We start from the raw sequence: 52,043 nt of genomic DNA on the forward strand, positions 1-52,043 counted from the left end.
ATGCTAGTCAATAACAGCCATTGATTTACACAGCGCTGTGTCTCTGAAGTCGCACGTCAATGTTAGACAGCTTCAGGCAGTCAAATGCGAAATGTGTTGGTTTTTCGTTAGATTTAATAAACTACGATCTAGCTTGAATAATTAGAAACTCTGTTTAACATCTGCAGCGACTTTGAAAGTTGATGGCATCATGCATCACCAATGGCAGCTTAAACAGTTAAGGATGAGTATGATGAGGCTGGCTAATGATGCCACATATGCATGTTCTTTGACTCATTCATGAAATAAAGAATGCAGACTGTTTAAAAATACTTGCATACTTTCACAAGGTTTTTTGAGTCATGGAAACACTGCGCATTATGTAAACAGTCAGTGTATAGTCAGTTGTAGAAACAGTCAGGAGTGAAGAAGACGTAAGACGTTTTATTCTTACCTTCATTGTCCACTGAAAAGACATTCTTTAAATGTGTTTTTGCAGTGTCATTGATTTGTATCATACACTAAAGATTGTAATTTTTTTTTTTTCCTGAATGGTTTCTTCAACGCGGAAGTAAGCCTATGGGCTAGACTTCCGCTATCCACCTTATTTTTCCATATGAGCGGGCATGGCCATTTGTAAATTTAATGTGTTTGGCTTACGGTCTTATCCACATCCAGCTATTTTCAGCTGTAGAAAACAGCTCGTTTTGCTGCTTTGGTATTGCAAACTGGTCTTACCATATTGTAATGTATCATCTTAATTACAAACGAAATGGTTTGTAGTTCAAACAGTTTTAGCATTTACTGCACTTTGTTATTCTTCTCGTTATTTCCCTACGGCAGCTTATGAACCAGACGTCTCACGCATTACCAGAAAAATGCTTACTTTCATTCACACTAAAAAATAAGGTGGATTGGGAAATAACAACGTGCAGGAAACTGGAAAACAGTTTGCACTACAAACCAGTGTGTTCATAATTAAGATAATACATCGAATAATATGGTAAGATGCACCCATTTGCAATATCAAGAAGTAAAACGAGTTGTTTTGTACAGCTAAAATAGCTGGATTCTGATAAAACCAGCAAGCCAAATTTACAAATGACCACTTACACAGGTAAGAGTAAGGTCGATAAAAGTACAATTAAAACCAAAGACTCAAAAGCTGAAGAGATATTCTAAAACACAGCATCATATGAACTTGTAACACTGTGGTAGACAGTTTCTGCGCTACTAGCGTCATCTAGCGGAAATACAAAAATAAAACGTTTTCAAAAATCTTTGCAAATTTTGTCAAGTTGCTTACCTGTCGAGAAGAAACTCCGCAAGTTCATCGTCTCGACTGAAACCCAAACACTCCAACAAATTCCTCCATCTTGTAAAAAAAAGTGCTTATCCTTTTTTGCCACATTTTCTGTTTCTGTTTATTTTGGCAAGTATTCTTCTTCTTCTTCGTCTTTTTTTTTAATGGCGGGTGGCAACCGGCATTTAAGGTGCATATCCGCCACCTACTGTGCTGGAGTGTGGGCCATCTTATCACGATGGAATGGCAAGTATTCGAATTTTGTTTGCGAGTATGTAAGGGATTTCTTCTTTCTTTTAATGGCGGTTGACAGACCAATTTAAAAGGTGCACTCCTGCCACCTACTGGAAAGGAGTGTGGAGTAGTAATGGGATAGACTTACCTTTTCGAAGCTTCGAATCAATTGAAACAATTTCTTGGCAAAATGATTCACTGTTTCGACGCGCTCGAAACACCACAGGCTAGTGACACCTGTTGGTCAAAAGTGTCAACTTTTTTCAGTATAATACATTAAATGCAACAAAAATAAAAAATACCATTAAATATTAAGTGTCTGTATAATATTATTATTTTTATACTTTGTATTCATTTGCATGGCTTGTTTTGTTTTGCTGAGCCCACCCAAATGACCGTCTTGCCCACCCAATCAGAATAAATTGCGTTTTTTTCATGCAGTGATTAAAACAAATCTGAAGCAGACTGTATGTTGAGAAATGTAAGATATAGCTTAAAGACTGCCCCAACAGTAATAAAAGAACACCAGAAAATTAGAAACATAGGCCTGTAGCGTTCCCCTTATTTAACGTTTAATGATGCAAACTATTCAACTTTTTTGGTCCAATTTCATCTTAAATGGAAAGCAGGTCTGTCATTTATGTGATTCGTGTAATTCAAAATTGATTATGAGGACAATTTGGTGATTCGGAGAATGTGAATTGGAGAGAAGAATACTCTTTTATTCTTACCTTTGTAGTCCACTGATAAATCCATTAAGAAAACAGGCCTACTTGATAGTACAGACTACAATAATACGAGAACATGCAATGATTTGTCATGTAAACAATCAGTCAATGACATTGACAGCAAATATACAAATAAGAATGTTAATCCAGAGTTTAGGAATGTACAGTGCGAAACGTCATCTTATGAGCAATCCATTTAAGATAAGATAAGATAAGATAAGACCCAGGGTTAACTATTTTAAGTGTGCAAGCCTTGGCAGAATGCGCCAAAATATCACTAAGCTAATACTCTGTTTATATTTTCACTTTTTCCTCCATTGCTCATAAGAGACCTCTTCAATCAAAAAATATTCTCTCCAGCATCTGATATGTAATTGAATTTCGCAGGTAAAAGATAGACTATGTGAGATTATGCTTTTGAAGGTGCACAGCTTGTTCATTTTACCTACGTTCCTGGAAATAGAAATCTATAAAATATAAAAAAATAAAAAATAAAAAAGCATTGACGTCATTACCGAACTCATGCATAGAAGTATTCATGCTTATGAGAAGCGTGCTGACAGGTTTATATAATATAATTCTTGACTGTTACCAATAGTACCCATGCAACTCTTCCAGCTTCAGTTTGATGCCCACAAGAGCCCTTATCTCCCTCTGCAAACCCACAGGGGTCAGGTGTGTGTGTGTGTGTGTGTGTGTGTGTGTGTGTGTGTGTGTGTGTGTGTGTGAGGGGTACTTGACAGGTGGCAGCGCAGCCAGCTCCCCATATTAAATATGGATGTGAAAGTGAAGAGCGAACTTGTTGGTGTGATATTGCAACAAACCCATCACATAGGCAAGAGTACCGCTGTTGTTTTCCCAGCAGTCATAGACTGTGTCAGTGGGGTCGAGAGAGAACATTGGTTATATGGGCTTAAAAACAGCATGGTCTGTATGACTGAGGCAACAACACTGACGTCTTTTAAGATGATTAGAGTGCACAGTAAACATTGCACTACACATAATCACACATATTTTTTATGAGAATGTGGCTTTCTTGAGACCTGTATACAAACCCCTTTTGTAAGAAAAAGAAATAGCAATTTTAGATTTGACATCTCTTTTTATTTGGTGAATAGCTCAAACAAAAATGACATTTGTGACTTATATAGTAAATTAGCTTTATGGAATCATTTAAGTTACTTATCTGAAGCTTTTACTTTTTTAAAGCTTGATATTTTTAGTCCCTGTCCATTGTAATTCCATTGAAAGGAGTATGGAGTTTGCATTTTCACTTCTTTTGGGTTCTGTCCTATCATGGAAGTAAATTTATGTTTTTACATTTACATAGATATTTTAATCAGCCGTTTGGACTCTGATTCTGATGGCACACATTCACTGCAGAGTATCCATTAGTGAGCAATTGATGTAAAGATTTCCCAAAATATGTTGCGATGAAGAAACAAGCTAAATTTTCAGAACATTTTTAAGTAAACGTTTCCTTTAAGTTAGAAAATGTCTGCTTGTCTAGTGTCATTAGTTAAATGATGAGTGTAAACAGTGTTTTTAAGCTGAAAACAAAACCAACAAAAGACAACAAAAGTGTTGGCGTTAAAAGTTTGGTATTTGTAATTGGTCAGAGGAAGTTTTTTAGTTTGCAGTTATTTAGAATAGGCTACTGGAAGGATGCTTCTACATTTATGAAGGGTAATAACCCAGTTCTTTTAACCTTTCTAAGTTGTTGAATATTGGACAGGTTACATAAATCTCAAGCCAGAAAACATATTTTTCAGGCAGGTGGTTATGCTGTATGCCCTTGTCTTATGTCCTTCTATTTATATCTTGATCCAGCGAATGGCTGCAGAATTAATTTGGCTCAAATTATCAAACTACGTTGAATCTGCAAATAATTGATGCTTGAGCTTTTCTCAAAACTTAACACTAAAATAAATAAATGGGAAAGAAATATTGATAAATGTTGAGTTAAAATTATTTTAAAGCTTCCATCAAGAAATAATAATCTAAATCTAAAAGCAATTGGCCTAGCAGCAAAACCAAAACTACGGTTTTCAAGGTCATTTGCACTTATAGTTTATTTTTTTAAATAAGTCTCTTCTGCTCACAAAGCCTGCATTTATTTGATTGAAAGTATAGCAAAAATGGTAAAAAATGTGGAATATTTTTACTGTTTAAAACTGTTTTCTATTTGAATATATTTTAAAATGTAATTTATTCCTGTGATTTTAAAGCTGGATTTTTAGCACCATTATTCCAGTCACATGATCCTTCAGAAGTCATTCTAATATTATAATTTGCTCCTCAAAAAACAGTTATTATTATTATGTAGAATTTTTTCAGGTTTCTTTGATGAATAGAAAGTTCAGAAGAACAGCATTTATCTAAAAGCTTTTGTAACATAAATGTTACAACTTTTTTAAATTAGAACTTTTGATCAATTTAAAGCATCCTTGCAAAATAAAAAGTATTAATTTCTACAATTTCTTAAAAAAAATTGATTCACAAAAATATTTCACAATATTACTGATTTTGCTCTATTTTGGACTAAATAAATGCAGGCTTGGTGAGCTGAAGAGACATTAAAAAACATTAAAAATCTTACTGTTCAAAAACTTTTGACTGGTAGTGTATATTCCTGTATTTTGTATTTTTTTGTTCTACTTATTTAATTTTTTGCATGTAAGCAACTATAAACCGTAACAAATTTCTTTGCGTGCATATTTGGACAATAAAGTTAATTTAGCATCTGCTTCTGATTCTATATGAAGAAAAAAGGAGCAGACTGAATTGTATGAATGTATGAGTAAATAAAAACTAGATATTATAAATGCATTGAGTGCGACATCTCTTGAGTTCAACCAGTGAGCATATTGTATACTTACTATATAGCATCACAAAACAGTTCTTTCCTTTGTATATTTGTTGAAGCCTGATCTGTCAGATTTCAATCTGAAAAGAACTAAACTGCATTGATGACAGCAACAACAACTACAGTACCTGTGATATTTCACATTTCTGTTATAAACACCCACACAAACACACATTGAAATGAAGTCTCGTATTCTAACACAACCCTCAGTAACCTCGAGAGATCTCCCCCCTTCTATCCACTGACACCAGATCCAGCAGACTGGCCAAGACAATGATTTCCTGTCACTCCAGCTCTCCATCACACCCTAAGAGAGGTGCTAATGCCCCTCTAGATACTGATAAATCTGAGACTGTGATGAGTTCTAATGTCTTATTTCATCTCCAGCAATGACTGCCAGCCAAAAGCTTAGAGACGCAGGATTTACCATATTTAAACTGGTGGAAGCGAGTGCCTGATTTACATGATGTTCCAAAGACATTTTAGGATTTTTCTAACGTCTCTGCATTAAGAATGATATACAGTAGAGTGCAAAAGTCCACCAAATATTAATACAGCAATTCTTTACATAATATATGAAAATTACATACCCATGTGAATAAATAATTTCACTACTTGCTACTAAATATTCATTGAGATTGATTTTGCAGATTAGATTATATTCCATTAAAGCATTCATGTAATATTCAGTAGTCATGACAAGCTACATTAGTCTTAAGGCTGGTTAGTGGTTGTACGAATGTAATGTCAGACGTGGTGTCCAGAATTGTTCAGAAATGCTTGTCGGTTGTATCACTATATTTGGGTTCGGAGGGAACAAAGATGTTGATTATTTTAGGATTGAGAATAATAAGTTTATTTCTGCAATTCAAATGAGATTCTCTGTAGATGCGCTTTGGGAGGTGATGCCAATCAACCTCACACAACAGGGCTTGACAATCAGGTCATCTTCACTATAGAGTCCTCATGCATTGCAAATACAATAACTGGCACTATTTTGTTTATGAATCAGTGATTGGTTGATGAATTTGAGCATGTACCATACTATTATTATTTCTGTATTATGTTTGCTTTGCAAAATATTACAGATTTTGTAGTAGTAGTGCAAATGTTCAGCAGATTATTATATTTGTGCAGCATACAACAGAGAATACTATGTCCCACTATGCAGTGTGTTTAACTTGACAATCCAATTTCAGCAGACAGAATAAACTGTATATAGACAGTGATATATTGTTTTATATACAGTTGAAGTCAAGACTTCACATACACCTTGCAGAATATGCAAAATGTTCATTATTTTACCAACTGCATAATTATAAGATCCATCTTTTCACACTGAAGACAACTGAGGGACTCATATCAAACTATTACAGAAGATTTAAATGCTCACTGATGCTTCAGAATAAAACAAGGCATTAAGAGCCGGGGAGAGGTGTAAAAACTTTTTGAAATTTAATTTATCAATGGGTAAATTTAAATAATTTTGCCTTCTTAGAAACATGCAAGTATCTTCTGTAGATTCTGAAGGGCAGTACTAAGTGAAAAAAGATGATATTTGGGCAAAATAAGAAAAATGCAAATATCCTCATTCCGTTCAAAAGTTTACACCCCTGGCTCTTAATGCATCGTTTTTCCTTCTGATACATCAATGAGCATTTGAACCTTCTGTAACAGTCTCTCAATGCAAGATGAATCCCAAAATCATACAGTCATTGTTGGAAAGGGTTCAAATACACAAAAATGCTGAAAGCCAAAGAATCTGTGGGACCTGAAGTATTTTTACTGAAGAACAGTGGGCAATTTACCTGTTCAGAACAAACAAGAGACTCATGAACAACTATCACTAAACAAAAAAAAACAAAAAAACAGCTGTGGATCATTAAGGTATTAAGAATCAAGTGTATATAAACTTTTGAACAGGGTAATTTTTATAAATTCAACTATTATTTTCTATTGTGGACTAAATGTGAACATCTTTTATGTGAAATGTCTTATTCAGGTCAGTACTAAATAAATAACATGCATTTTGTATGATCCCTTCTATTCTGGTCAAATAATTAACATTTTGCAGATTCTGCAAGGTATATGTAAACTTTTGACTTCAACAGTATTCATTTTGTAGTATGGTGTTGAACTGAACATGAGGTAGCGCCATGAGCTGAAAAACACTTTGGCGATGATTTCCCAAAGGTTGTCTTGATTATTTTTTTTTATTGAAATCCAGATCGCCCATCAAATTTGATTAACATGCTCAAAAACCTGATTGCAGCTGATTTTCAGGCAGGTCTTTGAAATTGTTTTCTAATTTATTAGAGGCTAAAAAACTCTGACTCATCCAGCAAACGAGATTGAACAAATTGTTTTCAAATGATGCTGAATCAATCCAAATTCAACCTGTTTTTGCTTAGTCACTGTTGCCAATTAAACTGAATGTGCTCAAAGACCATAACTGCACTTGCAAAAAAGAAGTGAAATGTTTACATTATTATATAGCACAGATCCATATTTGGAATAAACATCTGCAGTTTTTTTTTTTTTAACTGTGAAACCTTTCACTTTTTAGGAAAATGTAAATAAAAAATATCCCACCAGAAGCAAAACATGCCCTCTGACGTCATGTGACAAGGATGAAGTACTGTCTAATCAGTTTACACTTTACTATCCATTTTGCTATCATTCCAGAACATAAATATATAAATAAACCCACTGGACATCATGGTGTATACATATATATATTCCCCTCCTATCTCCTATCTAAGAAAAAGAAAGTAAATTATTGATAGCTTCCATTAAACATGCAGGATGCATCTAGAGGAGGGAAGGTTTTTTCTATTGAGGAGCTGACAGAAGCTCCAGCAGAGTGAGTCTTGTTTTTTTTTTTTTTCAGCCTTTACTTCTCCCAGCACCTGTAGAACTTTTGTTTTGGAGTTCAGTAATGAGTGAGTCAGAGCAACACTGCTGGAACGGATCCCTGCGGATCATAACCCAAACCTGGACGTGTTTTCATTCTCTCACACATGCCGGAACGTCTTTGATTCTCTCCTCCTGCCTCTCTGTCTTTGCTCTGGAGCTGTCTTTCTCTCGTACACAACGACAACCTAAACCTAAATTTCTCTCTCTCCTCTTGTTTTTGACTCAGTAGCCTCATCGATCTCTCTTTCGAATACCAGCAGCATAAATCTATTACACCAGCTAATTTAATCAGAGTTGATTTGAGTCTTTATTAAAATTCATCATCAGAATGAGGCATGTATCATCAGACAAGCAAAGTCATGTGACGTTAATGACTAAAATGATGAGCTCTGTTACAAAACCTAGGGAGCTGTCTACCTAGAAAGCATTTTAAAAAGAACAGTTCTACGAAAAATGAAAATTTGCTAAACAATGTACTCACTCTCAGGCCATCCAGGTTGTAGATGAGTTTGTTTCTTCACCAAAACAGATTTGGAGAAGTTTAGCAGTACATCATTTGCTCACCAATGGATATTTTGGAGTAAATGGGTGCCCAATGGGAGTCCAAACAGCTGATAAAAACATTGCAATGATCCACAAGTAATCCAAACCACTCCAGTCTATTAGTTAACATCTATTTCTACATCTAGTTAACAAATATTTCATTAGGACGTTGTAGTGTTCATTCTAAACTATGACGCGCCATCAATCGGCCATATTGGCAGCACTAAACATAAACAATGCCACTGAACCAAACAAAACGTGCAAACTTTGCTGTTTATTGTTGCTAAAAATGGTCGATTATTGTCATGTTTTTGGCTGTACTAATCGGTCAGACTGGAAAAAAACATTTGGAGTTCTATAGACTGCCAAAAATGATTTAAATCAAGGAAAAGAGAGCAAAAAACTGTCTGAGGAATAAAACGGCATTTGTGGTTGGCCAAACTGAACCAGGATTTCCAGGGCAAGAAATTTGACAACATTTGTGTTTGTTCTTATCATTTCCAGTCAGGTAGGTGAAATATTAGGCTAATATTTTAATTAAAGGAACACTCCACTTTTTTTGGAAAACTCCTCCCGAGTTAATAAGTTGATTTTTACCGTTTTGAAATCCATTCAGCCGTTCTCCTGTTCTGGCGATATCACTTTTAGCATAGCTTAGCATAGATCATTGAATCCTATTAGACCAATAGCATCACGTTCAAAAATGACCAACGAGTTTCCATATTTGTTGTATTTAAAACTTGACTCTTCTGTAGTTATATCGTGTACTAAGACCGGTGGAAATGCAAAGCTGTGAGTTTCTAGGCTGATAAGATTAGGAACTACTCTCCCATTCCGGCGTAATAGTCAAGGAAGTTTGCTGCCGTAATATGGCCAATGCAGGAGCAGTAATACCACGTAGCACATGTGCAAATGCTAAACTAGCTGGGAACTCATTTCTGATAATACTCCGCCTGCTTCAGCCATATTACGGCAGCAAACTTCCTTGACTATTACGCCGGAATGGGAGTGTAGTTCCTAATCTTATCATCCTAGAAACTCGCAGCTTTTATACGCCTTTATATTTTTCTTTAAATATTTTTATTTTGATAATGAACAAGCTGCAATGTTAAGGTAGCAAAAATGTGTGTGTGCCTGAGGCGCCAGCGCGATCACGGCATTGTTTTTTCCATCTGTTACTCGTTAATTTAGTCATACCAATGCTGGTTGCTCATACAAGCCAAGATATCATTCATCGCTGTAAAGCTTTGGCAAAAAAAAAAAAGAAAGAAAAGAAAGAAAACGGCATTTTCGTGTCACAATGAATCGAAACTCAGTCCATTTTTCTCCTAACCTTTTGTTATTCTGTTAATGATTTAAGTGAAATATATTTATATGTTTTTGTGCTCTGGTCCGCTGCTGTGCTTCTCTGACAATGACCTGGCAGTGGTTCACTGACGACTTGTCACTAGATTTTTCCATACAATTTATCGTTCGTTCTCGAAGTTGAAAGTAATCAAGACATTTCTCCGGAGCACAATGTTACAAGAAAGACTGTCCAGTTTAGCTCTTCTAAGTACTGAGAATGCCCGCGCTCGCAACATCGACATAAAATCTGCAGTCAAAGTCTTTGCACACCAAAACGCTCGCAATATAAATATAGACTAAATATTTATTCCGGCAGGGATTTTAGTCTGATTGAAAAGCAGTGAAATACGCACATAAGATGCTATATATGCTATAGCCTATGGTATTATTAATAATAACGTCAAATGCATCAATGCAATGATAATTCACCACATTCATTACTGATAAATCAGTTATGTAAATGGAAGAGATGGACTCAGGTGCATAATAAATTTTCATGCATGACATCACTGCTGGTGGGAGGGGCCCCATCTCGTTTTTTGTGGGGGGCCTCTAAGATGTGCGGTAGGCCACTGCTGCTTATCTTTACCACATATTAACTTTAGTTTGTCAAACTATTGCGCCCTTCCCTGCTTACTAAGTTCTTCTCTATATGATTTAGCAGCTTTCCACACGTGTTCCCCATAGTTTGTATAAACAATGTATTTAGTAGTACATTGTTGTTTAAAATCCGCCACGCATCCGAGTAACTGACCAAAACATGCAAGTGCAAACCAAGTATGAATCAAGTTAGTACTCAAGCATTTTACATTTATTCCAAAATACTCAAAGTCAAGGCAGTAACAATTTAAACAATATATTTGTTAACCTATGTTCTTTTAAATAGTTTTTAAAACTTTTAACTATTTTTCGGACGTCAGTCAACAAAGCTTGGTAAATATTCGCCACAGGCATGGATAAGCTTGAACTCAAAACTCCCACAGATCATATTTTCAATTTCATGCCATTTTAAATCTTATTTTGACGTAACAAAGTGTCTATATCTAAGTGTGTGAGTTGTTTACTTACTTTTTAAAATGAGTCTTCCAATATCTCCATTACATCGTTCATTCAGACAGATTCGAATTGCGAACGTGGAAAGCGCGCACTAACACAAAGGCGGGATCGATCGCATGAACCAATCACAGCCACGCATAACCAGTGATATCCAATCATATCGCGATGGAGGCATGATTGCCTCCTCTCATGTGACTTTTCCCCACTAAACTCACCTGATTAGAGGCAGTGTTGCCAGATTGGGCGGGTTTCCGCCCAAATTTGGGCTGCTTTAAAAAAATAAAAGCCGCCCAATCAGCTGCTTTTTTCTTCGCTCTTATCATTAGTCATTGTTATTTTAATACCTTCGAGCTCAAAGTATCACAGTAATATAATGTGTAGTGCAGTCATCAACTCATTTTTGCTTAACACAACCCTTACTGGTTTAGTTTAACAGAGACCTGTCAATCAATTTACGTCTTTGACGTTAGTGAGATGTGATGACTTGTGAGTTGTGAATATGCAGCTTATTCATTTATTCATTTTAAGTAATTGCGATGGCAAAGTGGCCTAAATATAAGTTACACGATAAAAAGTCTAAGTGGATTACACGTGGTGAGAGATGAATAGAAGACTTCTAAACATACTGAAATAAGAAAACGTGGGTGTGTGCATGAACGTAAATGCCAGCTACATTACATTTGTTTCTCATCACTTTATTGTGCACTTTTTGCACAGAAATTAGCATATTTTTACTGTGGACATTGAAAATGATGCATGTGTTTTTCCAAGGGTTAAAGTCATCGGTTAATTTCCACTTTGAAAAGAAGACATTTTATGCATATTTTCGGACTGTTTTGATCCATATTCCTGTGAAATTGATTTATCTTTATTTTATTTTGTCATTATTCTTTTTTTAAAGAGATAAAATGGTCCTTATCAACCTTGACATGGCAATAAAATTCTCATTATTTTGGCAGTTAAAATTTGGGCTGGTTTTTGTTGAAGTGGGCGGGTTTTGGTGAGCTTTTGGGCTGCACTGATTAGAGGGTCTGTTAAGTCTATGGTTAAAACTCAATGGTCTCAGGAGAGGCGAGAGACGTGGACTCCCTCTTAAACTTAACAAAATAAATAAATAAAAATAAATAGGCAGCAACATTACATCAGTCATTATTGCTGTCTTAAAAGGCAGCTGTCTATATAGGCAGCAAACATCAAGGCAGTTAACTGTGTTTTGGACCACAGCTGAAGTATGTAATTTTTATGTTGGTATCTCAGTAATTGACTATGTGAGAGTGTGTGTGTGTTTAGAGCGTAAAGATCTAAATCTGAGCTGTTAGAACATGATGAAAGGGTTCAAGGCTGCAGGTTGTGACTATGCGGCGAGAGCAGCCTGTGTCTACAGCTCACTATTCATCTCTGCTCACCCAGTAGGAAATTCTCTTTCTCTCTTTCTCTCACTCACGCTCTCTCTCTCTCACACACACACACACACACACACACACACACACACACACACACACACACACTTTTGACACTGGTGCAGATAGGAGCTCACAATCAAAGGCTGCATCTTCTGGGAATTTACTTTGGTTCTTTTATCTTGTAACAGAGGAAGTGAGCGAGGGACATGGGAGGGAGAAACAACGTTATGATGTTTGTTTCCCCCTGTTTTTATTTGTATTGGCTTCTGTTGTTGGAATAAGACTCACTACCTCTGAACTTACAGATCTTTGTGGCTTTTGTCAACTTGGATCTCTCTTTCTCTGCACGTCTCTGTCAGAAAGACACTGTGTCGGCCAACACGTTGTGTAATTGCATAGTTAGTGTCAGTATTGCAGGTTTTATAGTCTGCATATTCATAACAAGACGCATAGTGACTACAAATAATTACTAAAACTGCCATAGAGTAATATGGAAAGACATAAACACACTAAACAACTAAAACAATCCTTTTACTTTTAAAAGCAAATATTGGAATTTAAACTGCATAATTATATAAAGAAATCTCGGTAACACTTTCTATGAAGCCCTTATTTATAATACATTATAAGGGTATTCTTAAGGCATTATAAAGAATGCATTATGCATTATAAAAAACCTTATAATATGTTATATCATCTCATGAGTATTCATAAGAACAGTTTTAATGTATTATAATTTGTACTTTTTTGTGGTTATAGCTTTTAAGAGAATGATTACCTCCTCATAGTTATAACATATTATGTCTCATATCTTGCCATGTTTCTCATGTCACTTTACTTAAAGCATACAAAGACCACTTATAAGTAATTATAATAATATTTCCCAAAGAACCCTAAGATCAGGTATCAGTTTAGATAAATGTGTAATATGAACAGTTTGATGATTTTGATGGTACCCTTCAGACAGCTTTTGATAAGTAACTCTGCAACTGCATGTCAGCTAGCAGTTGTTATTATTATTATGCTGAATATATGCTATCACTAAATTCCGATGTTTCCCCAAAAGACAAACTATTATGTTATATTATAAGTAACTTTGCAAGTACATGAACATTCTACCTAGCCCAACCATAACCTAAGTCTACTAATACTCTAAGGAGTGTTAGTTGGCATGTAGTTAGAACGTTTAAGCTTTAAGTCAATAGACTTAGGGGACAATCAAAATAAAACGTAATATAATGTAAAAAATAAATGTAATATGATATGGTCCATTATAAATTAAGAAGATTTAATATGCCGTTCATTGTGTGTTATAAATTATCATAATCTTAAAAGTTATAACCTCAAATACTCAAGTATTATAATGTATTATAATTGTTGTTATGATTATTCATGAGATGGTATAACATATTATAAGGTTTCTTATAATGCATTATGCATTTATTATAATGCCTTAGAAATACCCTTATAATGTGTTATAAATAGGGGCTTCATAGAAAGTGTTACCGAAATCTCTCTTTCTCTTTTATTTTCCGACAAACAGTAAGAAAAGCACATCTCATTTAATATTTGCTCCATTATGAAAGGGCTTGTACTGACCCCTAGTGTTCATTTGTAGCTGAAGCTCAAAGGTACAGTTTGTATTTATGCAGAGACATAATGTCAGTCATGTTGGAGTCATATTTTACTCTAAAAAAATCCTGCCCAACCAAGTAGTGTACAATTTTAATATTTCAATAAAATGTCAATATTTTTTTAAACCCGTTGTCACTTCATTAGAAAAATATATGTTGATATCATTTTAATTTCAAACTCTACCAAATAATAAGAAATACAGAAATTCTATACATAATATATTAAAATGACATACCTAAGTGAATAAATGATTCCACTGCTTGCAACTAAATATTCACAGAGATTGATTTTGCCCATTAAATTTTCCTTTAATGTATTCATGTGCTATTCAGTAGTCAAGACAAGCTACATTAGTCACATTGCTGGTTGGTGGTATTACCCAAGAAAATTCAAGTAAAAACTGACACCTTTGGCAAAATTAGATTTTATTTAGAGATGTGCGTCACAGATATCAAATTCTCACTCATTTCTACAGGCTCTATATCTGCGGCACAGTGATATATTCAGCTCAACACCTTTCAGCGCTGACTCATCCCAAACATTGTGCGCTGAATCCCTTTTCTGTACAAGCATCTGATATAACCACAAACCAAATACCAAGTAAAGGCTCACTGATTACAAATATCTTCAAAATAAAGTGGTGCAGACCAAGATTTTCTGTTTTTGACTGTAATATATGGGAAAATACAGAAAATTGTTCACATAAAAAAGTTCGTTTTATAAATATAAAATATACATCCTGTACATTTGAAATATATTCTAGTGCTCGAGTGTGAAACAAAAATGTGTGTTAACACGTTCAGTGCTGTCACTGTTGACTTGATTTCAAAGTTATACACAGGTATCTCACAAAAGATGTCTACTAGAAGTTTAATCTTTTGAGTTGAAAAATCCTCCGCATACAGTACAAAGCCAGAAGTATAGCAACTAAAAGCACATCCATGAGGTGTCAGACAGTATTGACTCTATGGCAAGTGTTGTGTCTGTTATATGAAATATATAACGTGTCATACGAACTACATATATAACTCAAAAGATTTCAAATGTGGCATTCTGGCACATAACGGAATATGGACTTACCCTTAAAGGGATGATTAACCCAAAAATTAAAATTTGATGTTTATCTGCTCACCCCCAGGGCATCTAAGATGTAGGGTACTTTGTTTTTTCAGGAGAACACAAATGAAGATTTTTAACTCAAACAGTTGCATTCTGTCAGTCATATAATGGCAGTCAATGGGATCCACGGCTTTGAAAGTCAAAAAAACATACACAGACAAAACCGAATTAAACCCTGCGGCTCATGACTGATGGAGTGCAACGGTTTGAGTTCAAAATCTTAGTTTGTGTTCTACTGTAGAAACAAAATCACCTACATCTTGAATGCGCTGGGGGTAAGCAGATAAACATTATTTTTTTATTTTTGGGTGAACTATCCCTTTAAGCCATCCAAGATGTATAATTAATTTGTTTCTTCATCAGAAAGATTTGGAGCAATTTAGGATCCTCTGCAGTGAATGGGTGCCGTCAGAATGAGAGTCCAAACAGCTGATAAAAACATCACAATAATCAACAAGTAATCCACACCACTCCAGTCCAACAATTAATGTCTTATGAAGTGAAAAGCTGCATGTTTGTAATAAAGAAATCCACCAATAAAGTAGATTATTGAGATGTTTTAATCAGCTGTTTTGTCTCATCTTAAACATCTAATAAACTCATCTAAATCTTGGATGACCTAAGGGTGAGTAATGACAGGAAAATGACAGGCTTCTCCCAAAAGATAAGAGGTATCATTGTGGAAAAAAATATTTCTCAGCTTTTATTTACATTTGAATCAAAAAGTGGCATTTCCAAAACTATTCATACCCTTTGCTAACTGTCACAAGTCTATGGGAAAATCCAAAGTTCTATACCATTCCAAATAGTCCTAGCTGTTCTAAAGCATCCTAATTACCCTGATTCATTGGGAACAGCTGTTTTAATCAACTCAACAGGTGAAAACAGAAGCTCTCTGCTGTTGGTTTGACAAATAAGCTCACTGAGGACCTGCGGATGTGCATTTTGGCTTCTCACAAGTCAGGAAAGGGCTATAAGACCATATCTAAATGTTTTGATATAAAATGTTCAGTTTCAGTGGCTACAGTGCAAAGTATTATTAGAAAATACAAGATGTTCCGCACTGTGAAAAATCTCAGAGGACATGGTCGGAAGCCAAAAGTGACACCTGTGCTGGCCAGGAGGATTGTAAGAGAGATAAAAAAAAGAATACAAGGATCACCACCAAGGCCATCCTGATGAATCTGGGCTCTGCTGGAGGCAACATCTCAAGGCAGACAGTCCTACGGACACTGCACACCCCTGGGTTGCACGGACGCAGACCTAGGAGGACACCACTTCTCCAGATAAGGCACACAAAAGCACGCTTGGCCTTTGCAAATGCTCATCTGGACAAAGAATAATAATTCTGGTCTTCTGTTTTATGGTCACATGAAACAAAAATTTAATTGTTTGGCCACAATGATGTAGCCTTCATTTGCGTAAAAAAGGTCATGCCACTTTGCCACTTTTTGTTCAAATGTAAATAAAAGATGAGCAATAATTTTTTTCCACAATGATGCCTCTTGTACATCGGCTTGTTATCTTCTGGGAAACATCTGTGTCATTTCTAATTTAAAAAAAAACCTTGCTGGATGAATAAAAGTAACTTTAAATCAGAATTTGCCAGGGGTATGAATAATTTCGGGCTTGACTGTATGTGTGAACTTTTCTTTTAAAATTGTACTATTAAACCAGCATTCTAGCATGCTATTTTAAACCTAGTCACTGTTGTGCCATCAAACAATATCGGCCAATCAGCTAGAGACTGAGTCTGCATCATCGGCATCTGACGAATCATATTCATCGGCAGAGTCCGTTAGGGCAGGGTAGGGGCGGGGCTGGTCCAGATTGACGTATGTAACCTTTAGGCTGATGTAGTGTTCTCCCTCCAGGCTGGACAGAATACTCATCACAGCAGACACTAGTGTGGAGAAGGTTGGTCTCCTCTCAGGATCGGGATCCCAACACTGTAACATAATGGCGAATCTGCATATACAGAGGTGATGGTTAGTCTGGGTAATGTCTGTTGGAAAGTGACAGGCAGTGTCTGTAAAGCAGGCATCAATCAGATGTATGAACTTGAGTCACACACATTCAAAGTTTCCATGGCTAAACTTCACCACTGGTCATGTTTCCACATCCTGTTGTGTTAGACTCTGAGTCACTATGCAATCATTTCCAAAGAGCGTACAAATCTTTGTTGTGTTCAAAACAACAACAACAAAAAAAAGGGTGATATCACGATATCATGGTATGAATATTCCAACATATTTTGCACAGGAACAGCTCTGGCTAAAACCTTAAGGTTTGGTTAGTGATTACTAGTAGTTTCTCACGGTTTTGCAGTGTGACTTGGGGAACAGTGAAAACTATGTGGTTTTTAATATTTCCCTCTGTCTGAAAGTGAATGATGATTAACTCTTGGGTGCAGTGCTTGAGGTGTTGGATAATTGAAGGGACATTCACAATAACCTTTCGGTTGACCTTTCCACTGCTCTGAATATTGAGTAAGCACTGAACCCTCTGAACCTCAAATGGTGGAAAAAAACACTAAACTGACTGACAGCTACTTAAACCCATAAAAGCAATTCCAAAAGGCCATGTCACTCTCTCTGTTTTGCTGTGGAACAATTTTCAAAAATAAATGAATGGGAAACCTTCTAGAGAGCAGAACTGGCCCTTGTAAACCAAATTTTCTAGTTTAGACCAACTTTTTGATTTACTGAGAAAAGTTAAGTTGGAGTTAGGGGTGTCTGAATAAATTTTGGTTCGACTGTATATTGTGTACAGTAATATTGTAGTTGACATTAATAATATTGAGATTTGACATTATTGAGTATGTTGCAAAAACCCCCCCAAAAAAACATGAGTGCGTTTAGAGTTCACACATTCAGTGCATGATTTAGTCTATTAAAATACATGCAGAATTCCTCGAAAACTCAAGATTAAGGGGGCAAAAATTGCCCACGTCTTTTATTTTTATATAATTTGATATAGTCACACAGAAAGTACAGTTTTTGTCTCCAAAGATCAGTAACATTGATATTGATTTTATAAAACAGTCCAGTAAACACAAAGTTAATATTAATTGGCTAACATTTAGACACAAGCTCCTGTTTTTGCGCTATTTCAACAATAAAAATAGTTTCAAAGCCACAGCAGAACTGTTTTGTGACTCTAAGCAAAACAACTGTGTTTTGTTACTGAATCCATTAGTCGTTTGAACGAAGTGGTTGAATGAAAGACTCAATGACTCGCTCATGCAATGATTTGCCGCCACCTACCGGCGTTTTTAGGTTTATATTTAAAGCATATTTTTTAACCTGATCTCATGACGAAAACGTACCTGTGGGAACTTTTTCACAAGATTCAAAATATGTACCGCCATGTACATTTTGTAACATATTCGATGTGAAATGTCCACTGAGTGGTGCAAAAAGAGTGTTTGCAGTATTTTCAGAAAATACCGAGAGAACATTTTTCTCATTATCACACACCCCTAGCTATATTATAAATACATATTGCAGAAAAAAGGGAAAAACTTACAATGGATCTGGACAATATTGTGGCTGAGGCAGCCGTCGACCCTTCAGGAGGTAATGTGTGACGTCATATGGGTCAACTTCAGGGTACGGACTGGCTCCACGTGTGAGCATCTCCCACATTAAAACCCCAAAAGACCACTACCATATAAAAAAGAGGAAGAATGTGAAGAAGAACATTTGACGACTCCTTATTTGAATCCTGTGGTTAAAGTAACTGTTTCTCACCACATCTGACTTGGTCGTGAACTTCTGTGTCTGCAGGCTCTCAATGGCCATCCATTTGACAGGTAATTTGGCTTTCCTGTGATCCTGGACGCTGTAGTACTCCTTCTCCAGCACATCTCGAGCCATTCCAAAGTCCGCCACCTTTACAGTGTAGGATTCATCAAGCCTAAGAGAATATCAGTGCCAAATTCACAATTGCTTGTTGAGCTTCAGTGTGCATTCACATGCATAAGCAAAAAAAAACAGTTGGTAGGTGAATTTAAATAATTAAAGGATTAGTTCAGTTCCAGAATTAAAAAAATCCTGATAATGTTCATGTCTTTCTTTCTTGAGTTGAAAAGGAATTAAGGTTCTTGAGGAAAACATTCCAGAATTTTTCCTCCTCATAGTGGACTTCAATGGTGGCCAACAGGTTGAAGGACCAAACTGCAGTTTCAATGCAGCTTCAATGTGCTCTGCATAATCCCAGCCGAGGAAGAAGGGTCTTATATAGTGGAACAATCGATCATTTTCAAACAAATATACAAATTTATATACTTTTTAACCACAAATGCTCGTCTTGCACCAGCTCGACCTCAGGCATTACATAATCATGCAAACGTTGATGTAGGTGGAAGTACCAACTCAGAGAATCTGAGTGTGCAAAGAAAGTCAAATGTCTTTTACATAAAAAAAGGTAAAACAACAAATGTCGGACTATTTTGAAGTTGATAGTTTCACTAGATAAGACACTTTTTCCTCGGCTGGGATTGTGTAGAGCATTTTGAAGCTGCATTAAAACTGCAGTTTGGACCTTCAACCCATTGGCCACCATTGAAGTCCACTATATGGAGAAATATCCTGGAATGTTTTTCTCAAAAACCTTAATTTCTTTTTAACTTAAAAAAAAGACATGGACATCTTGGATGTCAATGGGGTGAGTAAATTATCAGAATATTTTATTCTGGAAGTGAACTAATCCTTTAATAAACCCTTATGCGGTCCTCGTTTTCAAATCACACTCGGGGTCTTCGGGGCTTTTTTTCCCGCCGGGAAACAAAATGCAAGTTTGTTACAAAATAATAGTTAAAAAAAAATAATAAAAAATATTTTTCTGTTTATTAAAGTTTTTACTCGACATCTGTGCAGTTTTCAGTGGTTAGTTATATTTTTTAAATATATATAAATTAATAAATAAATATTTTTTTAAATGGGTTTTTATACAAAAACTGTTTTTTTTATGTAAAATTCACTTTATAAAAGACCCACATTTCTAACTTTAATTCATGGGGATAACATGGATCATTTCACATGGTTTGGTGTAACATTTTTGCCCATCTTTTGGAAAATCCAGTTTTAAAAGTAAAAAAAGAATCACTTTTACCACTGGATGGCTGCAGAGCTCCACTATTTGTTATTTGTTTTTTTCAGTAGAGTTCATAGCTACATATTATGAAATCACAATTCTAACAATAAAAATTACTTTTTGTTAAAGTTCAGCATTTTTTAGCGCTGAAACAAATCGGTTCTATTACATATTGGAGGCAGTACACAACATGAACATAATGCAACAACAGCAAATGTTTTTTTTTTTAATTTGACAAATTATAAGAGAGCAGTTTATATGGTCTCACAAATGTATTTCTGTGTGTCCTGTGTATTTCATAATATGTAGATATGAACTCAACTGAAAAAAAACTTGTGAAAAGATATCTTTCAGTTGGTCAAATAGCAAATAACAATAGTGGAGCTCTGCAGCAACCTAGTGGTAAAATTTATTTTTTTTACTTTTAAAACTGGATTTTCCAAAAGATGTGCAAAAATCTTACACTAAACTATGTGAAATTATCCATGTTATCCCCATTAGGGCTGGGTCGATAGACGATGCCATCGTCCATCGCCGATCGCGATCCTCCGCCCCGCCGCAGCAGCAGCAACCCGCTCGCGAAAAACACACACTTAATCACACTATATAGCCAAATGAAATGCAAGCTTTCAATTTCTGCATCTTTAATTATTTTATTATTATTATAATGAGGAAATAATAACAAGGAAGTTCGAAATTCGGTTTTGATTTCTGCTTCAAACGACCATGAAAATGCAGTAATTGAAATTAAATGATTATTGCGCCCCATTCCGCCCCCTTACCAGTGGTGCGCTTTCGCTACATAAAAGCTTAATTTCACATAGGGCTGGGCGATATGGCAAAAATGTATTCTCGATAATTTTTTCCCATATTGAACGATAACGATATATATTTCGATATACGCTGTTGATGTTGCCAGCTTTAAAATAGTATCCCAACAATGACTAAAGCCACAAAAATTAAAGGGTTCATTAAATTACATTTTAAAGTATAGTTTATTAACAAAAACAGATTACAGATTTGGCCTTAAAAATTAAAACAACTTACTAAAATAAATTTAAAAAATAAAAGTCGTGACAGAGTATGGTAAATGAGAGTAAATTTACAAAATGTAAACATAAAATTATTGTAAAAACATAATTTGTAACAATTATTTATTTATTTATTATTTATTATTATTAACATAATTGTTTATTTTCTCTATTATAGGTTGAGCTATTTAAATTAGAGGCAACCACTGCATTTTGAAACAATCTACAGTATAAATAACAAAAAATTACGACACAGCTCGCTCTTAATCGTATTAAGTGCAGACAATTCAGCCATAATCAAAGTAGGCTACTCTCTCATTATTCTAATTGCAAATAGAGAACGAATATTTCAAGAATGATACAGAGCTATAGCAATACACAACCTATCATAGCCTACATACTAATAACAGCTTAGATATGTAATGTAGCCTAATTTGTGTGCATTGGGGAGTCACTCTCTAAACAAGGGGGATTAAAATTGCTTTTGAATGCACGTGCGTTTTTTGCTTTCGGTTTCAGTTTTAACAATCGCGCCAAACTCTCAGCTGAGCTGAGCCACTTTTCAGATAGCCAAACCACTTATATAACGGAATTCGTGCTACCTATTTTTGTCGACAATTTCAACATCTTTGGATAATAACTCGAGGTTAGTTTCACTTTCGTCGCTGCTTCCACTCTCTCTCTCTTTTTTTTTGTCGTCCTGGTGTTAAGTTTGCTTCGCAAAGTGCGGTAGGAAATGAACTTTGTACTTTAACGTGCACACGCACGCTGCACGCTGAACGCTGATTGACTGTTGTCTCATATTTCTGCTGTGTGATTGGCTCTTAGATTAATCCATATCGAGCAAAAAATGTCTAGATCTTATCATCGTTATTAACATAAATTTTATCGCGATTCGATATGATATCGTTTATCGGCCCAGCCCTAATTTCACATGCAAATCAGCAAAATCATGTAATGTGACTTTCATAAAACGGGACGTGCTTGATTTATTAATGTTTCTTTGATGTTGTGTTTTTAATAGAAAACTTTCGCTGTTCTGTGAATGCGCTCAGAGACTGAGCAGAACACGGACATGTAAAGTTATCTTTTAGCTCAAGGTGCACGCCTAAACGGTCAAATACACGCAACAATGTTTCAAAATGAGGCGCTTGGTGATTATTCATGTAAACCCTGGTCAGTTATGTCTAAAATGATCATAAACAGTTGAGAATGAAAATACGTGTTTAACAGTATATTGGATCCATGTGGTTAAGCGCAACACATAAGATTCCTTCTGCCCTCTCTGTGCCTAATATGAATAAAACGTAAAAATACAAAGAGAAAAATCACTCACTGCTTTTGAATGAAGGACGTTTGTAGTTTTAATAAGAAACAAAGCATGTTTAATTAATACAGTGAAGATGCCGTTTTATTTTACATTCAAATAATTACATTAAATTTCTGTAGTATTGTTAGACTACTTTAGACTTGCATAAAAGTATTCAGTATGGTTTTAAAGCACTGTTTTTTTTTTATTTGTATCTTTAAATTAATTACTATATAGAGTTTTGGACCCTGTCATAATCGTTTAAATAATCGTGATTACAATATTGACCAAAATAATCGTGATTATGATTTTTGCCAAAATCGAGCAGCCCTACCAAATATGCCCTTTTCATGGTTTTACCATAACGAACAGAGCTTGGAAAACAAGAGAATATATTTTTTTCCATCGAAATACGAACGTACAATACAAAGCCTAGTAAACATTATAAATAACACTTTATCATTCAAATACATTGGGAATATGGAAACACTTGGATTTGTGCCGAATTACAGAGGTACGTGAGCCCAACGCCTGGTATTTTTTAGTTTCACTTTGTTTTGGTTTTTTAACTTTATATATTTTGTTTCATTACTGCTCTGTTCTGAATACCGTTACATTTAAATGATTCATTTTGGAGTCAGGGTAACTAACTTATAGCTATGTTTATAGTGTTTATAATGTTAATACATAATAATATTTCGCTTGATTTGGTATTATTTCTGATATTACACTCTCTCTCTAAACATTCCGCTGCTCATTAAATGCGTTTGGAGAAAGTGGGTTAAGCAGTAAGCAATCAATAAGAGCGATTTTGTACTTAAAAAAGCTGATTGGTCGAAAAGATATGTTAAGGACCAACACACATCCTCCAAACACATCTACATAAAGCCGCACTTGCTCTGTCTCGTATGCACGCATGCACTGTCACGATCTAATGCACTTGTTAATGCCGGATCTTTAAAAATCCGGCTCAAATTAAGCACTGGTGGAAACAGTAGACTACAATTAATTAATTTGTTATGAATTAATTATTTAACAACAACCATCCCTCACCCCCGCCCCCGCCGACGATGCCATCGTCCATCGCGATGTTTCACATTAGACATCGTACGATGCCAAATTGGTCCACATTGCCCAACCCTAATCCCCATGAATGAAAGTTAGACATGTGGGTCTTTTATAAAGTGAATTTTACATATAAAGCTGTTTTTGTATAAAAAATATTTATTTATTAATTTATATCAATTTTAAAAATATCATAAATCCTCCGAAAAAAAAAAATTGTAGATCAAGATAGTGTTGACTGATGTACAAAGTCTCATACCATTTTTTTATTTTAGCAAATGTCATTTGGGGTCAAAAAGACCCCAAAGACCGTTTTTAATAAATGTTTTAATAAATCTGACATCAGTTTAGAGCCCTAAAGAACTTTGAAACATCTGTGCAGCTTTATACCATTGCTGTCTATGCAGGGTCAGAAAGCTCTCGGATTTCATCAAAAATATCCTAATTTGTGTTCTGAAGATAAACAAAGGTCTTATGGGTTTGAAACAACATCTGACCTTGATGGACTAAACAAGAGAAATAAAGCAGAGAAAATTTTCACGTCAAAGAAGGCTGCACTTCACAAATGTGTAGTTCAAAGGTGTTTACCAGTTAAATGTCACAGAATGTTTGCTTTGGCAAGCCGATTTAAGCTCCCGTATATAACTCCAAGCAAACTAAATTTGGCCTGATTTCGTTTGAAATGAGGTCACTCCATTTCATTCATTTAAAGTATATCAGGGGCTTTATGCAAAATCTTTGTGCATTAAAAACTCACATGCAATTTCGTGCTGCCAGATCCCGGTGTACAAACTTCTTTTGTGCCAGATATTCCATTCCTTTAGCAACTTGGAGTCCAAAGCCAATCAAATCCTTAACTGTTGGATTCTAGGATAGACAACAAAACTACATAAGACTCACATATAACAGGCACACATTGTGTAATTTTTGGAAACATCACTACTGGAGCTTCTGCAAAGGTAACTTGATTCTAAGCTGTGAAGGAGGTCATGTTGTGAAACCCATCCACAAATACAAACCTATAGTGTAAGCCAAAGGTAAAAGGCAAAATAATACATAACATATTTAAGGTGTTAAGAGTTTATGTTTTAACAACTGACCCTCTTCTCACAGCGGATGAAGTGACGCAAGTCTCCGTGTTTCATGTAAGGTAAGACTACCAAGGGAAGTCCCTCTTCGGGAAGTAGGATTCCCAACAGAGAGAGAACATTACTGTGATGAAATCCCTTCATCAAAATGCCCTCTTTCAGAAATTGCTCCACCTCTTCCACATCTGTTATTCCTACCAGAGAGACACAATGTAAGAAAATACAGTTGCATGTGTGCATTTATATTATCCGTTCTATTCAAGAACCTATGTCTCGTTTTTCTTAAACAACGGTTACATTTACGTAACAAGCAAAAGTTTAAGCAAAAGGAACAGCCACCCAATTTTAAAGGCAGCTCATTGAGATAAAGAAATGTTTTTTTGTTTTTTTCTTTATCAGGTAGGTAGTCCCAAGAGGGTAGTTCAGTTCTTCATGAGTGTCTTTATGAGTTATTTTTCATTGAGGAGTTTCTTACTGTTAAGAGATTTCACAGCACAATGGATTTCTCTGTTGTTGTGGTCAGTGAGGTAACCATGGTAAACTGTCCCAAAGTGTCCTACAAAAAAGTAAAAACATGTTTATTACTGGCACTAATCTTCATGTTCAAAATATCACCTTATTTTCCAGTAACCACTTCAAAACTCTTTCAAATAAATGCTGTTATTTTGAACGTTCTTTCAGATAATTCTGAAGAAAAAAGTATCGTGATTTCCCCTAAAAATGTTTCTAACATTGATAATAATAAGAAATGTTTCTTAAGCAGCAAATCAGCATATTAGAATGATTTTTGAAGCATCATGTGACACTGAAGACTGAAGTAATGATGCTGAAAATGTAGCTTTGCATCACAGGAGCAAGTTATATTTTAAAATAGATTTAAATAGCAAGCAGTTATTTTAAATAGTAAAAATATTTGTACAATATCACTGTTTTCACTGTATTTTTAATCATGTAAATATAGCATTTGTGAGAAGAGACTTCTTTAGAAGAGACTTTCTTTCTTCAGTTGTAAAGAACTAGTTTTTTTGAGTAAGACATTTTAGGATTTTTCTTCATTTGGTGGACTTCAATGGTGCCCCGATTTTGAACTTCCAAAATGCAGATTAAATGCAGCTTCAAGTGATCCCCGTCGAGGGTCTTATTTAGCTAAATTATCGTTGTTTTCATTTAAAAAAAATACAATTTATACACTTTTTAAAGTCAAACGCTGTCTTGCTCTCCCTGAACTCTGCATGTTCACTTTGCAAAGACTTTGTCATTACTTCAGTAGCGATGTAGGGTGATTTTGCAATTATTTTTGAAGTTAAGAAAATTTAAAATACAATGCAAGTTTTTCGACATACCCTAACTGTCTTAACCCAGAATGCACAGAGTTCAGGGAGAGCAAGACAATACAAGCATTTGAGGTTAAAAAGTATTTAAATTGTATTTTTTTTTTTTATAATAATAACCAATCGTTACACTAGATAAGACCCTTTTTCTTCGGCTGGGATCGTTTACAACAGCATTTGGGATCGTTTGAAGCCACATTTAAACTGCATTTTGGAAGTTCAAACTCGGCCCACCATCTAAGTCCATTATATGGAGAAAAATACTGAAATGTTTTCCTCAAAAAACATAATTTCTTTGCGACTGAAGAAAGAAAGACAAGAACATCTTGGATGACAAGGGAGTACATTATCAAATTTTTTTGTTCTAGAAGTAAACTTCTCCTTTAAAAATCTTACTGCCCCCTAAACTTTTGAGAGGTTGCGTCTTAGACTTATTTGCAGCACACAGTATATTTTATATATAAACACACCTTTTCCGATGATCTGGTGGTGGTGAACCTTGAGCATGGAGGCTGGGATCAGCACGTCCTTCACCTCCTCCAGCAGCTCAGGTCGGAAACTTGTGATGGAGATCTTCTCCGGCGGCATGAGAGGGGTCAAGGTTGTGTCCAGGGTGCCTGTGTAGGCCAGGCCGGGGAACGCCACGGCTCCAGGAGGTGCAGTGATGGTTGTGAGAGGCAGTTCTGTAAAGACCAAAGAACACAATAGAAGTGATTGTAAAATATCTGTAGACTTCGACTTTAAAGTTTCATTAAAAAATAAAAAAGATTTTGTCTCACCGCGTCTGTAGTCTCCTAAGGGACATATATCCACACTATTGTTACGTGAACGACTGTGGGTAAAATAAGACAGGCGATTTTCTGCCATCGAAGCTGTGGGTAAAAAAGGATAAAACTGTGATAAAACTGTGGCCTTTTTTCATAACAGCTTAAGATATTCAATTTAGGCATGACCGCAAAAGATTTGCATTAGTGAGACAGGGCATAACTCATGCTCACCTTTTTTCTGTTTCCTCAGGTGTTTCAGCACAATAAAGGCCATAACTGCACCTGTGACCAGAGCTGCCAGTATGCCAAGCACAATACCCACCATATAATGGTTACTGACCAAGATTACAGTGCCAACATTATGTGTGTATCCATTAACTGTTACCTGGTACAGGAAAATACGATGTCAGAATGTGTATTATTGCAATTAATGGCAAATTGAATTTGCTAAAGACAAGGTAATGCCTTTATACACTACTAGTCAAAAGTTTTTGAACAGTAAGATTTTTAATGTTTTAAAGTCCCTTCTGCTCACCAAGCCTGCATTTATTTGATTCAAAATACAGCAAAAACAGTTACATTTTGAAATATTTGTACTATTTAAAATATAAAATAATTTTCTATTTTAATATATTTAAAATGTAATTTATTCCTGTGGTGAAAGCAACATTTTCAGCATCATTACTGCAGTCTTCAGTGTCACATGAACCTTCAGAAATCATTCTAATCCTGATTTGCAGGAATAAATTACATTTTGTATAGAAATTAATAATTTTATTTAGCAAGGATGCTTTAAATTGATGATAAAGACATTTATAATGTTACAAAAGATTTCTATTTCAGATAAATGCTGTTCTTCTGAACTTTCTATTCATTGAAGAAACCTAAAAAAAATCTACTCAGCTGTTTTCAACATAAAAATAATAATAAATGTTTTTGTGCAGCAAATCAGAATATTAGAATCAGAATTAGAAAGAGCTTTACTGCCAAGTATGCTTGCGCATACAAGGAATTTGTTTCAGTGTTATTAGGTTCCAGTACACAGAGACAAAAACGCACAATAAAAATAAGAGAATAAGAAAAATACACATATGTAAGCATAGGAGATTATGTGGTGTGTTCTGCCGAATGTTCAGCAGTTCATCCCTGGTAAAACTGATCATGTTTGAAAAACGAACAAAAACACTAAAACAACTGGAGAGCTAAGCACAGAGGTTGCCATCCGTGGCGCCATCTTGACATTATAGAATGATTTCTGAAGGATCATGTGACTGGAGTAATGATACTAAAAATTCAGCTTTAAAAAAAATCACAGGAATAAATTACATTTTAAAATATATTAAAATAGAAAACAGTTAAAATAGTTAAAACAGTTTAAATAGTAAAAATATTTTAAAATTTTTACTGTTTTTGCTGTACTTTTAATCAAATAAATGCAGTCTTCGTGAGATTCTTTAAAATCTTACTGTTCAAAAACTTTCGACCGGTAGTGTAGATCTACACATACTTTCAAACACTCACCTTCACAGGTAAACCCTCACTGGGGATGGTTAGATTATTAGGGATCCTGCATGTGATCTCATTGTCTAAAACTTTAGCACCACAGTCAACATCTCCAACCGTCATCGTGATTGACATGCAGGAACTCACAAGGTTCAACTTCTGGTGCTGCGTCATGAGAAATAAAAAATACCAGATTTTAAAAGTGCTAAAAGATGGTTAAAAATGGAAATAAAATGGGATTGTAATCATGACGGTATTCACATACATGCAAGGACACTTCATCAAACCCAGGATAGAGTCTCAATATGTGACCTTCAGTCTCAAACGGGATGGGTCTGCCATAGGGGTGGTAGGAGAAGTCTTGTTTCCACAGACCAAGCACCCCATCCATGTCAAATGAGAGTTCGCCCTCTTCTGTCTCATCTCGATGAAAGACTGGTGTGATACACTCCATACGGGTGGGTGTGGCTTTACCTCTGCACTCCTTCAAGGAGCAACAATACAAAGTAATGTGAAAAAAGAAAATAGTCATGTGCTCACAAATCTATATCTGTTTACTTTGATGCTGCAATCCGCAAACGCTACAGCTGTGCTGCTTACGTACAGATTTAAAGCACTTTAATCTTTAATTCATGATCATCACAGCTCTCTAATGGAAGAACTGAGACAACATTAAGTCTTGTGAAGTTATAAAAAATCATGTGGTGTTTGTTGTGGTCATTAAAGAGAGTAGATAAACTCTACCAACACTAAATATATAAGCCTAAAGGGAAAAAAATGTTTTGCATGTGAAATGTGACCCAGGACCACAAAACCCAGTCATAAGGGTCAATTTTTTTAAATTGAAATTTATACATCATGGCCGAGATACAACTGTTTGAAAATCCGGAATCTGAGGGTGCAAAAAAAATCGAAATATTGAGAAAATCCCCTTTAAAGTTGTTCAAATTAGGTTCTTAGCAATGTATATTACTAATCATAAATTAAGTTTTAATACATTTACGGTAGGAAATATACAAAATATCTTCATGGAACATGATCTTTACTTAATATCCTAATGATTTTTGGCATAAAAGAAAAATCGATAATTTTGACCCATACTATGTATTGTTGGCTATTCCTACAAATATATTGATACAATATTTGAATCCTCACTGGTGACCACTTTACAGAAACAGTTCATACCGTGGAAACAGGTTTGAGGTGGCTTTCTTTGGGTTTAAAGTAGACGACAGTTCTGTAGACAGAGTCCAGATTTCGGCCTTCAATGATGATTCTTGACCCACTGCAATTTAGCAAAAAAAAAAAAAATTAACTTTTCTGAAAGGTTGTTTTCTCAACTGCCAATAAGTAAACAATTTATGACTTTCTGCATCTACCTGTCAAAGCTGCAATCGGGCAGTACGGCAAGAATCTCAGGAGTCTTCTTGTAGCGGAAGACTTTAGTGGTCAGCACACGGGACTTATCGATGTAGACACGGAGCACCACGTCTTTCACCTCCGTCACAGGCTGAGAGAGACATATGATGGAGGACAGGTTTCCTCTTAACACAGATACACTGTAGGTGGAACAACATTCACTTTAGAACATTAAAAAATGACATTTGTAATCTTAAACTGAGAAAATTAATGAACAAAGCTGGAAATTTAAACAGTGGTCACTTCATACACTACCAGTCAAAAGTTTTTGAACAGTGAGATTTTTAATGTTTTTTAAAGAGGCACTTTAAAGTTCTCACCAAGCATGTATTTATTTGATCTAAAATACAGCAAACGCAGCAATATTGTGAAATATTTTTAGTATTTACAATAACCACTTTCTATCTGAATATATTTTAAAATGTAATTTATTCCTGTGATCAAAGCCACATTTTCAGCATAATTACTCCAGTCTTAAATGTCACATGGCCCTTCAGAAATCATCCTAATATGCTGTTTTGCTGTTCAAGAAACATTTATTATTATCATGATTATCAATATTTAAAACAGTTGAGTAAATTCTTTCATGAATAGAAAAATACAAAGATTAGCATTTCTCTGAAATAAAACGCTTTTGTAACATTATACACTATATACCATTCAAAAGCTTGGAGTCAGTATAATTTTTTCATCATTATATATTAATTACAGAAATTACTAAATTAAAAATTAATGTATAAATTAAATTAATTACAGAAATTAATAAATTAATTGCTTTATTTAGCAAGGATGCTATAAATTGATCAAAAATGATGTTATAATGTTACAAAAGATATCTATTTCAGATAAATGCTATTCTTCTGAACTTTTTATTTTTCAAAGAAACCAAAAATTCTAATTCTGTTTTAATAGCTTTGAAATCACAAGAATAAATTAAAATTTTAAATATATTTAAATAGAAAACAGTTATTTTAAATAGAAAAAAATGTCAGACCTGTACTGTTTTTGTTGTACTTTGGATTAAATAAATGCAAATTGACTGGTAGTGTACATTTGTCAAATGTATTTTCCCTCAAATAAATGCAGCATTGGTAAATATATGAGACTTCTTTCAAAAACATACCAACCACAATCTTTTAAACAGTAGTGCACATAATTTTTTTTGATACAATTTTCAGACCCTCTGCAGTTCTGTTACAGTCCCCCATTTGAAGAGCCCTGATATAATGAATACACACACACCTTTGGATTGGGCATGTTTCTCCATCAAGTGTAACTTTCCTGTTCTTCCCAGAGTCCAGATAAGGACCTGTGATGGTGATGAGGGTTCCTCCATTCACAGGTCCATAGTCAGGCTGGACCTCAGTGATGTTTGGGACCTGGTGTAAAAAATATGTTAAGCAAAGGTTATCCACTGTCAATGAGCTTGCGAATGATTGGCTATTGGAGAATTTTAAGAGGAGGAAATGCATGACCACAAAGGTGAATCCAGGCATCTCGGCATTTCCTTCAATGGAATATCGGCCCTCCACTCGGCCCTCATGCACTTTAGCTGTGACGTTCACTGATTTAAAAATGGGTTCTGTCGTCCCAGAACGGATCTTGCACAACAAGCTGAGCAGAAAAAATGTCTAGTTACATGACTTCAAATAAATACTTTCCTTTGTATAACCATATGTGACCTTGGTCCACGAAACCAGTCTTAAGTAGCAGTAGTATATTTGTAGCAATAGCCAAAAATACATTGTATGGGTCAAAATAATAGCTTTTTCTTTTAGGCCAACATTTATTAGGATATAAAGTAAAGATCATGTTCCATGAAGATATTTTGTAAATTTCCTACCGTAAATATATCAGAACTGAATTTTTGATTAGTAATATGCATTGTTAAAAAAATATTTTTTCAATATTTAGATTTTTTCGCACCCTCAGATTCAAGATTTTCTCGGCCAAATATTGTACATTAATGGAAAGCTTAGTTATTCGGCTTTCTGGTGATTTATACATCTCAATTTTAAATAAATGACCCTTATGACTGGTTTTATGGTCCAAGGTCTCATATAAACCATATAACCAACCTCTTGATGTTGACAGAAATCTGTTATGCATCTAATATGCATGAACATAAAAATCAATTTGCAATTATTTATTTGAAAATAATGCTGTGTATTACTTGAAAACTAGAAACTAGAACTAGTTTTCTTATCAATATATTTCAATGTTGAGACTCTGTTGATACTGATTAATAACTATAAAATTTAAAATAATCTGTGTTATTTTAGTGTAATTGAGATACAATTATAGTTTATATCAATATTTAGGTTTTTATTTTTATGTTTTTACTTTAAATTTTTTCATTGTTTTTTTTCATGTTTAGTAGTTTTTTATATATATTGGCTTTCAAAAGTTTGGGATGAGCAAGATGTTTTTTAAAGAAGTTTCTTATGCTCATCAAGGCTGTAATATTGTTAAATATTATTACAATGTAAAATACTGTTTTTTTTAATATTTTAATATACATGAAAATCTAATTTATTCCTATGATCAAAGCTGAATTTTCATCATCATTAAAATGATAAGACTAAAAGACTAAAACTCTTCAGTGTCACATGATCCTTCAGAAATCATTCTAATATACTGATTTTTTTTTTTTTTGGAACCTGGGATACTTTTTTCAGGATTCTCAATGAATATTTACAAAATAAATATTTTTTAACAATATACACTACTCAAAACTTTGGGGTCAGTAAATAAAAAGAAATTAATACTTTTATTCAGCAAGGATGTGTTAAATTGAAACAAAGTGATAGTAAAGACTTACATTGTTAGAAAAGTTTTTTTTTTTAAATAAACACTGTTCTTTTTAACTTTTTATTCATCAAAGAATCCTAAAAAAGTCACAGTTTCTAAAATAAATAAGAATCATCACAACTGATTTCAACATTGATAATAAATCAGCATATTAAAATGATTTCTGAAGGATTGTGTGACACTGAAGACTGGAGTAATCATACTGAAAATTCAGCTTTGCATCACAGGAATAAATTATATTTTAAAGAACATTAAAATAGAAAACCTGTATTTTAAATTGCAATAATATTTTACAATATTACCGTTTTTTTCTGTATTTTTGTTCAAATGAATGCATCCTTAATAAGTATAAGATATTGTATTTCAGTTTTAATTATTTTAGTACATCAAGTTAAAATAATTAAAATGAGAACTGCTTGGTTTGACAACTAGTATTTTAAGTTATAATTTTTTTTTTTTTTTTTTTTTTTTTTTTTTAGTTTCAGATATAGTTTTAGTTAACTACAATAACCTTGCATGAAATAAGCAATACTTACTGTGTGCTGTTGCTTTTGTGAGGCTGGACCACACAGGCAGTTTCTCCCAACTTCACCTCATGGGTCCTAGTTGTGATGGCGGGTCGCAAAGGCGACTGGAACTCCCATCCACACAGAGTCATCTCACTCTGACCATCAGGGGGTGCTGTTTTGGGGAAAAACTATACAAAACATTCCCATACATGTGGGTAAATACTAGGGGTGGGCATAGATTAATTTTTTTAATCTAGATTAAAATGGCTAATTTGAATTCTGCTGAAGGCATTCAGAATATGTGTGCTACCCAAATAATGACTAAAAGTAAGTCTTTGAGAACGGGCCAGGTGGCGCATTAGATCAGGCGCTCATCTCCTGTTTCCAAAATGCATCACAAACTGCTTGACAATTGCATTTACAACATAATTACCTATACAAACTTGTGTAACCAAGTACTTCTGCGCAAAAGGCTGCACGACGTGCGCGTTGCCGTTAAATACACAGACGCGCACGGGCATGGATTTCTGCGTGCATAGTCTTCCATTAAACTGCGTTGCTTTTAGAAGCGTCAATTCAGTTGTTGCATATAGTTTAATGTCTTTATTTCGGGATTATCAAAGTAAATTATAACTCAAACTTGAGATTTAACTGGGGCACAGCAGATTTTCACTGGGGCACGTGCCCTGAAGCAGCTTCATAACTGCATCAATGTTTGCACGTCTCAATTGATGTGGTAATTTCACAGAAGTTGAAGACTCGTTCTCGCCCCCTACAGTGCAATTCGACTAGGTATACGTCATCCGCGCTAAAATATCAAGGTGAAAGTCATCATATCTTGCGTAGTTTAGACCCAGCTCCCAACCCAACTTTGAGAATAGATTAACAGCGATATTTTTTTTATCGCCTGATAAGAGTCTCACGTTAACGCAGCACGTTAACGCCGATAACGGCCCACCACTTGTAAATACACATTCTAAATATAAATATTTACATATAAAAACAAATACTTGTCCAATATTTCAAATAATATATATAAATACATTTATATGAAATAATATGAATATTGTCCAGACATACAGTGCCTTATTATTCATACGCCTTCATTTTTCACATTTTGTTATGTTGCTGCCTTATGTTAAACTACTTTAAATTACTTTTTTTTCCACATCAATCTACACTCCCTACTCCATAATGGCAAAGCAAAAAAAATGTTTTTTTAATTTGTACAAATTTATTAAAAATAAAAAACTGAAAAAAAATCCTGTTGCATAAGTATTCATACCCTTTTCTGGGACACTCGAAATTTAACTCAGGAGCATTCATATTGCTTCTAGATGTTACTACACTTCGAATGGAGTTAAACTGTGACAAATTCATTTGAATGAGTATGATTTAGAAAGGCACACACCTCTCAGAAAAGGTCTAACAGCTGAAAATGCGTATCAGAGCAAAAACAAGTCCTGAGGTCAAGATAACTGCCTGTAGAGCTCAGTGACACACTTACGCAAGTGTGTCACTGAGCTCTCCAGGCAGTTAAGGCAATGATCTAGGCAAGAGTTCAGAAAAAAATCTGCTGCATTGAAGGTTCACAGAAGCATGTAGCCTCCATTATCTATAATGGAAGACGATTGGAACAACTAGGACTCTAGAAAATGTCTGCCAGCCCCCATCCAAGCTGACAGAGCTTGAGAGGTGAAAAGTTGAGGCAAAGAATGGCAGATAATTGCCAAATGCAGATGTGCAAAGCTTGTCACATCATACCCAAAAAGACTTGAGGCTGTAAAGGTGCTTCAACTATGTACTGAGTTAAGGGTGTGAATACTTATGCAATGTACTTATTTCAGTGTTTTATTTTTAATAAATTTGTAAAATTTGCAAACCTGTTTTTTGCTTTGTCATTATTATGGTGTATGGAGTGTAAGTTGATGTGGGGTAAAAACTAATTTAAAGCAGTTTAATATAATGCTGCAACAAAACGTGAAAAAAAATGAAGGGGTATGAATACTTTTGCAAGGCACTGTATCTGAAAATATTTTAAAGGTTTAAAAATGCATTTATAATCTGGATTCTTGTTGACTATAAATTTCAAATGAGTCACTGATGGACAAACCTTGTTAACAAATAACAATCTCAGCTGAATTACACAACAGCTCATTTGGTGTGTGTTTAATATCTCACCTCTGTGATGACAGGCGGACATGACTCGTTTCCCCAGTGTGTCCTGCACTCGGAAGCCCAGGTGCACTGACCCGAACACCAGCCACATCCCATGAACTTCGGTGCAATCAGGCACATGGCGCATGTGAGGAAGTGCCGACAACCCGGACCCCTCTGAGGCACTTGAATCATCTGCCAGTTTTAATTATATAACAACCATTAGCCCAAAAAAGAATACAGTCTTAACCACATCCAATTGGAATACTATAAATCATGGTTGGTATTACATCTGCTTCATTTCTGATACACACCTTATCTCCAATCACAAACAGTAGATGGTCCGGAGAGAGAACCGCTGCGGTAGACGACACCTTCTGGTTCTCTACAAGCGAGTAATTAGCAAAGATGATGGGGCTGGACCTTCTCAGGACAAGCTATGGCATAAAAAAATGAAAGATGTTAATATTATAATACAGCTAGTACAGTCAAAGTCTTCTTAATGACTCATACCTGCAGCAGTCTCCCATCGGATGTGCCTATATGAGCCACCGTCTTGTTCTCGATGCTGGTGACCAGCAGTGAGGTGAGGAGAACGCCTCTCATCTGTCTGTTGAAGAGGTCGACTCTGTAGTACGGCTGAGAAACCAGGGTGGGCTGATCTCTGCAGGTCATATTGTGCTCCATGCTCTGATCACACATACACAATATAATAATTAGAGCTGCACTGCTGTATTAAAGATATATGTTTGTTTTTTTCTTTTTAATAGATGCCCTGGTGGCTAACATCTAAAAGATGGTTATGAAAGAACAAAAGTTCTCTCTTAATTGTGAAAATAACTGTTTAAAATAACAGGTGCTGTTACATAAATAAATAATAAAAAATAAATAAATAAATAAATATACACTGCCACTGCTGGTCAAAAGTTTTTGAACAGTAAGATCTGTACTGTTTTCTAAAGAAGTCTGTTCTGCTCACCAAGCCTGCATTTATTTGATCCAAAGTACAGCAAAAACAGATTAATTTTGAAATATTTTTACTATTTAAAATAAATGTTTTCTATTTAAGTATATTTAAAAATGTAATTTATTCCTGTGATCAAAACTAAATTTTCAGCGTCATTACTCCAGGCTTCAGCGTCGCATGATCCTTCAGAAATCATTCTAATATGCTGATTTGCTGTTCAAGAACGATCAAAGCATTTATCTGAAAAAAAAAGCCTTTGTAACATTATACACTATAACATTCAAAAGCTTTTTTAAAAAAAGAAATTTTATTTATAATTATATTTAGCAAGGATGCTTACAATTGATCAAAAGTTATGGTCAAGACATTTATAATTGTGACAAAAGATTTCTATTTCAGATAAATGCTGTTCTTCCGAACTTTCTATTCATCAAAGGAACCTGAAAAAAATCGACTCATATATTTCCAACATAATAATAATGTTTTGTTGAGCAGCAAATCAGAATATTAGAATGATTTCTGAAGGATCGTGTGACTGGAGTAATGATGCTAAAAATTCAGCTTTGAAATCACAAAAATAAATAACATTTAAAAAATATTCAAATAGAAAAATAAATGCAGGCTTGGTCGGCAGAAGAGACTTATTTAAAAAACATTAAAAATCTTACTGTTCAAAAACTTTTGACTGCTAGTGTAAAATTCTGAAAGATTCCAACATTGTGTTTTCTGGAGCTGAGAAGAAAATACATTTTAGAGAAATGATATCCAGGTAAAATGGCATTTGCTTGACACTGTTTTGTATATTTTGGATCTTCCAGTAATCTAGGCCGCCCATTTTCTCACCACAAGAATTCCAAACATAACACAAATGAACTCAATCTCTATTGTTTGGGTGCTTCAGTTCTGCTGTGATTTTTCTGCTGATGTGCTGTAAACTAAGCTATCGCATGTCGCTCTTTCAACCAATTCCCGCATTGTTTGGGATTCCGATTTTCTAAACAAAAAACACACTCCAAACACCAGACAAAAGACAACCACACAATCCTTGACCTTCCAAATCATGCCGCTAGACAACTTTGAAGTGGCTGTGAACTTTTATAAAGTGTGCTAGCTTCGACAGACATCTTAGCCTGAAATACATGCTTTAAATGTGAAAACACTCCAATCTACAATATATCTGCATGTATGAGAAATTGCAGATAGTTTTTTTTAATAATAAGCACAGCAGCACTTCTATGTTCATTGTGCTAAATCATTCTTTGTGCATCCTGCTGAGCGTCTCTCACTGGAATCTCAAAAATGACACTGTCATTTTCTCCCTTTTCCACACATTTCCTATAAACACTGACCTCAACGGAAACCCCTTTAAACTGCACAAACACACTCATATACACATACCATCTGTAAACTCTGCTTTTACGGCTACAAACACGCAATCACACCCTGAGATTTCCAAAACATTCTCCCACACATTACAGGAATGTTTAGATTGCAAAAGTAGAGAATTATGATTCAAACACTAAACTTACGAACTCCTTCAGTGAAAACTTCACATATTTTAAGACATTTAACAACATTCATGCAGCTTTTCACTCATTTCAATTGTATATTAGCATAGGCAAATAGAAATTGATTTAAAGCAAGTTTTAAAAAGAGTAATTTATACATTTGTAAAAATGAATCAGTGTCACTGTATTAGATATTGAAATATCAAACCAAGAAGAACATAAGGGGGGGGGGGGGAAGAGTAAATTTTGAGAAAAGATTTAGCATTCCTAATACACATACTATAAGCATGAACTCAGTGTTCTGCTTTCTTTCAGGTTACTTTGACACTTTCAATTAAGCCAAAAAGTGTTCTGCATGCTGTATGCCAGAAAATGTTTCTCTAGACCACTTTGCCTTACAAATGCATAATTTTTCTATTAACTTTCTGTTCAAATACCTTTCTTGATATTTACAAAACTTAAAATCGGTCTTCTAATGCTTACTACAATCCTGTAAGTGGATGAGATTGTTTTCGGAGGATCCTACTGTAGTACAGAGCAGGGGAACATTAGATTTAAGTTATTTAACAGATGTTAGAATGTTAGAACTATTACAGGCTTGAATATAACATTCATAACAGGGATGGTGCACCAAAAGCCACAAAGCTGTTTCCAAAAAATGAAAAATAAAAAAAATCACACAGAACTAAAGCACAGGCTACTTCAGCAAATTTGTTTTTAATTTACATGCTAAAACTCAAAATGATGGAACCACCAGATCACCAACGGATCAAGCATGGATCACTGTTTTAGAAGTCTGAGTCAAGTTTTTCAATAATCTCCTAGTCATGAGTAATGTCTCAGACAAATAGAGTCAGAACATGGACAGCCTAAAGAAAATACTCTCAACTGCAAGTATAAAGCCATGGCAACTTCAAACACTGGTTAATAAACCTATGATAATCACAGACGTATATTAAGCAATTCATATATTTTTAAGGCCTTTTAAGGCTGACAAGAACTTGGAACTTCACATAACCTCTTTTTTGGGTCATAGTGATTAAACTTTCCTAGAAGGGCCAAAATGTTTTGCAACAGTGTTATTCCCAGGGATCCTATTTGACTACAATAGTTGCTCTTAATTTCTGCATAAAGACTAAATGTTTTGATATTTTGTGTGCATGTACCACAGGCATGAACATAAAAGAAAGAAAATAATACTAAGAGACAGTTTTACTAAACAGGGCAATTTAGTGTTAAAGCGCAATTCCAGACTGTTTGTCTATGAAATGACAGTAGTTTTTCACAAAACAAACAGTAAAATGTTCATGAAGTGACTCTCAGAGCAGTTACAGAAAATATGTTCATGTGTTCATCATATTTTGAGGTGGCAGAGGCTGAAAACACTGCGAGCATCACGCATTCTTCAGTATGTGTGTAGTAAAGGAAACCGCACATCTGTGCCATTTATTTACTCAGAACATGCTGGATTCATATTTAAATAGTGGTTTTGCAGCTTAATATTCACAGACACTAGTCCTTATCACGTTTTGATTTAAGTGTAATGACGTACTTTTGTTTTATTTATCTAAAATTCTTGCGTTATACAGTAAATTCCATTTTTCTGACTGGATTCCGCCATTCTGCCCACGTTTTCCGGATTGTTGAAATCATAGGATCCTACTAGTGGCTTCAGTGCCATTGTTATTCTCTATAGGAGTTGAAGTCCTACTATACACAAGGATATAAGACAGAATACACAAGACTTATTACCTACACTGTGGTCACTCAAACCATTTTACAACAAAAGAACAAAAAAGAAATGATCAAGCCAATTAAAATACCTTCAAGCTTTTGTTAACAGAGCATGGCACCAAAACGCCCACTAGAAAGCTTTGTGAGTCTCAAATGTACAACAATACCATGCCACACGAGAGAGTGTAAAGGGACCAGACAGAGGAGGAAAAAATAAGACATATGGAAAGTAATGATGGATGAGAAATGCAATCCACCAGTCATTTTTCCAAAACCACTCATAATATTATGTTCTAAAGTTAGACATTCAAAACAGTGTGGCATTTACATATTTTAAATGTTTATTTGTGGAGTTTTTGCAGTCCTAATATACACAGTCTAGGGGTATGATTCTCGCTTTGGCTGCGAGAGGTCCCGAGTTCAAATCCCGGATGCACATGGTACACTTAACTGGAAACACTTCAGGAATTTCAAAGTCGTCATCTGATTAGTTAAATTTGATCAGATTTCTGGGAGACGCGAGTGTTGCGTTTATTTTCGGTCCGTCTGGAAACAAAGCGCAGACTGATTTACTCTGTGTTTTGCCAAAAGGTGCTTATGCAGACGCCATTGTTGTTATACACTTTTGCAATGTTTGCGAACAAATTACTGACTTACCACTTGTTCTCCCTCTTCTTCGTTAACTTTCAATGCTGGTTATTTCAATGACTGACTTGCTTCATGCCAGCCTGTTGTTGTGGGGACATTTCCACGTGACGCTGAACGAAACAAACTGTGATTGGTTGTTTGACATGTCGGTCAAATGGCTTAATGGGCCGGCCTTGGCCAGTGAAAGCTGCCATGGATTCTAGACCTTCTGCCGTCAGTCTGAAGGTCTGGATATGCGAGGCTAGGAAGGTCATGGTCTAGTGGTACGATTCTCACTTTTAGTGCGAGAGGTAGCGGGTTCAAATCCCGGACAAGCCCCCAAATTCTGTTACGTTCCCTTATCAAGTCTAGGGGAGGGAAGGTCATAGCCTAGGGGTATGATTCCTGCTTTGAGTGCGAGAGGTTATGTTCCCATATTGGGGAGCATCATGTTTCCATCCCGGGTTGGGAAGGGAGAAACAGACAGCTGTTACGCTCCTATATTGGGGAGCATTACATTCCCATATCGGGTTAAGGAGGGAGGGAGGGATGGTCACGGTCTAGGGGTATGATTCTTGCTTTGACTGCGAGAGGTTACGTTCCCATATTGGGGAGAGTTACGTTCTAGTTCCAGGTTGGGTAGGGAGGGACGGACGGCTATTACATTCCCATTTTGGGGAGCATTACATTTCTACCCCGGGTTAGGTAGGGAGGGTAGGGATGGTCGCGGTCTAGGGGTATGATTTTCACTTCGGTGCGAAAGGTCCTGGGTTCAAATCCCAGATGAGTGCACAAATTCTGTTACGTTCCCATAGCAAGTCTGGGGGAGGGAAGGTTACAGTCTAGGGGTATGATTCTCGCTTTGGTGTGAAAGGTCCTGGGTTCGAATCCTGGACATGCCCCCAAATTCTGTTAAGTTTTCTTATCAAGTCTAGGGGAGGAAATGTCGTGGTCTAGGGGTATGATTCTTGCTTTGAGTGTGAGAGGTTATTTTCCCATATTGGGGAGTGTTATATTTCTACCCCGGGTTAGGAAGGGAGGGACGGATGGTCACGGTCTAGGGGTATGATTTTCACTTTGGTGCGAAAGGTCCTGGGTTCAAATCCCAGACGAGTCCACAAATTTTGTTACGTTCCCATATCAAGTCTGGGGGAGGAAAGGTTACGGTCTAGGGGTATGATTCTCGCTTTGGTGTGAAAGGTCATGGGTTCAAATCCTGGACATGCCCCCAAATTCTGTAAAGTTTCCTTATCAAGTCTAGGCGAGGGAATGTTGCAGTCTAGTAGTATGATTCTTGCTTTGGGTGTGAGAGGTTACGTTTCCATCCCCGGTTAGGGAGGGATGGATGGCAGTCATGTTCCCATACTGGGGAGCGTTACATTCCTATCCCGGGATAGGGAGGGAGGGATGGTCATGGTCTAGGGGTATGATTCTTGCTTTGGTGCAAAAGGTCCTGGGTTCAAATCCCGGACGAACCCACAAGTTTTGTCAAGTTCCCAGATCAAGGGGTATGATTCTCGCTTTGGTGTGAAAGGTCCTAGTTTCAAATCCTAGACAAGCCCCTAAATTCTATTACGTTCCCTTATCAAGTCTAGGGGAGGGAAGGTCACAGTCTGGGTTCAAATCCCAGACGAGCCCCCAAATTCTGTTTCATTCCTATATCAAGTCTAGAGGAAGGAAGGTCACGGTCTAGGGGTATGATTCTCGCTTTGTGTGCAAGAGAAAACAAAACAAAACAAAAACAAAAGGGTTAATAAACTGAAATGCACCAACCTCATGTGGGCAGCTCTCACAGGGCTGAAAGTGGCAAAGGCCTCTGGAAAGCTGCTCTGGTCCTGACTTGCAACAGTCCTCCACTCCATCGTCTATTGCCGTGTTTACCGTATCCATCGGAAATGCACAAAGCGCTGAATCGTGTTCAGGAACGCCCGAGTCATCAGTTACAGCAAACACGCCATATAAGATATCATCCTCTTCTTCAGCACCCAGCTCATCGGCAAGCTCCCGTCCGGCCTTGCCAAAGTGGGCCGCTTGAACCACGTTGTATACCACATCTTTGAAAGGTTCACTGCCATTGCTTCTCCTTCGCCTTTTGGGTTCAAAGCGACATTCTAAAACAATTTCACGGTAGCGTCGCATCTCCCATTCATGGCGTGGCAGACGGCCTAGCCTAGTCTGAAAGGGTGATGAGTCCAAGTCGGTTTTCTCTCGTTGGACAGATAAGAAGTAGACAAAGTCCTGTGTGTAGAAGCTGTAGATATATTCAATGCTGTACGTCTGCCGTAAAGCAGGCAACACCGTCAACCCTCTGACATCTGTATAAAAACCATCCTCAGTCGCAACCGGTCGGCGTACAGAAATGGACATGCGACCGTATTTTTGCGTCACGCTGTTGTTCACCGTTGCTGCGACAAAGAAGTACACCGTTTGGCCCTCTTCCACCATGGAGACTTTCGTTCCTAAAGGACTAGCGATGCAATCTGGACAGAACTGCGGAGAGTTCAACTTCTTCCGGAATAAACACTTTGAAGGCCCAGGAGGCTTTCCATTTTCATGGAGCTGATGAAAATAGCAAACTCCATACTGGGAGCTTCCACACGAGTACAAGTACATCAAGAATGTGTCTAGGAGCAACACCTCGTTGTCTGTGTCCTCATGAAAGGGATCTCTTGCGATATCACACAAATCGCATATCTCACACTCCGGACTGCCCACGGGTCCTGTACGGAGTTCCCAAAGTTTGCCTAGAGAGATATTCACTGCCTCAATTATGTTTTGAGAGGCCACATACACCTCTTGGAAGAGGGAGTTGGTAACTATGTTCTGGATGGGGTTGCGTGTCTGAAAGTAAGGCATGGGGTACGGCACTGAGAAATCCAGAGTGATGGGTGCCGTCGGGGGACAAGTGTCTAATGCAGAAGACATTAGAGCCTGTATCCAGACACATGTCACCAGATGAGTGGCCCAATGGACCATGTCCACTCCAGGGTGAAAAAAATGGCTGTAGTGTGTTGCGCGGTTACCTCCAGTTGGCATCTATTAGTGAAGACATCCTAAGAACAGGAAGGCCTGAGAGCAGAACAATCACAAAAAAGCTTCATGGTTAATAAACAGACACAAAAATGACAATTCTGTCATAATTTCATCACTCCCATGTCTTTCAAAACCCAAAACACATAAGGATACTGGCAAGGCCATGCTATGATGCAATAAAGGTTTCAAATTCAAAATGATGTGAACCAATGATGACATAAACAAAGTTTTAATGTAACTGTGGGGAAAATGATGTTTTGATTCGTCATAAAGCACACATCTGTAAACACTAAAAGAGGTTTTGCTTATTCATGTCTGTCTGTGCCTGCAGCTTTAAGTCATGTCTGTGCAAGAGAGAAAGTCATCAAAAGGTAAAAATAGATATTTCTCACAACTCTGAGAACTATTTTCAAGTGTTTTAAGATAAATATGAAGACTAATATAAAAGAATCCTTTGGGAAAGAATGATTGGCTTCAAACCACAATGTTCTATCTAATATTACTAGGTTCTCATCTGAGTTATTTATTAACAAAGCTCATCACCATGTTCTAAGCTGAGGGCCTCTCGAATTGTCATTCTTGTCACAACCTAGACGTGCTTTTTTGTGCAAAAGTTGTAAATTGACTGTTGTACTTTTCAGTCACGAGCTTTTTTTAGCTAAATGAGCTAATTACTTTTCAAAATCATGCCATGGCATTTGCACCTCTGCACTGAATGCATTCTGCGTAATAAATTATTCATCTTTAGGGAAACAGTGGAAAGTATGCATTTTTGTAAAACAGATCTTTACCGCTAGGTAATGACAAAAAAGGATCACAGGATTCCTCTGACTGAAAAAGTTGAAAAAATTCATCTGACTAGGAAAATACTTTGCTATGTTATATTGTTTTATTGCATTTTTTTAAAGGTGGAGTGTAGGAAAGCAATAGTCTCAGTTAACTGTTATTTTGATTCTTTGTGTTTGCATTAACAAAACATAAATCTCACATATTCCTTTCTAATTCTAAGTAAATTCTCAAATGAGGTTTAGTCTTTGAAAAGAGGATTCATTTTAAAGCGTATCCGAACAGTTTAATAACATATAGATAAAACGTATTTGGAACGCATTGTATCTTTGAAACTAACAGAGCTGTTGCCATTTATTAAGCCTGTTTATTATATTTATTACCTAATTATTACAGACTAAATTACAAGACAACAAATGATCGAGTATGTACAATTATGTTTTAAAAACATAAAAAATCTTTAGGATAAATAGCCAATAAGTAGGCACTCACCTGTTAGTGATGGTAAACCGGTGAAGTACAGATCTCAGGATAGATTAATAACTGCATTTCCAACTCTGAAGATGACATGTAGTAGTGAAAAAACCCAACTTTCAGTATATGTTAACACAATACATTCAGTTTAATTTATGTATAAAACCAGATAATACGAAACTTCAGAAACATATGATTAGAGATGTCTTCTTGTTTTAAGCGACTGCTTGTTTCGTTTGAAGCACTGACTGGAGTTGACAGGCCCCGCCCACCAGCATTGCTCATGAATATTATTTACGCCATGCAAACGTTCCTTTGGCAGCGTACCAATCACGTAACCTGATTAATATTCATAAGCCAAGCCTTCGCCATAGTACTATTAAATGTTATTCATTTTATAAATAGAATAAACAGAACACAAATTGCCCAAATAGTGTAATGTGTCAGTCAGTAGTGAGAACATTTCTCAAAAGCACACAGTTGAGCTGTAAAAAAAAATAAAATAAAACGAAGATAAACTCTTATCTTTAATCTTATTCAAAGCCTTCAAATGGCGCTTATAAAGTAATCATCAAAAATACACAGATACACAACGTTTTCATCACAAATATTGATTTATTAAAAACAAAATGACAGGCTTCACTTAAGTGAGTTTTTTCAGACCAACCTTTAAATTTCAACTTTACTGACACTATTGAAATCTACATATATGCTAAGTGGCTACTTGATAATACCAAACTTGGTCTTAAATCCTAAATCCAGAGTTAAATGTAAGTTTTTGATGTGAACAATATTGTTAATAGATTTCTAGAGAATGAAAGGTTGGATGACAAGGATTAGACAGGAAATTGTTTGACTCTTTATAACAGAGTAACTGTTCACCAGGCAATTCTGCATAATTCTAAGTAAGCGTATCTGCAAAATTACAGAACAGCTTGAGAAAACATATGTTTGTGGTGGTATTTTAATGCATCTACATTTATATTCAATATGTAGCCTACAGTATAGTACAAAAATGCAGAGGTTTTTCTGTGCTTGATTACAAGACATTTACAAAACATTTTCTTGTGTTTGAGCTAGTTTTAATTTAGCTTTCTCATTATTGAAGAACATTTACACATATTCATAGCAACCTCTTATTAAATTGTACTTTTATATAATCTCTTACTACTGCAACTATACAAATATTAGTGGTGGTGGGCCGTTATCGGCGTTAACGTGCCGCGTTAACGTGAGACTCATATCGCGCGATAAAAAAAATATCGCCGTTAATCTATTCTCAAAGTTCGGTTGGGAGCTGGGTCTAAACTAGGCAAGATATGATGACTTTCACTTTGATATTTTAGCGCGGATGACGTATACCTAGTCGAATTGCACTGTAGGGGGCTAGAACGAGTCTTCAACTTCTGTGAAATGACCACATCAAATGAGACGCGCAGACATGGATGCAGTTATGAAGCCGCTTCAGGGCAGGTGCGTGCGTTGCTAGACCCTTTTTACTATGGCACGTGCCCCAGTGAAAATCTGCTGTGCCCCAGTAAAATCTCAAATTTGAGTTATAATTTACTTTGATAATCCTGAAATAAAGACATTAAACTATATGCAACAACTGAATTGACGCTTCTAAAAGCAACGCAGTTTATTGGAAGACTATGCACGCAGATAGGCTATCCATACCCACGCGCCTGTGTATTTTACGGGAACGCACACGTCGTACAGCATTTTGCGCAGAAGTACTTGGTTACACAAGTTTGTAAAGTTAATTTTGTTGTAAATGCAATTGTCAAGCAGTTTGTAATGCATTTTGGAAACAGGAGATGAGCGCCTGGTCTAATGCGCCACCTGGCCCGTTCTCGAAGACTTACTTTTAGTCATTATTTGGGTAGCACACATATTCTGAATGCCTTCATATTAGCCATTTTAATCTAGATTAATCTAGATTAATTTCAAGATTTAATCTAGATTAATCTAGATTAAAAAAATTAATCTATGCCCACCACTAACAAATATACATAGCACACCTAAAGTGTATCGGTTCATGTGAGAGTAAAAATTGCACTGTATTTCAACTTTCCTCAAAATTTTATTATATATCATACATAATATTATTAATCAATATTACTCTTCTCGCTTTCTTATCTTTTTGCACATAACAAGAACACAATGGACTTTGATCATAGAAATGTTAGTGTTTAAAGACTGTTAGATTATGATTAGATTCAGGATTAGAAATACAATAGCACACTTTATATTAGACAAGTAGTCATTTGAAACAAATGAATGACCGTAAATTAAACAAAAAAGGTGTTTTTGAAACCACTTTACAATTTCAATAAAGTGCATTCACATACTAATAAAACCATAAAACCTCCTAAAACAGATCTCAGATGGAAAAAGGGAGGGGAAGCTCCTGTCACAGCTCCCGGTGTCAGATTCTGGTTTGCCTCATGACATGAAACATTAAACAGAACTTTATTTAGGTATAGATTATAATAGGTACAGAAGTTTTTGCTCGCACATCCTTTTGAAGTGACATTGGTGCCACTGGTTGTAACTGAGAGAAAAGAGAAGACAAATGAGATTTGGTAAAAAGCTTTAAGCAGAAAAGAACTGCCATTTATTTACAGCAGGAAACCAATTCTGTCTCTGCATAACAGATCACTTTAGATTTTAAGATGCAACTATGCATGATTTACCTGTTCCAGTGATGCACATGTCCTCAATACCTTTACAAGCTAGCATTGTTTGGTTTAAGCAGTTTATGTCATTGCAGGTGGGACACATCATTCTATTAGTTTCTGAGTCTGAACAGGTAAAGAAAAGCAGAGATGTAAGCCATACCTTAAAAAGGTCATAGGACACTTCGTTAAAACGGCCAAAAGTACACTGTAAAAAATGACCGTGAATTAACGGTAAAAACCTGTAAAAATGCTACAATAAAAACCTGTTAAATGGTTAATGGTAAAAGACAGTAAAATTGACAGTGAATAATCGTGAATAATCAATAGGTTGGTACATTACTACTATAGCAGTTAATGAAATCACGGTATTTAGCTGTAAAATTAAAATATGCTGTTTTTTACCGTAAATTTTAAGAATTTTTTTTACAGTGTTAAATAGAGGTTAAATACAACATGCAATACACTGTGTAAAAAAAAAAAAAAATCCTTAAAATTTACTGTAAAATAGTGGCAGCTGAATTTTACTGTAAAAAATATGATAGCAACGTTTTGCATGTTATGGTTTTCACTTAAATTTACAGGTAAATACCATAATTTCATTAACTGATATAATGGTAATGCACCAACCTATTGACAGATATTTCACCATTGTTTTGTGTCACCTTTGTCGCATAAAGACTTTTTCCCCTATCCCGCTTTAGAAATCATAAGAAATTATATATCAATTATAAACTTAAAATCTATTTTCTAACCATTTTACAATCAGACATTGCATTACCATGGAAAATGTACATAAAAATCATATTACAAAATGTTTTTGTTCATTAATGATAAAAAAATAAGTTTGGATAGTGCATTTCACATCCATGTTTAAAAAAGGGATAAAGGGTTAAATCTTATGAATCTATACAAAAGCTAATCATTTAAGCAGTTCAGAAATAAATCTGTATATCAAGTTCACAAAAGTCAAAATAATGCCAATTTAACATAAAACAGACCTTTTCAAAAATGTAATGTAATTGCATTTGTTAAAAGAGTGAGATTAAGTGGGAACATCACAGTCTAAAGTTTCCTGTACTTTTGCATTTGCAGTACCTGTAGCATTGTTGCAGAAATCTGAAGCACAGCATTGGGAGGAATACGTGATGCTTCCAACATTTACACTCCAATTGAAACAAGCAGAATCTATGCAAGACTTGTAGATGCTGTTGCCATCTACAATAGACAACATCAAAAAAGATTAAAAATTCACTAGCAATCAAAGTCAATAACATATTTCTTACCAAATACACACGTTATTCTTACTATAAAAGGAGCTGCACTGTGCAGTCTTAGAAGTACAGCTTGCATATTGTGTGCATGTTCCAGGTGGAACTAGTGCGGTACAGTTGGAACACATTAGTGTCAGAGCTGAAAGTCAATGAGAAGATAATGAAGGACGTTCATACTGTACATATAAAGCCTTGTAAAACATTACTTTTATATGTGTTAAAAATTTAATCAGAATTAAAATAAAGAGACAAACTTCTTAAATGCCTGCAAAACCCTTAGATTAATCATCCATCTGCATATTAAAAAGCAATAGACAATTTGAAAGGAATCCTGCATGACATACCTTCAGAGAAAAACACAGTGAAAAGAAGCACAGAGATGATTTGCAGTGCCATGATGCAGCTGAAGGATGTCAGATAGAAGATAGATAGTGCCAGATCATTATATACCTGATAACGGAGGTGTGGTTTGTTGCATATGCTGCATGAAGTTTGAGTACTTCTTTACATAACCTAAACATTTACATCATACACAATGTAGGTTTTAATGCATTAAGTGGAAACATATCCTAAAGCAACTACTGGATTATACATTACACAATAAACAATATAAATTTAATGGATGAAATCATGTTTTCTAATGATTATTACTTTGCTTTCAACAAAATGAATGTTCATGAAAACTATTTTTTTTTTACTTGTATTTAAATTATTTTACACTACGTGTTTATAAATGAAGAAATTCACACAGTACATTTTTTTAGGTGAGCCTGGACTACAAAACCAGTCATAAGGGTCATTTTTTGACATATGTCATATGCATCACCTGAAAGCTGAATATGATGTATACAACAGCATAGGACAATATTTGGTTCAAGATACAACTATTTGAAAATCTGTAATCTGGGGGTTAAAAAAATGTGAGAAAAAACCCTTTAAAGTTGTTCAAATAAAGTTCTTAGCAATGCATATTAATAATCAAAAATTAGGTTTTGACATATTTACAGTAGAAAATTTACAAAATATGATCATGGAATGTGATCTTTACTTAACATTCTAATGATTTTTAGCATAAAAGAAGAATTTTTTATTTTGACCCATACAGTACAATATATGTGACCCTGGACCACAAAACCAGTCTTAAGTCGCTGGGGTATATTTGTAGCAATAGCCAAAAAAACATTGTATGGGTCAAAATTATTGTTTTTTCTTTTATGCCAAAAATCATTAGGAAATTAAGTAAAGATCATGTTTCATTAAGATTTTTTGTAAAATTCCTATTGTAAATATATCAAAATGTAATTTTTGATTAGTAATACGCATTGTTAAGAACTTAATTTGGACAACTTTAAAGGTGATTTTCTCAGTATTTTGATTTTTTTGCACCCTCAGATTTCAGATATTCAAATAGATGTATCTCGGCCAAATATTGTCCTATCCTAACAACCCTAACAACTTCACTTTCAGAACAAAAATTTACAGATAATGTACCCTTGTCATCCAAGATATTCATGTCTTTCTTTTTTAAGTTGTAAGGAAATTATGTTTTTTGAGGAAAACATTTTAGGATTTCTCTCCATATAATGGACTTCTATGGTTTTTGAACTTCCAAAATGCAGCTTCAAAGGGCTCTAAACCATCCCAGCCGAGGAAAGAAGGGTCTTATCTAGCAAAAAGATCGGTTATTTTCCAAAAGAAAAATAGACAATTTATATAGCTTTTAACCTCAAATGCTCGTCTTCTCTAGCTATGTGTGTACTCTGTGTAGAGATTAAAAAGTATATAAATTGTAAATGTTTTCAGAAAATAACCGATCGTTTCGCTAGATAAGACCCTTCTTCCTCGGCTGGGATCATTTAGAGCCCTTTGAAGCTGCATTTAAACTGCATTTTGGAAGTTCAAACTCGAGGGCACCATAGAAGTCCATTATATAGAGACAAATTCTGAAATGTTTTCCTCAAAAAACATAATTTCTTTACGACTGAAGAAAGCAAGACATGTCCAACATCCTGGATGACAAGGGGGTGAGTATATTATCTGTAAACTACTCCTTTAAGACTGGTTTTGAGATACAGGGTCACATATAAAAAGAAAATCAGACAATTACTGTACATGTTTTTTTTACAAACAGAGATGTCTATATTACTTCTTCTTATGGAGTATTACTTCTTAAGAACAATAAAACTTTATCATGCTTATGTTTTGCAATTCCTGTTGTTTTTTTATTCAAATCATTCAAGAAATATCTTTCAAATAAAACAAAAGGGATGGAAAGAAAATCTTCCTCCTTAGTAAGTCAGTGATTTAAAATTGAGAACTGGATCATTTTGACTATTTTTGTGAATTTTATCAACTGATTCAATCGACATGAATCTATTAATAAAGTTTAGTGTGATTTGCTTTCGTGTTTGTTTGGAAATTTTTCGTTTTTCAAATGTATTTCACCATTTTTTTGCATGCTACATTTTTTACAAGCTATACAGTTGAATGCAAATACCATCTATATATACTGTATGTGGAAAAAAAGAACAAAAAAACGGAAACTCTGCAAGCATCTCTGACTACTGCACCCAATGGAAAAATCCCCTCTTCTGTGTGCTGTGAAAGATAGCAGATAGCATCTTAGAAGATAGCAGCTGATTAACTATGCTTTTTGCATATCTATGTAAGCTGATATTTTCAAAACAAATTTTCTATTTTTGAAAACAGACTGGCAGTTGTTTAAGCAATGCAGGGGGAAAATACATGTTTCCATTGTCCTTTATTGAGATCGACAAGCAAAATATTTGATTCTTACAAAATTCCTAAATGATCTCATTAGAACTGGTTCTAAATTATAATAGAAATCCCACTAATACTCATTATTTATTAGAATTATTTAATTTTACAATTATATATACCAGCAGAGGAAACCCATTTGTTCAAGGGATAGTTCAACCCAAAATAAAAATAGATAATTTACTCACCCTCGTGTTGTTCCAAATCTGTAAGACTTTTCTGATCTGTGAAACACAAAAGCAAACATGACAGGTGAAAATGTTCATTTTTGAACCTCATCAGCTATTATTTATGTTATTGTCACAGATACTGATTTGCATACCTTTGCATTCATATGTTTTCCTTTTATTATGTCACGTCTCATCAGGAATAGCGTGTGTTTGTTCTCAACCAGGAACTAAACCAAATTTCTCATTTCTAATTTAGATAATAATCTACTTATCTAAAAAAAATATATATATTAAGAACAACTGAGAAGAAATGTAGTGTATAAATTCCTAACACGAAAGCAGCATATTAGGTTGATTTCTGAGGGATCATGTGACACTGATGAGTAATGGTGCAGAAAATAGAAGTCCAGATCTATACAGGTGGAGCTGGGGAAGGTGGAGGGTTTCTTAAGTGTGCTCCAAACTGCTACAGCAAACAAAAGGCAGGTATTTGAATACTGAGCAGTAAGCTCATTGGCTACCGATACATGAGAGAACCAATCAGCGGCCAATCAGCTCGCCAGGTCAGATTAAGCTAGACCTATCAGACTGCATTACCTAGAGTTTCACATATATAACATATTCAAGTATATAGCTGAATATATTTAAAAGAATGTTTGATTATATACAGTACCAGTCAAAACTTTTTGAACAGTAAGATTTGTAATGTTTTAAAGAAGTCTCTTCTGCTCACCAAGCCTGCTTTTATTTGACCCAAAGTACAGCAAAAGCAGTAAAATGTTTAAATATTTTTACCAT

General features: G+C 35.3%; 1 protein-coding gene across 1 annotated transcript; it reads right to left on the reverse strand.

The window, feature by feature from the left end:
• Positions 1-14,466: 14,466 nt before the first annotated feature.
• mst1rb (macrophage stimulating 1 receptor b) lies at positions 14,467-43,028 on the reverse strand. The gene is made up of 20 exons (XM_073825914.1): positions 41,826-43,028; positions 35,730-35,906; positions 35,531-35,653; positions 35,241-35,411; positions 33,087-33,247; positions 31,215-31,353; positions 30,982-31,118; positions 29,700-29,879; positions 29,506-29,605; positions 28,586-28,804; positions 28,339-28,485; positions 27,049-27,202; positions 26,830-26,922; positions 26,521-26,733; positions 25,195-25,275; positions 24,732-24,913; positions 24,389-24,498; positions 18,882-19,047; positions 18,658-18,794; positions 14,467-17,097 (listed from the first exon to the last, which is right to left on the reverse strand). Exons 1-20 carry the CDS (start codon positions 43,026-43,028, stop codon positions 16,866-16,868), a joined length of 4,125 nt encoding a protein of 1,374 aa, XP_073682015.1. The 3' UTR covers positions 14,467-16,865.
• Positions 43,029-52,043: the final 9,015 nt, after the last annotated feature.

The sequence above is a fragment of the Garra rufa genome, chromosome 20 (assembly GCF_049309525.1).
Source record: "Garra rufa chromosome 20, GarRuf1.0, whole genome shotgun sequence".
NCBI lineage: Eukaryota > Metazoa > Chordata > Actinopteri > Cypriniformes > Cyprinidae > Garra > Garra rufa.

What these genes read in the sequence shown, in the direction of transcription:
- mst1rb (XM_073825914.1), bottom strand. Translation starts at nt 43,028, where the DNA reads ATGGTCCATTGGGCCACTCATCTGGTGACATGTGTCTGGATACAGGCT. An exon ending in CCACCAGATCATCGGAAAAG is followed by an intron (nt 25,276 to 26,520) that starts GTGTGTTTATAT and finishes ACTTTTTTGTAG; the next exon opens with GACACTTTGGGACAGTTTAC. An exon ending in CTGGCAGCACGAAATTGCAT is followed by an intron (nt 19,048 to 24,388) that starts GTGAGTTTTTAA and finishes ATATTCTCTTAG; the next exon opens with GCTTGATGAATCCTACACTG.